Source organism: Tenrec ecaudatus, chromosome 15, assembly GCF_050624435.1.
Source record: "Tenrec ecaudatus isolate mTenEca1 chromosome 15, mTenEca1.hap1, whole genome shotgun sequence".
NCBI classification, from domain to species: domain Eukaryota; kingdom Metazoa; phylum Chordata; class Mammalia; order Afrosoricida; family Tenrecidae; genus Tenrec; species Tenrec ecaudatus.
This window is the reverse complement of record NC_134544.1, coordinates 44832370-44904458: the sequence shown is the minus strand read 5'-3', so window position 1 is coordinate 44904458 and position 72089 is coordinate 44832370. Positions and strand designations below refer to the sequence as shown.

The 72089-nt window shown below is 40.0% G+C and overlaps 1 protein-coding gene across 1 annotated transcript; it reads left to right on the top strand.

Moving 5' to 3' along the window:
• Positions 1–42279: 42279 nt before the first annotated feature.
• DSG1 (desmoglein 1) lies at positions 42280–71062 on the top strand. The gene is made up of 15 exons (XM_075533242.1): positions 42280–42387; positions 45187–45222; positions 45515–45646; positions 46433–46588; positions 48196–48340; positions 48993–49159; positions 51245–51379; positions 51665–51850; positions 54059–54318; positions 55570–55709; positions 63540–63884; positions 66028–66161; positions 66420–66492; positions 68753–68961; positions 69971–71062. The coding sequence occupies exons 1-15, from the start codon at positions 42280–42282 to the stop codon at positions 71060–71062; spliced, it is 3318 nt and encodes a 1105-aa protein (XP_075389357.1).
• The last annotated feature ends 1027 nt before the right edge of the window (positions 71063–72089 follow it).

Genomic DNA, 72089 nt, shown 5'->3' with positions numbered 1-72089 from the left:
GGAGGACAATAGAATTACCAAATTTACTACCAATAAAAACTCCACTGAAATGTCCCAAGTGATGTGAGACTTTTTTAGAAGTACGTTTTCTTCTTAACGTGTCCATATTTTAAATTCTTTGTATTAAACACTAAATTAAATGTGAAAAACTTAAGTTGGCTGAGAGAGATAATGAGTACAACTGAGAGGCGGCACTGATGTGGCACACCTACTCAGGGGGGTTAAAACAAGTTTAACAAGTTCTTGCTGGGAACGTACACTTGCTGTACCTATTAATTTAGCCAAATGATAGTAATATTAATGTGAACAACCGTGTCAAGTGGTTATGATGAGGCAGCAGTGGACGTGGGATAATGGCCCCATTCTTCAGGAAGTTCGCAAGTTCTGTTCAGGTTCAACTTGAGCACACATCACAAATCCAGTGTGAGCTAACGTTTGTGGTTATGATTGCTAGTCAGTCTCTGGCAGTGGCTCCTATTTTGAATTCAGATTGGAAATAAGGGCTCATGTCTAAAATCAAATATCCACTCTCACTTATAGAATCTGATGATACCGCACTCCCACCCTTCCAATCCAAAATGTGATATAAAAAGTTCAAGAAAGCCTCAGATCAAGGACAGGGTTAAAGAAATGTCTACAATTCTTTCTCAATTTTCTAATTAGTAAAATATTTTTGCCATATACATTCCTGGGGTAAGAAATATTTTCATTGAAATACCAAATTTTTAAAAATCATTTTATTGGGGGCTTGTACAATTCTTATCTCAATGCATACATACATCCATTGTGTCAATGCTTCATAATTATGCTTCATAATTCATAAATTATTATTATTTTCTCATATGTTACACGTCCAATGTCTCCCCCCGCCGCCCTCTTCTCTACTGTGTATCTCCCAAGGAGGAGGCTATATGTAGATTCTTGTGATCGGTTCCCCCTTTCCACCCCACATACCCTCGACCCTCCAGGCATCGCCACTCTCACCACTGGTCCTGAAGGAGTCATCTGTCCTGGATTCCCTGTGTTTCCAGTTGCTATCTTCCTCTGGTCTAGCCAGATTTTTAAGGTAGAATTGGGATCATGGTAGTGGGGAGGAGGACACATTTAAGAACTAGAGGAAAGTTATATGTTTCATCGTTGCTACCCTGCACCCTGACTGGCTCATCTCCTCCCCACAATCCTTCAGTAAGAGGGTGTCCAGTTGCCTGCCAATGGGCTTTGAGTCTCCACTCTGCACTCATCCTCATTTACAATTATATGGGGTTTTTTTTTTTGTTATTTGATGCTTGATACTTGATCCCTTTGACAGCTCGTGGTCACACAGGCTGGTGTGCTTCTTATATGTGGGTTTTGTTGCTTCTGAGCTAGATGGTCATTTGTTTATCTTAAAGCATTTAAGACTCCAGATGCTATATCTTTTGATAGCCGGGCACCATCAGCTTTCTTCACTACATTTGTTTATGCACACGTTTGTCTTCAGAGATCATGTTGGGAAGGTGGGCACCCACTGGTATGATTTTTTGTTCTTTGATATCTGATAACTGGTCACTTCTACACCTCGTGGTCAGACAGAATGTTGTGCATCTTCCATGTGGACTTTGATGCTTCTCAGCTAGATGGCCATTTGTTTATCTTCAAGCCTTTAAGACCCCAGATGCTATATCTTTTGATAGCCAGGCACCATCAGCTTTCTTCACCACATTTGCTTATGCACACATTTTTCTTCAGCAATCATGTCGGGATGGTATGCATCATGGAATGCCAATTTAATAGAACGTGTTCTTGCATTGAGTAAGTACTTGAGTGGAGGCCCAATGAAATACCAAATATTTTTATGTCACCATTAATGATCAGACTATATGTATTGCACTCAAACATATCGAAGACCATAAAAATGATGCACAGCTGGGGAACTTTTTGTTGCATTATACATAAGGCCACTCGGAGACAACCTCTTGATAGCTAACAACAGCAATTACAAAGTAATTACTATACCCACATATCTTATTGCCATAACTTTTCTGTCAGTTTGCCATACTGTGGGGACTTGTATACTGCTATACTGCCAGAAGAGATGTCACAGGTTGTTCAAATACCACTGGGGTCAACTCAGGTTTCCATGAAGTTTCCAAACTGAGACAAGCTCAGAGCAGGACTTGGGGATCTACTTCTGAAAAAATTGACCATGAACCTGAAGGCTAGCTGTGGACTATTGTCTTAGATGGTGCCAGAAGATGAGCCCCTCAGGTTGAAGGGCATTCAAAATACAACTGGAGGAGAGCAGCCTCCACAAAGTGGAGCTGGCCTTAATAATGTAGATGAGTTCTCAAGACTCTCATTTGCTGATTTACCACAGCTCAAAAGGAGAAGAAATGGCTGCAAATAATAATTATTAGTATTAATTATCTGATTAGAATCTCATTAACAATCTGAATGTAGAATTATGAAATATGAATCTAGGGAAACTGGAAGTTGTTAAAAACAAACTGGGTAACATAAAAATCAATATCTAAGCACTAATGATATGGAATCCCAGACTATGCCAGAAATGGCACTTTGAAGCAGAATTGCATCCTGTTCATCTTCGAAAAGAAAATGTCAAGATTTATTTGAAGTTCAGTGCTGTCAGTAATGCACCTACAAAGACCAGCAGTGAATACGATTATTCAAACTTACACAAGAATCGCTCATGCCAAAGATGAAGAAACTGAAGGTTTTTGCTAACTCCTGCAATCTGAAATTGCTTAAACATACAATAATGATGCATTGATAATTACAGATGACTGAAATTAAAGCTGGAAATGATGAAGTAGAATCTGAGAAATATGGTACTGGTGATAGAAATGATGCTGGAGATTGCATGACAGAATTTTGCAAGATCAACAATTTATTCATTGCAACTACTTTTTTCCCCAGCAACATAAGCAGCAACTATACACACGGATATCACCAGATGGACTACACAGGAATCAAATTGAGAAGCTCAATATCATGAGTAACAGCAAGGCCAATAACCTACTGTGATTTGCTTATACATAGGTTTAAGATGAAGAAGCAGAAGAAAATTAAAAGGAGTTCATAAGGGTCAAGGTATGATGTTGAATATATCCATCCTGTGTAGCAAGATCTCAGTGATCATTTTGATGCATTAAACCCTGATGACCTAAGATCAGATGAATATAGAATGACGTCAAGATCATCAGGTTAGCAGAGACTCTAAAATTTTCTCTTAAACCTATGCTCAAGTAGTTAAAATAAATTGAAGAAATAATGAATTTTAAGGGCAGGGCAGAAAAGTTCACCTGGCAGATTGAAATAGACAAAGGTTACAATCATATGTGCAAAGATCAAGAGTTGTATGTCCAAAAGTTAAGACTATGGTCAGCATTCCTCAAGCTGTAATAACAGAAAACTAACTCAAACCTCAAATTAAAATATTGTAAAAATGCCATGGGCACAATATTGAACAACAAGGGAAGCATCCAAAGAAAATGGATGGAATACACCCAGTACATACTAAAAGGAATGGGTTGACATTCAACCATTTCAGGATATAGCATAAGATCAAGAATAAAGAGTAGTTAGTCTTTACACTTGAGGCTGAGACTTCTTAGTGTGAAATGAAGCAGAGGACTGGTATCCCAAGATTATAGAACTGGTAAGCCTTGGACTTTGGTTCAGATCCCTTGCAGTGAGGGTACCCAATGAAGGTCGGCCTGGAATTACCATATATGAACTATTTTAATACCTTTGTTGCTTTATGATGGCATATATTAATCTGGTAGGCATGGTTCTATCTTTGCGAATAAATGTTGTTAAACGCTTTCCCCTATCACCAACCCCCATTGTTTGCAAAATTTGGTCCAGGCACGTAAGATTTCAATCTGTGCACACAAAAAAAATTTCAACCTGTGCAAATCAACAATTCATATATTGTGGTTCTTAGTCCACTGATAACGGTATACTTTTCCTTTCTCAACAATGTTTTAAATTCTATACCACTGGCTAGATTAATGACTATCAATAGAGTCACTGTATGCCTCGGGGGATGATTAATATTGTTCCTTTAATGTAAAACGATAACAATATCTCTAAAATGAACCATATATATATCACAGATTTTGAATGAGTTTGGGGCCTGCATTTAATTCTAACCCTAATCTAAGAACAATTAGTTCTTATGACTTGGTCCTGCTGGATGCTCACCCACATAAAGGATCACTGAAGAGATGATTGCTATATCAAAGTGTGGTAAAGAAACTAGATGGTGCCTGCTGATCAGAAAGAATAGTATCTGAAATCTTAAAGGGTTATCTTCAAACAAGCAGCCAACTAAGTCTCCACGTCAGAAGCACACCAGCCTGTGTGATCCAAGTATTGTAAATAATAAAATCTAAATTTGAAGAAGGGAATGGTTTCAGAGCTCAGATTGTAAACACCTGGCTTTCAGAAGGCTATGGATGACAGTGGAAGCCCAAAATTCATTTGCAGGCCTCTGGTGAATTCCCTCTGACCACATGAACTTGTTATCTTATCAGACAGAGAGCATTATAAAGTTGATTATAAACATACAGTTGAGTTAAAATGATAAAAAATCATCATTTGATCTCTCTTTTGATCTATTTTAAAGTTGTTTCAATTAAAAAACAAAAAATTGAAGGGGAAACACAAGTGGATTAAACCTCCAGTAAATTCCCTCTGCCCATAGACCAGGGATGTGAATCACTAGCTGTCCTACAGAATGCATTGGAGAGTGAATGATTGAAGATGCAGTTAAGTTATGGTACTGGCACAATGATAGACACTCAGACCAGTGGAAAAGAATAGAAAGCCCAGGAGTAAAATCATCAGCATATAGACAACTGATCTTCGACAAGGGTCCCAAAAACGTCAAGTGGGAAGCAGATGCCCTCTTTAATAAGTGGTGCTGGAAACAATGGATATCCACATGTAGAAAGTTGAAACAAGACGTCTACCTCACCCCATGCACAAGAATACACTCAAGGTGGATCACAGATCTAGAAGTCAAACCCCAAACCATCAGGACCATTAAGGAGGGAATCGGGACTAATCTCAGAGCACTGGCCCAGGGAGCACATAGGCTCACTGCAACAGGGAAGGGGACACACACAGGTGATCTGGAAATCGACAAATGGGATCTAATAAGAATAAAACACCTGTGCACCTCGAAAGACTTTGCCAAGAGGGTGACAAGGCAACCCACAGACTGGGAGAAGATTTTTAGTAATGACACGTCAGACAAAGGGCTCATTACTAAAATCTACAACACCATCATGACCTGCAAAAAGAGGAAAACAGTTAACCCCCTAAGGAAGTGGGCAAAAGAAATGAGAAGAACTTTCACTAGAGAGGAGATCAATATGGCCAATAAATATATGAGAAAGTGCTCGAAGTCCCTTGCCATAAGAGAAATGCAAATCAAAACAACCATGAGATACCACCTAACACCCCTCAGGCTAGCTCAGATCAGTAAATCAGAGAGCAACAAGTGTTGGAGGGGCTGTGGTGAAATAGGAACCCTCCTCCACTGCTGGTGGTCGTGCAGATTTGTACAGACACTGTGGAAAGCAATCTGGCGATACCTAAAGAAAATGGAAATTGATCTACCTTACGACCCAGCCATCCCTCTACTGGGCATATACCCGGTTGAAGCAGCAAATAAAACACGACCAGTAATATGAGCTCCAATGTTTATTGCGGCACAATTCACAATAGCAAAGACTTGGAAACAGCCTAAGTTTCCATCGATAGACGAGTGGATTAGCAAACTTTGGCACATACACACAATGGAGTATTATGCAGCACTAAAAAGCACCGATGAGCACATGAAACACGTTATTTCATGGGAAGAGCTGGAAGGAATTATGTTAAGCGAGGTAAGCCAGACCCAAAGGGACAGGTACAACATGAGTCCCCTGAGGTAAGTACAATCAGCATGACAGAAATGGGGCATTAATCCACCCAAGGGGAGGGTATGGTTTATATCTCCACAGGGAAAGTGGGACCAGACTTCAACCCAGTGTCGCAAGGTGTGAATGCAATATCCCGGCGTGGAGGATGGAACCGGTGGAGAGGTCTGGGAGGCTGGCCCCAACACCATAAATTAAGTGGATTCCTGCCCCTCCCCCGAAAAGAACTTGTTCCAAAGGACGACATTGACCCTGCAGCTATGGGAGATGGACATATTTGATCAGAGCACACGGGAGCAGACGAAGGGGCAGGAGGAGAGAGTGGAGCACAGCCTGGCCCACCAGGCCGTGATGACGATGTTCCTGAGTAGAGCAGCCAGTCCACAGAGAGAACAACATGGCTGGCCCTACTATGAGACATGATGCCCCTCAGTGACTAAGGGCAATACAGGGGACAGCACCGGAGACACAGTGTGGGAATTGCACCTGACCTGATCCCACCACACCGAGGCAAATCACTGGGGGAGTGCAGCGGAACAGCAAGGGAATGGAGTGGCAAGGTCCCCAGGGAATGCTGAAAGTGGACTTTGGGGCCAGGGCGTGGTACCCCAACAGACTGGACTGGAAAACGCTCCTAAGGGCCAGCAAAGATCCCTGAACTAACTACAAGCTTTTCTCTTGTGAACTGTTTTGTTCTGTTCTTTTTCAGTGGTTTGTTTTGGTTGTTTTGTTGTCTGGTTGTATACTGTTGCTTTGTGTTCCTCTGTCTAGTTTTCGTGCATGTTAGTGACTCCACAGGTCTGTCTGAATAGGACAGGCTGGATGAACTATCTGGATGAAAAACAACGGGACCGACAGTTCCGGGGGGACTTGGGGTGGGGGGTAGGGGGGGTAAGGAAGTGGTGTTAACAAACCCAGGGACAAGGGAAAAACATGGGACCCCAAAGGGTAGAGAAGGGGGAGTGGCAGGCCTGATGGGAAATGATCGAGGGTAAGGTTGCTTAGAGAAGAGGTATACTCTAGCCCAGGTGGCGATGAAGCATGGTAGTAGGGCAGGAGGAAGGTCAAGGGAGATGGAGGAAAGAGCTAGGAGTCAAAGGGCATTCATGGAGGTCTAGACAAAGACATGTACATGCAAATATATATAGGAGGTTGGGGAAATAGATCTTTGTGTCGATATTTATAGGTCAAGTATTAAGGTGGCGGAAGGACCTTGGGCCTCTACTCAAACACTCCCTCTATGCATGAATACCTTCTTTTATTAAATTGGAACTCTATGATGCTCACTCTCCCGACACAACGGCTGGAGCCAAAGTGGGTGAACAAGTAAATGTGGTGAAGAAAGCTGATGGTGCCCGGCTATCAAAAGAGATAGTGACTGGGGTCTTAAAGGCTTGAAGATAAACAAGCGGCCATCTAGCTCAGAAGCAACAAAGTCCACATGGAAGAACACACCAGCCTGTGTGATCGAGTGGTCCCAAAGGGATCAGTTACCAGGCATCAAAGAACAAAAAATCATATCAGTGACTGCACACCTCCATGATAGGATCGCTGAAGACAAATGGGTGCACAAGCAAATGTGGTGAAGAAAGCTGATGGTGCCCGGCTATCAAAAGAGATAGTGTCTGGGGTCTTAAAGGCTTGAAGGTGAACAAGCGGCCATCTCGCTCAGAAACAAATAAGCCCACATGGAAGAAGCACACCGGCCAGTGCGATCACGAGGTGCCCAAGGGACCAGATATAAGGCATCATGCAAAAAAAAAAAAAAGATATAAGTGTGTGTATGTATGTGTATATATGTGTATATGTATATATGTATGTGTATATATATATTATATTAAATGAAGGGGGAAGTGCAGAGTGGAGACCCAAGGCCCAAGTGTCGGCCAATGGAGATCCCCTCATAGAGGGGCCTAGGAGAGGAGATGGGTTAATTAGGGTGTGAGGTAGTATCGATGAAGAACACAGCTTTCCCCCAGATCCTGGATGCTTCCTCCCCCCAACTACCATGATCCGAATTCTACCTTGCAGGGCTGGATAGGACAGAGACTGTACACTGGTACATATGAGGGTTGGAGGTACAGGGAATCCAGGGTGGATGATACCTTCAGGACCAAGGGCGTGAGGGACGATGCTGGGAGAGTGGAGGGTGAGTGGGTTGGAAAGGGGGAACTGATTACAAGGAGCCACATGTGACCTCTTCCCTGGGAGAGGGACAGCAGAGAAGGGGGGAAGGGAGACCCCGAATAGGGCAAGATATGACAAAATAACGAGGTATAAATTACCAAGGGCATATGAGGGAGGGGGGAAAGGGGAGGGAGGGGGGGAAAAAAAAGAGGACCTGATGCAAGGGGCTTAAGTGGAGAGCAAATGCCTTGAGAATGATTGGGGCAGGGAATGTATGGATGTGCTTTATACAATTGATCTATGTATATGTATGGATTGTGGTAAGAGTTGTTGGAGTCCCTAATAAAATGTAAAAGAAGAAAAGAGAAAAAAATGATTAGGGCAAAGACTGTACAGATGTGCTTTATACAGTTGATGTATGTATATGTATGAACTGTGAAAAGAATTGTATCAGCCCCAATAAATTGTTAAAAAAAATGTAACACCTTGTAATTTGCTCTCCCTTTACACCCATTTTAAATTTGTTCTACTTTTTAATATTTTCTCCTTCGCTGATGGAAGGTTTTCTCTTTTATTTTGTAATTGTTAGAGTTTTGTTTGTTGGTTTTTGTGTGTTTATCTGTATATTAAATCCAGGACAGGTAAGTCTACAGAGATTGTAACTAGATCAATGGTCTCTTGGGGCTACAGCAGGGGTTCCTGGGGGGAAATGGGGAGCTAATAATGATGTGCAACCAAAAGAAGAAGAAAAAATCCTAAAATTGATTGTTCAATTCCTTTTAATATGATTGCACTATTAAATTGTATAAATGAATCATATGGCAATAAAACTAAAATTAAACCAAAATTAAAAGAATCAATTGTATAAAGAAGTCCAAGCTGCACTGACATCATTAGTCCAAAAACTAGGTTCCGTGAATTGACAGAACACCAATCAAACTGTTAGAATAAATAGATGTAATGCTAGAAGAACTGATTTGCCTATGCCAAGAAATTTGGAAGATAGCTACTTGACTTGCCACTATAAAATATCCATATTTGTGTCTGTAAAAAAAGAAAGTGTGATATGGGAGTAGCATCTGGCCACCTTTAATATCCCAAGGGGAGAAGAAGATCACCGCCATCAGCATTAACTGCTGAAGTCCAATTCCAATGATGCTAAAGTCAGATATATCCCATCTTCCAACCATTCCTCTTTGGTTCATTAATTCAGTGAGATGGACATACATTGATGATACTCATGATTATGGGGTTTATTGGTGAAGTTAGCAATTCAGTGATAAATGCTTAAGATACAGCTGCTCAGTCAGGAAAGCTCTGCCTCTGCCATGCCCGCAGGCAGACATGTCTTACTCTAGCCCAGGGCCTCTTAAAATGGACTCTGACTTACTAAGGCAAAGTTAAAAAGCTGTGTATGGCTGCCAAAAAAGGTCCAAAGGGCATGCGACTCTGTCACGCGTCACAAACCTCAGCCTGAAGGTGTTCAGCAATAGCACTTTAAGCCAGCAAACCTAGCTCCCTCAACTAAGTGCCTACAGACACCCACTTCACAAGACACCCTCCAGGCTAAAGGCACTCAGCTTTAATTTCTCTGATGTCTGGAAAGTCCACTGCTTTGCCTCAGGCTCTGGCTCCTGGTTCTGTCACCTCTGCTCCTCTGCTCCTCCTTTTGTATCACAGGGGCCTCCTGGATCAAGTCGGTTCAATGCACATGTGTCTTGTGCATCCAAATGATGTCCCCCACTCTTTACACCTCTCTTTTGCTAGTAGTGAAATCCCCACTTCCTACTTCTTAGATGACTCCTACTTAGCAAGATGGAAATCGCAATTCACTGTCAACAACACTCACAACTAAATTCTATCTGGGTCCTTCCCAGCTCCTCTTATATAGACTCATCAGCAAAATGCTGTTTGGTTGGAGTAACAAAGATGAAGGCTAGAAGAGCCAAATTCAACAATGCATAGTATTGCAGTGCCCATTCCAAAGATAGATGGTCTAACCCAATTTGAAAATTTTTACCAATATATTTAATATCACACTTAAGTAAAAATTGCCAAAAATTATTTTAAATGGTAGTAGTGTATCAACATGGAGTTGTCAGAAATATAAGTTGCATTCAGAAGAGCGCGTAGAAGGAGGGACATCATTAATGTCAAATGGATCTTGGATGAGAGCAGAGAATGAAAGAAAAATGCTTATCTGTGATTTGTTGACCATGCAAAAATCTTCAATATTATGGACCATAACAATTTATTAATAATAGCAAATAATGAGTAACATTTCAATGAATGGAAATTCCAGAGCACTTAATTGGGACAAGCAAATCCTGGGAATATTGCCTGGGTTAAAACGAGGAAAGGAGAACATAAGGACTGTGTTCCTCTCTCGATATGTGTTCAAGCTGTATACAGAGCATGCAATCCATAAATGTGCGCTAAATAGATAGCTCCAGGGTTGGAGAAAGATTCAGAACGTATGATATATAGATGACACAAACTTGCTTACTGGAAAGGAAGAGGACTTGTCTTCATCTTACTGATGAAGATCTGAGACTACAACTTTCAGTGTGGATTACATCTGAATGTACAGAAAACAGAAGTCCTCACAATTGGATCAAGAAGCAACACTATAATTAAATGGAGAAAATACTGAATCATCCCAATGCCCAAGAAAACAATAGTCAAAAAAAAAATCAAAGGATGTGTTGCATGGGGTAAGTGTACTGTGAAAGACCTTTTTAATGTGTTAAAAAAAATCACTTTGAGGACTAAGATATGCCTGAATCACACCAGGTTACTTTCAATAGCCTTGTATGTGTATAGAACTTGGGCTTTAAGTTGAGAAAACCAAAGAAAAAGGATACTTTGAATGCAGTGTAGGCAAAGATGATTGAATAGAGCATAGAGTTCCAGCAGATTGAACACCTGTGTCTTGGAAGAAAGAAAGGCGTAAACCTTCACATGTGTTTCAGATGTGGTGTCAGAAAGCACCCTGCTGTTGCAGTGGGTTACGGCAGGCTGCTAACCACAAGGTCTGAAGTTCGCCATCACCAGCTGCTCGGCCTCACAGATGAGGCTTTCTGTTCCCATAAAGGTTTGCAGCCTCAGTAATCACAGGGGCAGTTCTACTCTGTCCTCCACTGTCACGATGGGTCTGAACAGACCCAACGACAGTGAGTCTTCAGTTATCCAAAGGAGCAAGGAGTGCTTGTAGCATAGTTGATTCCACGTTGGGATGCTAACTGATAGAGCAGCAGTTTGAGGAAATTCCAGAACATTTCATTGTACTCACTTGGAACATCTACATGGATCAGGGGGCAGTTGTGCAAACAAAATAAGCAAATATTTGCACGGAAATCAGTAATCAAAAGACTCTAATAGTTGTAGTCTCCATATTTCCTGGGGTACAGATTGATATTCTCTGACCAAAGGAAAATAAGTACTATAACTAGAAATGATATTGTCATTTTATGCATGAGAGTATCATGCTCAGAGAACTGGGACTTCATTAAGCTGTCTTACGCACTCCTCACACTGTGCTGAAGTCCAAGCCCACTGCTGCAGCCACTGTCAGTCCATCTGGCCTTTCTCTTCTTCACGACCCCTCTACTTTAAAAAGCTGTGCCCTTCTCCAGGGACTGGTCTCTCCTGATAGTGTGCTCAAATGACACGAGACAAAGCGCCACCATCCTTATTTCTAAGGAGCATTCTGACTGCCCTTCTTCAAGTCCGATTTGTTGGGTTTTTGGCAGTCCATGGTACTTTCAATATTCTTCACCGGCACCGTCATTCAAATGCATCGATTCTTCTTCGGTCTCACTTATTCACGGTTTGATTTTCACATGCCTATGAAAATGGCATGGCTTGGGTTAGGTGCACATATTACTCAAAGCCATATCCTTGCTTCTCAGCACTTTAAAGTGAACAGGTCTCATGCAGCAGAATGGCCTAACGCAACACATCTTTTGATCTCTTGACTTCTCCTTTCGTGAACATTGACTATGGATCCGAGGCAGCTGAAATCTTGACAACTGCGATCTTTTCCCCATTTATCACGATGCTACCTATTGGTCCAGTTGGGAGCATTTTGGTCTTCTTTACACCGAGTCATAATCCATTCTGAAGGCTGCAATCACTGATCTTCATCAGCAAGTGCTTCAAGTGCTCCTCGCTTTCAGGAAGCAAAGTCGGGTCATCTGCATATTGCAGGTTGTTAATAAGCCTTTCTCCAATCCTGGTGCCACGCTCTTCTCTATGTAACCCAACTTCTCTGGTTATTTGCTCAGAGTACAGATTGTTGTTGCATGATCTTTATTAATTGACAATCTGTTTCACACTCAGTCACTGGCCTCCTTTTAGTTACTGATAGTGGGGTTCTCCATTGTCTCTTCCCAAAGATGTAATAACTTGATTTCTGTGTGTTTCATCTGGAGCAATATGCATGAAGAATCATCTTTTGTGTTGTTGACAAAAATGTAAATGCACGAAGAAGTCGTTGGTCTCGCAATAATCTATCACGTGATCGCCAGCTTCCTTTATGTTGCTGAAGCCATATATTCCACTCACTGCTCCTTCTTTGTTTCAAACTTTTGCATTCCAGTGGCCAATAAACATCAATGCATCTTGATTGCATCTTTGATCAATTTCAGGTAGAGGACGGGAAAATTCATGAAGTTCACATGCCACTGTTCTACTTTCCATCATAACACCACCACCACAGTAAGACAAACTACAGATGTATAGGGGCATTCGTTGGCTAGGCCACTGTCAAATTTATTTTTCATCATGTTCTCTAGTTATTTGGCTGGAAGGATATGTTCTGCCTTAATAATGGACAGGAATTCTGGCCATATGTGGGTGTTTACTGGCATCTGCATGTGGGTGGAGGAAAGAGTCCTTTGAGGAACAGAAAGCTCCTGCTGGTACTTGCTCCTCCGTGTGATAGGGATGCGGTCCTGCTTGTAACCACATACTTCCCAACACAGGGCGCGTTCTGAGAAATGTTCTCTTGAAAGAGGAAATCGTTTCTGAAAGTCAAACTGCTTTTTACCACAGATCCTGGCCTAAGGCTTCACATCATGCCAAACTGCCCTCTTTCCATAACTAGAGCGAAAAGCATGTTCGTTTTTCACTATAGCCTCATGGACCTTATACTAACATCTCAAAATCTTAACAGAAACACATAGCAATCATAGAAGGGAAATTTTTAGGATATTGCATAGACTTAGCAGCGAACACACACCACACACACACACCCCAACACCCACATACACGCCAACACACACTATGAGATCACCCACTAGAAAGAAGATACATAGCAGATAAACAATAATGATAAGTTGTTAAACAAATGTTTGCCGAAGAATACCTAGCATTTAATAAAGTGTTTTGGAGCCCGGTTGTGTAAATAAAATGGATAAGAAGCTTTCCCATCAGGAGTTTCTTTCTGAACTTGTGCTAAAGAGAAATCAGTAATCATAGGGCATCCTGTGATACCTCACAGAGGAGTAACATAAGCCAATGGTTGAAAAAGCACCAGCAAACAGTCCTGGGCTTTTAGAAGAAGTACATGGTTCTGATGTGGGCTGATATGAACAAGTTGGTGGTGGTTGCAAACACACCTACTGAGGTGTGTCCTGAACAGGGGAGGGTGGAGGAAAAAGAGACTGTGAACCTGCATGGCATGCCATATGGCTGAGTTCCTTTGCTGCCCACTTAGCAACAAGAAAAGGAAATTTACTTGTGTCTCCTCCTGGAATTAAATAAATCAGGGTCACTGGCAGCACAGTGAACCCAATAACAATTACTAGCCAAGTTCTCTTTTCCTCTTCAGGCGTTGTCTCACTGTGGCTTCCACACAATCCCTTTCCTCTAGGATTAACGTGTTTCCCTCCCTTTCATCCATGTCCATCTGCCAACATCCTACACGCTCCCTGAAGGCCTAGATCAAATGTTAATTTCCCCAGGAAGGCTCGTACTGCACAGCAGATGAGTGATTCCTCCTTTAAAAAAGTTTGATCATGGGACTTGTCAATTTTACCTTTATTTTTCACACACATATTAAAACCAAACAAACCCCCTGGCTCATGGTAAACCTTCTTGTGCTAGAGCACCGTTGTTTCCTCAAAGGAGGCTTAGTGGTTGGTTTGTAAGAAGGATATCGCCTGGCCATTTTCCCACGTAACCTCCAGGTGGACTCAAACTCCCATTCCTTTCAGTTGGCATCATCGCTCGTGAAATATGTACACCCCCCAAGAATTCCATATCACCTTAATAGACTGCCAGCTAACAGCACACGTATTTCACTTGTATTCATAGCCTCAGATCCCAGCACCAAACCAAAACCTCACTGACATTGAGTTGATTCCAACTCAGAGTAACTCCGCATCAGGCTTCCCAGCCTGGAATCGTTTCGGGTGCAGACAGTCTCAACTTTCTCCTAGCCTAGCACAGCTTCAGGAAGGTGTACTCAATAAGCTTGCGTTTGTGCAAGCTTCTGTACTTCCAGTGATTATGTCTCCTTGATGTGCTGGCAGCTAAAATTCTCATTTGGCCACTCTTCCTGCTGGAAAGGAGATGAACACTTTCTCTTTTCCCTTCCTCTTCCCCCAAGGTTTTCTGAAATTCCCATCATCATCAACATTGTAAAATTGCGAGTCTAGGGTTAAATGGGCCTGAGGTTACTCAAGGAGAGATCAGAAGAAATACTTAGCTGTTGTTAATCAAATTAAGACCATGAGGCAATGTGGCAGGATTTGAAAAGCTATTGTCACCAGCTCAATTACTCCCTATGGCTATCAGACCATTCAGAGTCTGGCTCCTACTTTGATCTCTCTCATATCTCTCACTACTTCCCTTCACATGCACATTTTCATCTCTAGTGCATTAACTGAATTAAACAAGCTACCAGATATTCTCATTCCCACATGTAAAGCTCATGAGCCCTTGCTTATCAAATTGATTTTATTCTCTCCATTTTCAAAGGCAAAACAGAGATTCATGGCCATTAGTTGACTTGGTCAATGTCACAAAATCCAAAATTTTATCTCAGGGCTGGCTTACTACAAAATTTGTCTTCTCATGCTCTATGCCACTTATCTTCTGCTAATTCACAGCAACATTCAGGTTGTGTCTCCAAGAATTCCTAAGAATATCATAAATGAGTAGAACAACAGAATTACATGTGAATGGACATATGGATGGTGGAAGACACAACAAAAAATAAAAATAAAGGTTCCTTGGTGGGGGGGGGTATGGCATGAAGGGAGGGGATCAAGGAGAGCTGAAATCCAGGAGTTCAAGGAAGAAAAAGTTTTGAAACTGAATGTGGTACCATTTGTCCAATACTGCTTGATATGATTGAACTATGGAGTGCTATGATATCTGTAAGAGATCCCAATAAAAATGATTAACAAAAAATAATAGCATTTCCAAATAGGTAAAGAATATCATAAATTAGTATTAATTATTAAAATAATAGATGACTCCAAATCACCATGTTTCTATGCATTTATGTAAGAGTTATCATTTATGAAGGAACATTTAGGTAGAGAAGTAAGCTCAGAAAGTTATTGCCATTATTTTTTAGACTGATCATCTTGATAGATTTTCCTGAAGGAAACAATAAGCTCAAGGGATAATTAAGAAATTTTAACATTTAAAACTGTACTGCTGAGAAAAATCTGAGAATTATTTTTCTTATTCTGACAATGTATCTGCTCATTCTTTAAGAATGAAAAGGGTTGCCCTACAAGAATTTTATTGACTCCCTTTCCTCATCGTTCCCCCCCCCACCCCCCACCCCAGAGCTAGCCTGGCCCTTTCTGACTTCCCTTAAAGGAACAGGTCTGGGGTCCCTCAGGGGGTGTCAAAACTGCCATTTTGGTGGCATGAGACTCAAAGAGCACAGAGATGGAAACAACCCCTGGAGAAGGACATAGACCTAGATGGATGCTGTGTTGTTATCGGATCACCCTGAGTTAATTAGAACACAGCGTTCTGTGTGCAACAGGACCACACCCAGCCCAGTCCTGGGCCCTCCTCACAGGCGTTACGATGCCGCAGCCCATCCTGGCAGCCACTGTGACGGGGCCATTCCCTTGAGGACCTTCCTCTTGCGTTTCTCTCTGATCCTTTATTTTTACCAAAGCATGGTGTCGTCTTCCAGGAACCAGCCTCTCTTAATAACATCCAGAGTGCACGCGATGAAGTCTCATCATCCTTTCTTCAAGGGAACATTCTGGTAGCACTTCCTCCAAGAGAGATAGCTGTTGTTGTTGTTGTTGTTGTTGTTGTTGTTGTTGTTGTTCGGCCAGTCCATGGTACTTTCAGTATTCTGCACCCACACCCTAATTCAAGTGCATCCATTCTTCACAGGCCTTCCTTACTCGTTGCCCGGTGTTCTCCTGTGTATGAGACCATTGAAAATAACACCGTCTGCATCAGGCTCACCTTGGTCTTCAAGTAACATATTTCATTTTTACTTTAAAGGAGCTTTTTCAACAGATTCTCTGAGTTATTGCAGTGTGTCATTTAATTACTTCACTGCTGCTTCCAGAGGCCTTTTGACATTTTGAATTTTTGTTTCATAAAATTTTTAAAATGCACTATCTTTGAATGGATACGGACTCATAGCGACCCCCTCCTCCCTCCCACTGTGGGTTTTGAGGTGGTAACTTTTTATGGCAGTAGAAAGCCCGGTCTTTCTCCCATGGGACAGCCGTTGGTTTTGAACTGCCAACCATGCCTTACGTGTAACCAATAGGTTTCCATTATTCTGTGGAAATCCTTTTTGGCTTATGTCTTATCTTTTGTTTCTGTGCAAGGTAGTTTTTACCGCAGAACTAAATAAATATTTTTATGCTAATTTTTATGATTTTCTGAAAATCCTCCTTGAAGCCCTGCTGCACAGTGGTTATTCATTAGTTTGCTAACTGTAAGGTAAACAATTGAAAACTACCAGTTTCTCAGTGACAAAAATATGAGAATTTTTACTCTTATAAAGAGTTACAACCTCAAAACCCACAGGGGCAGTCTACCGTGTCCTAAAGGGTCTCTATGAATCAGAACTGACTAGATGGTAGTGAGTTTGGAGAGGTTTTATTTATATATATTTTTTGATGAATAGTTAGATGCGACGATGTAACATTGACACACAAACAATGAGGAGTTGATACCAAGGGCTGAAGTAGAACGAAAATGTTTTTGAAAATGATGATGGCAACATATGTACAAATGTGCTTGACACAATGGATGGATGATGGATTGTGATAAGAGCTGTACAAGCCCCCAATAAATTGGTAACATAAATAAGTAAAAGTAAAGTAAGCATGGTTTCCAAAAAAGAAGTTGTCACAAGATTCTAGGTAGACTTATACTTTACTATAGTACTTATTTCTCAACCAACAGTCCCTGAATGTATGCAAAGTTTTCTCAGTGTTCTTTTCACTGGCTGTTCATCCACAATTTCATGACTCATAATAAACAAGTTTGACTGCTTGCCTCCGCATTTCCTGGGGTTAGTCATTACCATTTCATGATTAGATCATGGAATTTTGATGATGTTTGCAGTTGCTTGAGCTGAAAATCCCTCCCAAGAACCAGATACATGTTTCAAAAACCTGTTCCCAGATTCCTTGCTGTAATTCTTGTCCTGATTACCAAAAAGATTCACTCTTTATGGACTGTCACTGAAGGAGGTCAAATTATGAATAAATAAATTAAACAAATATTGGTTATTATTTCAATAAATTAAAATGACTAAGCCGAACCTATGGTTGAGGTAGGCTGTGATAAGCAGAATCAAGAGAAATCCTATAAGGAGTAATGGGGCAGAATTTCTGAAGAGACAATCAGATTTTAAATCAATGGAGCTTAGAATATTCATTGGGAAAGTACAAGCAACATTAAAAAAATCAAAGAAAGACTACATGGTCCCCAATTTCAGAAACATTTAACTTCTTAGGAAACATGTACATGGAATCTGAAATGCAATTCATACTATCATACATACCAGTTTTCATACCCAGACCCTGAGCCTTGTGAAATGGCTCCATTTCCAAACATTTACATTTGAATACATCAAGTTAAGGTCCACCTTCTACTATTTTTCTTTATAAATTAATCTTTTGTTCCTGCTAAATTATCTTTTACTATTAAGACCTCAAAGCTCTTGGACATACATTTCTTTACTATTTAGTGACACGGGGGATCTATTCCTACATCCTTCTCTATCCAGAATGTACGCCCACAATGGCTCTATCAATTTGGATACTCTTGTGATAATCTATCACTTTGTATACTCTCACAATATATACCTCCATGTTATCATTAGTGCTTTTAGGATTTAATAGTAATTATCTGATTCTCAAAGTCAGAGACTTCTTAGTATTTATCACAATCAGATTCCCCAGAAATGTTTGAAATATGCAATCTTTCTTTTTGAAAGTCCTCTTTCTTTCTTTCATCACCAATTTGAAAGTATCTTAAAGTGTTATCATATTTATTATAATAAAATTTATTATAATAAAATTTTCATCAGAAGCCACATAATTTCTATTGCCATAACACTTGGTGGAGTAATATAGTAATTAATAATGACACAAATGCATGTAAACTTGTAAGTGTAATTATTGTAAAAAAAGGCAGATGTCCAAGACCCCAGAGAGTTTATTATAGATAGAACATGATACAAGTCTGGAGGATGGGTAAATGTCATACTATGCATGTCTTTTTAGCCCAGAGTAAGAACTTTTATTCTCTTTTATACTCAAAGCCACTATGCTTTCACACAGGTTGAAAGTTCAAAGCTACGTATTTCTCCATCGGACAAAACTGTCAGAGTGTGGTTTTGTAAAGATTACAACCTTGGAAATTCTATGAGGACATTCTACTCTGTCCTATATTGTTCTTATGAGTCCAAATTAGCTTGATATCAGTGGGTTGGGTTTTTTGGGGGGATGGGGTGTTGGGACAGTGATATGGTGATATGCTCAAGTACGTTCTTTGGAATATTTTATTCAATGTCAATATTGTAAACATACTGGAGTGCAGCCAGAATAAGGCAGACCTGTTAGGTAGGTAAAACATCAATCAAAATGAGGAATTGGCTAAGATAGTGATTTTTGAGATAGAGAGAAAACATTTTAGGGATATTTTAGATGCAAAATCAATAAGACATTGGGATAGATTGGGAATGAAAGGGTAACAAGAACACACGTCATTATATCTTTATGTTCTCTCTTTTGCCATTAGATAGGGGTCTTATCCACTGGAGAATGGACTTGGATGGAGGGACCCTTTTTAATGGGGAGAAAATCATCTTTCAGCGTGTTTAGTTTGAGTTATATTTGAACCATCCAAATGAAAATATCGAGTAGGCATTTGAATGGACAGGTCTGGAGTTTAAAACAAAGGCCTGGCTGTATAGATCTATATCTAGAAAACTCTAGGTGGCCCAGACGATTCCCTAAGCTTCTAACAAGGTTTGAGGCAATTTCATGTCATCCCTTAAAAAGAATTTTCATTATAATCTTGAAAAAACTAAAACTCAGTAGAAAAAAAGGAAAGAAAGAAAGCCACCAGTAAAGATCCTGTGGAGCCTAGTCATGCGCTAGAGTCCAGTCAAGGGCAACCAGCACTTGTGTAAGTAGTTAGTGCATGAAGTCAATCTACTGTCACCACCGGGTGTGGCCTGGTTGACTCCAACGTCTGGTCCTCTCAGGTGTGTCAGAGTTGCACTGTGCTCCGTAGGTTTCAGGGGCTAAACTTCATAACAAGATCACCAGACCTTTCCTTGGAGGTCCTTCCAGGTAGACTTGAACTTCTGGCCTTTTCTTTAGTAACTCAATTAATTACTTGTTTGTGCCACCCAAAAACTCTGAGATAAATCTTGAAAAAGACTGTAGAGAGGGAAGAAGGGGTGTAGGACCAAGCTTTACCAAGCCCCCCATGGAGTGCACCCGGAAGAATACACCTGTGAAGAAACAGAATCTTAACAGCTGAAGAGGACAGAGGAAAATTAGGAGAGTGTTTATTTTCTCCCTTTTCTTCTATCTTCACATCTGTTTTGGAATCTTTTCATCTTGACTCTTCTTTTAATTTAAATGATCTTGGACTAAACTAGTTCTACCACCTCCTCGTTCAAGGACCGCCTGTCTAATTTGCCATGTCTCTTTAGCTAGAAATATAAGTATGCAAGTTTTCTCTTCAGATATTTTTATGCCATCTTTTCTGTTTTCTTGTTATGATTTCATCCAATTATCTAATATTATTGTCATCTTTTAAAAATGACAACTTTCATACATACAAGTCTCTGATTCTTATCTGTCTTCAATTAGACTCTTATATGATCTAGTCTACTTGTGACACTAAAACTATATATATGTGTGTCTGTGTGTATGTGTGTGTGTGTGTACAGTATATGAGATAGTTAAGGTTTATTGTGCCAACCTGGCCATTGAACACATGTGGGATCAATTGAAGGGCAGAGAGATAAATGGTTCAGTGAGCCTCACCTTCCTGTTTCTCAAGTCTCTTGCTCTCTGGTGGTTGGACCAGAGTGCAGCTGCCTTAGGCAGTTCCCTGCTTCAGCTGGCAAGGCTCACTTCCTGTAAGACATCCCTGAGGAGAGGCCACATGGACCTATCCTGATGCAGCCCTGGGTGCTGGGGCAGACGTGTGGAGCCCCCTGCCTGCGCCAAGATGCTTACACCACCACTGGATTCAAAGACTTTCTACCCACTGGCTTGTGATCCTCCTGCATTCAATGTCATTGTGTGTATTTTGTGAATTTGAGGAGGACTTTGTAGATCGGCTTCGGACATATGAGCTAAGTCAGATTTATGGGTTTGGATTGGACTGGGTTGGGAAGCTTTCTGAATGTACACTTACCCTATATATAAAACTCTGTTATACATATATGAGTTTCTGTGGATTTGTTTCTCTAGTTTACCTAAAATAACACAGTGTGTGTGTGTGTGCGTTGTATCCTTTCACTGTATTTATTCAATATATATGTTGAACACAAAATCCAAAAACATATAATATATAAAGAAGACTCAAAGCCATGACTGGAAGACAATTCATTAATAGCCTGCAATGCACTGATGACACAACTTCCTTACTTAAAGTAAAGAGGACTTGAAACATTTACAGATGAAGATCAAAGACTACGGCATTCGGTATGGTTTATACCGCAACAGGAAAAAGAAAACTCCTCACAGCTGGACCGATGTGTAACGTGCTAGACAAGGAAACGCGGGCCATTGTCAAGGTTTTCGTTTACTTAAGCCCACAGTCAGCATGAATGTAAGTAGCAGTCAGAAAATCACACCGTATGTTGCATTAGGCAGACCTACTCCACAATCCCTCTTTAAAGAAATGATCACTGTAGCCGGAATATGGCTAGAACTCGGAAACAAATCGAGGCTTTAAGGATGCACATTTGGGTCAGCGTGTTCTGCAAATGGACCATGCTGATTCGCAAGGAAATGCAAACGTCCCTGTGTGTGTGATTCCTGGAGCTTGTTTGCTCCTTTTTCTTTCTTTTATAGATTGTATCTTTACAGCACCAGATGACTTGTGTTCTTAGAGAATGTCATTTTGAGAAAGTCACTTTTTAGACAATTTGAGTAAATGTAACCAGTCATGGATTCCTAAACTTGAACATGAATAAATAGAGAAGACACAGCTCAGTTCCTTGCTACATGCCTGAGCTAACTGTAGCCCTCTGATTTTTTACAGATTCATTCCATGTGCTTCTCGTTCTTCTGCATTTCCATTCATTGACAACAGATCACTTTGAGAAAGTGCACCCGACCCAAGTCATAGTATTTTCAATCATCTCCTATGCCTTTCAAAAATAGATAATGAACAAGAAAGAGAGGAGAGTTGCTGATTGATTTTAATCATGGCATTAGCAAAGGATATTGAATATAACATGGCCAAACACAATTGTGTCTAAGAAATAAAGCTAGAATGTTCCTTTCAAGTATGAATGTGAAACTGTCTCAGATACTTTGGACATGCTCTTAGAAGACACGGTCCCTGGAGAAGGACATCATGTTTGCCATAGCAAAACCCAAACCAAAAATCAATCAGACTCACAGCCATCAAGTCCACTGAAACTCATCACAACCCTATAGGAGAGAGTAGAGCTGCCTCTTTGGGTTTCTGAGACTTTAAATCTTTACCAGAGTAGACAGCCTCATCTTTCATCTTTGCACAGCTAGTTGGTTCAAACTACTGACCTTGCGGTTAGGAACTCTGCACAGCCCACCAGATGGTCAGTGAAAACAGAGAAAGACTCTCCTTGAGATAGACTGAGGCAGTGGCTCCAACCATGGGCTCAACATAGCAATGATGTGAAGACGGTGCAGTCCTGAGATGCATTGGGTTCGGTTGTCCAAAAGTTAATGAAAACACATTGCTGCCAAATCATGAGAACCTTAATTAAACAAAAATACCAAAATGTGACCTTATTCGGTCTTGACATGATCTTCAAAGTGGCAGTTTGGGCATCTGTGAAGGACTCTAACAGCAGCCCTTTGTAATGTTCTTTGGGGTTGAAGAGCAAAAAGAGTGTGAAAGGGGCAAGACCAGAACTGAAGGGGGGATGGGGTTATGTTTCTCAACCAAAGGCTCATTGGACGGTCATTGTTACCCTGGAAGAATATTGAACAGGAACGTTTTTATGGTTAAAACACAAACAAAAAACTCATCAATACTACTTTCCTGACCTTTTACTTGTCAATAGAGATTTCAATTTCCTTAAAATGTCTTCCCATGGTCATACTGTGCCATTTGAGAATATCTATAAATACCACCCAACCAGATACAAACAAAAGTTGCCATAACTTTTTACCCAACCGTTTCATTGGCATATAATTTACATATCATACAATTCAGTCACATCAATTCAGTACAGCAATCACCACAACCAGTATTAAAACATACTCTTCATTCTTGTACTTAGCTCCCCAGTCCCCCAACTTCCCCTGCCATGCCCTGAAGGAGCCATTCATCCAGTTCTGTCTCTATCGATTGACCTATTCTGGATTTCACTTCCATAACTTAGTGACCTAACTTCTATGCCTTGAATTTCACCGACCCAACAGATACTCTCAGAAGAGCCATTGTTTTGGTTGGACCTGGCTCTCAGCATCACATTTATAAATCAGAGACTCGTTTTAAGTTTCCATTCACTCCATAAAATTGTCTTTATTACCTTGGATCTTGCTTAAAACATCAGCTCCTCGAACTACCTGACTTTTGAGCAATGCTTCTAGCATTCATCTAGTTTTTCCTCAAAAATCCAAAAGCTCATGAGGAGATGTTTGCTTAACGTGGAAAATGCCCGCCTATGTGAGATACCATGTTTGCTAGCTAGAGGATTAGGGGTCAGTTTCCATCTATTTCTGAATGGCAGCCACAGGTCTTCATCCATCAAAATGGGTGGTCTTCCTTCTTTTGGCTCATCTTTGTGGTTTTTCCCACCTTCTTAAAATACCAGATCCATCTATAAGGTATTGTTTAATGAGGAGCAGCATTCTCATAAAGTTTTGCAAAGTTTCTATGATTTATGAAGGCATCCACTTGCATTTTCTTTAACTTTTTTAGACCTCAAAACTGTTTTTTCTCCATGACACAGAAAGCATCTTTATATATATTTGGAGGCAAATGTATTACAGAGCAATTTGTCTCTATCCAATGACTGACTGCAGAGATAGGCTTTAAAATGTTGTGTTTTGAATAAGCCCATGTATGAAGGAACCTGTATCCTCACAGCAATACATTTTAACCTTCTTGACTTTCCCTCATATGTCTTTTGCTGTAAGTTGTCAAAAACTATGGCATGTAAAACAAACCATGATAAATTATGGAAATAGAGTGAAAGGATACAAAATAAAGCATACAATTCTTCCTACATTAAATAATTCCTCATACATAATTCCAGAATATTTATATGTGTGCATAAAATTGTGTGTACACCTATATTCTATTTTAAAGTGTTCATGCTGTGTATACATGCATACATTATGAATTTTAGACTTGTAACCTGGACATCTTTCCATAACAGTATATTGAGAGATGACTCTTACTGTATTTCACTTGAAACCACCAACAACCCTACAAAAGAAAGAGGAGGCTTTCTCGCCCCGTCACAAATTAACAGTCTCAGAAACACACAGGAATAGTTGCACCCTGTCCTACAAGGTCACAGTGAGTCAGAGTTGACCCAGTGACTGTGAGCTTGAAGTTTTAGACACCAGTGTATAATTGACTGAGGTGCACCTGGCCCAATTTCCTCATACACAGATGAAGGTTGGACGTTGAATAAGGAAGACCAAAGAAGAATCTGTGCATTTGAATAACCATGCTGTTGAAGAATACGGAAACTACCGAGGCCGGCCAAACAAAACAAACAAATCTGTCTTGGAAGAAGTGCAACCAGAAAGTGCCTTAGAAGCGAGGAGGCCACAATTCACCTTACACACATTGGACATGTTATCAGGACAAGCCAGTCCCTGAAAAAAGGACATCGTGCTTGGGGAAGTAGAAAGGCAACAAAAGAGAGGCAGCTCCTGGACAAGATACATTGACACAGTGGCTGCAACCTTGGGCTCAAGCATAATAATCATTGTGATGGTGGCAAAGAACAGGGAGTGTTTCCTTCTGTTGTGCACATGGTCACTGTGCATTGGAGTTGATTTGATGGCACCGAACAATGGCAATACAGATGTGCCACAAATTAATTAGCAAGTTCTATTCTGATAAGGCATTTGGGTAGTTGTAAGTTTCTCCCTATTTTAACAACGAGACAATAAAAATCATGTAGGCGTAACTTTATTTTATTTTTTTAACATTTTACTAGGGGCTCATACAACTCCCATCACAGTCCGCACACATACACACACCAACTGCATAAAGCACATCCGTACACTCCTTGCCCCAATCACTTTCTTTTTTTTCTCCTCTTTTCTTTTTTTACATTTTATTAGGGACTCATACAACTCTTATCACAATCCATACATATACATACATCAATTGTATAAAGCACATCCATACATTCCCCGCCCCAACCATTCTCAAAGCATCTGCTCTCCACCCAAGCCCCCCCCCCCCGCATCAGATCCACCTCCCCCCCTCCCCCCTCCCTCATGTGCCCCCGGTAATTTATACACCGTTATTTTGTCATATCCTGCCCCATCCGGAGTCTCCCCTCCCCCCCTTCTCTGCTGTCCCTCTCCCAGGGAGGAGGTCACACGCGAACAATTGCAATCAGTTCTCCCCCTCCAACCCACCCACCCTCCACTCTCCCAGCATCGCCCCCGACACTCCTGGTCCCGAAGGCACCATCCACCCCAGACTCCCCGTGCCTCCAGCCCCCACATGCACCAGTGTACAACCTCTGCCCCATCCAGCCCCGCAAGGCAGAATTCGGATCATGGTAGTTGGGGGGTGGAAGCATCCAGGATCTGGGGGAACTGCGCTCTCCATCGGTACCTCTTCGCACCCAGACTGACCCATCTCCTCCCCCAAACCCCTCTATGAGGGGATCTCCATTGGACGACACTTGGGCCTTGGGTCTCCACTCTGCACTTCCCCCTTCATTCAATATGGCATATATATATATATATATACACATACATACATATATATATATACACACACACACACACATATATACATATACACACATATATCTATTTTTTTGCATGATGGTAGGGGTAACTTTAATCAATTGTATCACTATCTGGAATTGGAACAATAAAATCAAAACCACCAACTCAAAATGTACATCTATTTAAATTGTGTTAGCTACTGTCATATTATCTTCCCAAAATATTATATAGATATACCTTGTTTCATTAAACATTATAGTACCTTCCAAATATTCTTTTTTTAAAACAATTTATTAGGGGCTCATACAACTCTTATCACAGTTCATACATATACATACATCAATTGTATAAAGCACATGTGTACATTCTTTACCCTAATCATTTTCTCTTTTTTTCTCCTCTTTTCTTTTTTTACATTGTATTAGGGACTCATACAACTCTTATCACAATCCATACATATACATACATCAGTTTTATAAAGCACATCCATACATTCCCTGCCCCAATCATTCTCAAAGCATTTGCTCTCCACTTAAGCCCTTTGCATCAGGTCCTCTTTTTTTTTCCCCTCCCTCCCCGCTCCCCCCTCCCTCATGTGCTCTTGGTAATTTATACATCGTTATTTTGTCATATCTTGCCCTATCCGGAGTCTCCCTTCCCCCCCTCTCTGCCGTCCCTCCCCCAGGGAGGAGGCCACATGTGGATCCTTGTAATCAGTTCCCCGTTTCCAACCCACTCACCCTCTACTCTCTCAGCATCGCCCCTCACACCTTCCAAATATTCTTGTTTTACAACCAGAAGTTATACAGCAACTTTGGATCCAGCAAGTCTATCAGTATCAGTTTTTCAAACAGCATGAGCTCATTTCTTATCTCTGTGTCACGTTTGGTAATTCTCGCAATATTTCAAAATTTTCTGTATTTCTTTCATATATTTGAATATATATATTTGGTATATATATATATATACCAAAACCAAAAACCAAATTCATATATTCCAAAAAACAAACTCACTGCCAACAGGTTAACTTCAACTCATGGCATCCCTGTATGACAGGGTAGAATGAGAAAGCGAGAGAGACACAGAGAGAGAGAGAATACAGGGAGTGAGAGGTGATAGATAGATAAATTTGACTAAAAGAAAGAGCTCATAAGGTTGTAGATGCTAGCAAATTCCAAGTCAAGCTAGATGCTTCCCTTAACTCATGTAGTTGCAGGGATGGACAAATCCAAGATTGACAGATCAGACAACAGGTTGCTGGCTGTGGAGACAAATGAACACAAAGTCCATTGGTAAGATGTCAGGCTACTCGCAAACTGCATAGGCCAATGACCCGCAGGATTAACCGGTGGCATAGCAGGCCATTGACGCACATTCAAAGACTCAGAGGTTAGTGATGATGAGCCAGATGCGACATCTAGATGGAGCAAAAAAGCAACAGGGCTTTGTTAGAATGTTCATTTCTCCATCCCTGTCCAATCTGTCACCTGCTATCAGTATATTACATTTCACTCTGGCTTTTTCTGTTAAAAAACATTTCAGTTTCAGGACCAAAACTTTTATGATGGCCTTCAAATTTCTCTTCCTAATGCCGTTGACCTATCCATTCATCACAAAGCTCTCAGGACAAATTTCTAAGGCCGTTCCCACTCACAGACCTGTGGCAAAATGCTGTCAGAGAAAACCACCAAAATCTCTCACAAAGACGTGCCAGTGCCTTCACATTTCACCCTCAGTTTCTGTTAACTTGTCACTATTGCTACCGCTCATAAATGGTGTTCTTAGGTCCAAACTGACTCATTTCTGGGCTAAAAGTGTACATTTCTCTGTGCTTTCTCTCCTATTTACATCTCCATTTCGTGAAAATAAAATCATCCTTAAAATCCCAAAATCTACCTCTTCCACGGATTGTTCTCCAATTCCCTAATGTGGAGACAATTTTTCTTTCGAAGGGCCTCATAGAGCTGTGGCCGTTCCAGAACACACACGCCAATGCGCCTTGCAATGAAGACAAGCCTCGCCACCCCTGCAAGGTCCCATGCAAGATAATAGCAGCCTTAAGAAGAGGAATGTGCATTTCCCATCTTAATTTTACCCAGACAATTAGCATAGTTTTTTAATAGAGTTCAAGTAGTGTTGGTGAAAACCACAATGTCCAAGAGTTTCTGAAAGTGATGGACTAAAAATTTTACCTACTTATGGACTATATGCAGATCTGAAATTGAAAAGTATTCCAGGAAAATACTAGTCCTCACTGTTACCCTGAAACACACTGCTATCACTGCCTTTAAAATGAGAGTCTATGGCAATGTCAACGAATAGTGGGACATATGAGAGAGCAGCAACCTGAAATTAAAAGATAATTAATTTCCACCTTGGTTGGGAAGCCCCTTGAATAATGACAGCATGAGAAATTATCGATTTCTTTTTCTGCCTTCTGTCATAAATAACCTGGAGAGTCTTTTTTGACCAGACTATTGCAATGTTGAAGGTATTTTAATCTGGAAGGCAATCTAAAATTATGGAGGTATGACATAAAAAAGCAATGTTTCAGAGAGACACTTCTGGATACTAGATATGAAACAGATTTGAAGAAAGAATTTGGATGCAAAGGCGATATTAGAAGGATAGCATATGGTGCTGCAAGATGAAAGGAAAGGATCCTTAACCCCAACAAATAAAAACAAAAGACAAGTTTGAAATAAAATGGAATAAAAAAGTTAAACTGGAACCTAAAAGGTTTCGGTAAATTACAAAGAAATTACACTTTGTAATAATTTATTCTATTAAATAATTAAGGTGTATCTTTTAGCAGTATACCATTTCTTGAACTTCCTTCCAACAAAGTTGGTCTAAAGGGTCCCAAAAGATCCAAAACGTGCCTCAATTTACCATGTTTTGGGTGAAGTAAAACTTGTTTCCTTCACGCCAATTAGCCTGAAGCCCCTTGAACGCAAAGCCATGCTGCATCCGCCGTGTGCAGCCTGGTTTCTTTACAGTACAAACACAGGGCCGGGGAGAAGAGGGGTAGGAATAAACTGATCATAATTATTTTAAGCACAAGCAAGGACTAAACCCACACATGAAATCTAAAAAGTGCCTGGGGAAGTAGCTAAGACCCAGAAGTGTGTGGGTAGAACAGTCTTCCCATGGGTACGTGGGAAAAGGAGGGCTACAAAATCATAGAAAGCTTGATTAAACAAAAATATCAAACTGTGAAGCTGTGTGTCTCACCATATCCCCCATTTAAGACTACGTACTGTGGACAACAGTGCTTCCACCGGTCTAACCCTTCCTCCAGAGAATTCTGCACCTTTTGATTTACACAACAGCTTTGGCAGCTGTGAAGGATGCAAGTGTATTACTTTGGAATGTTCTGTGACTTTGGGGAGGGCTGCAGGGTCGACGGAGTGAAATTTCTCAATGAGATTCTAAAGGGGTCTTCCCTGCAGACCTTGAGAAACCCAAGGAGGTGCCTTGCCATGACGAAAAAAATTCCTCAGGCCAAACTTCCTAACATTTTCCCCACCAATTCAGCGCTCAGTGAGGTGAGCATTTCTTCATAGTAAGCCCTCGTGTGTCTTTTGAGAAAATGTGTCATGAGTATCCCTTTGAAATGCCAGAAATAGTAACCGTAACCGCCTGACCTTTCTGCCGTGGGTTTAACTGGCCCAGCAGACCCACTGGGAAACCACTCTTGATTGGAGCTCTTTTGCGAAGTCGCACTAATGAGGCTAAGACAAGTCTGTTATTGAGAGGACTTGCCTATAGAGCGGAGACAGGTTTAAACGTGCTGTGCTTGGAATGAACCCGCACAGGTACGCACTGGAATGCCAGCAGCAATATTTTTTGCTTTCTCCCATTCTGCATTCCTCTGTCTACTGCAGAGTGGGTGCAGCTAGTGTGTCCTTAAAGGCAGAGTTCAAAATTATTTTGAACACTCCGCAGAGCCCAAAATTAATTAATAGCCAATGAGATGCTCATTGGAATAATTTTTCCAATGTAAAGCATAGGCCATAATAATAGCTTAGTTGCCTTCCCTGCTCTGATTTTATGGGGCTAAACCCTCATAGGACACTTAACACTTAAGTATTGAGATTGAGTCCAAGGTTTTTAAAATTAATTGTGATTTTTCTCCTATTCTTAAATATTCCTCCTATATAGTGAAAACTATGTAAATATGTAATGCTATTGAACTCTAATTCTAGAACTGATGAGAACAAAACCATATTAGCAAAGCCGCATTAGGTCAATTTCAATTAATAACAGTTCTCCATAGATTTTCCGAGACTATAAACCTTAATGTAAGAAAAAAGCCTCACCTTTCCCCCAAAGACTGGAGAGTAGGATAGAACCACTGACCTTGCAGTTAGCAGCCCAGTCCCTAATTCATAGTACCGCCAGGACGATAGAAAAATAAAATTAAGTTTTTCTTTGGATCTAGGTTGAAAGAGAGTGGGAAAGGATTATTTAGCAGGTTGTTCTAATTAATTAATGTGTCTATTTGAAATTTTGAAATGGACAAAATATTCATTTGCTTATAATGACTATTATTTCCTTAGTGGTTAATTTGTTTAATCCTGGTGGTTAGTCTCACTCATCATGCGTTCTGTTAGAACCCTTCAGATCAATCTATAGGACCTTGTGAGATCAAATAATATAATGCTAGATCATATTTTCTGCCACTCGTCTGTCAAGTTGTCGTATGGTGGTGGTTTGTGAGTTGCTGTGAGGCTGGAAGCTATGTCATTGGTATTTCACATTCTAGCACGGTCACCCACAGTGAGCAGGGTTTCAATAGAGCTTCCAGACGGAGAACCGATGAGGGAGAACAGACAATCGGCTGCCACTTGGAGGAAGCCTCTGAAAACATTCTACAGGTAAAGAAGACAAAAATCCTTATAACTAGACCAATAGATCAACATCCTGATAAAAAGAGAAAAGGTTGACATTGTTGAGAGTGCTGTCTTTCTTGGATCCAAAATCAATGCTCATGGATGCAGCTTTCCAAGAGATCGAACAACACATTGCATTGGATAAATGTGCTGCACAAGGCCTCTTTAGAGTATCGAAAAGCAAGGGTGTTATTTTGTGGACGAAGGTGCCCGTGACCCCAGCCAGGGTATTCTCCATTGCATCAGATGCATGTGGAACTTGGACAATGAATAAATAAGACCAAAGAAGAATGGCTGCATTTGACTGTGGGGCAGGAGAAGAATCTTGAATGTACCATGGACTGCTGAAAGGATACATCAATCTGTCTTGGAAGAAGTAAAGCCAGAGTGCTCCTTAGAGGCTAGGATGGAGACTTTATCTTACATACTTTGGACATGTCAGGAGAGACCAGTCCCTGGAGAAGAACATCACAATTGGTAATGTTTAAGAAAGAGGAAGGGCCTCAAGAAGATGAGCCCAGTAGCTGCTACATTGGGCTCAGCCATAGGGACAATTGTAAAGAAGGTGCCGAACTGGGTCATTGCATTGTGCATAAGGTCACTATGGGTCAGAAAGGAGTCAATGGCACCAAACAAGGTCTCCTCCTGCCCCGACACCATGCCCTCAAGTACTTATCAATCCCATTACTGTCTATAAAGTTCCACTCATGTTAGACTTCATATACGGAAAGTCATACATGCTACAAATGGAGTAAACACACAAAGTTCAACAATAACTAGGCAGAATATAAACCTCATTCCCAAAGAAAATATAGGATATTAAAAACTGAAACAACTTTAAAATGGGTTAAAAGGGAAACCAAATGATAAAATATTACATTTTAATCTAACTACATCTGGCATAATTGGCTTTACAAAGCTCGTGATCCGATATTAAGTCTATTTACATAATGCCACTGTGGTCAGGGAAGATTGGCCGGAGACTTAATCCGTGTAGTGACCCTGCGCATGGTTTTTTGGGCTTCCACTGTCATCCCCAGCATTCTGAAAATTGGCTATTCACAAATTACGTGCCGATACCCTACCTGCTTTCAGATTTGGATTTTTTTATTTACATTCCTGAGATTTCCCAGGCTGGCTTTCCGTGTGGACTTGGTTGAAACCTCATTTAGATGGCTGCCTGTTTTAGGACAAGATTTTAAGACCCCAGATGCTATTCTTTCTGATAGCTGGGCACAAACCATTTTTTCACCACACTTTGCTATGGCACCCATCTATCCAGTGAGGGTGGTTATCAAGCAGGGCCATGTCATAAGAAGCAATTATTCTTAGATTTGGGACTAGAATTAAGTGTGAGCCCTAAGTCCCTGAATAGACCTGTGGTTTACTCATTTCTCTCATTCATTTACGCATGTTTCTGCTTCATTCTTCATGGTAGGCCTTACATTCTGTGTTATTATATTAACATTTGGTTTTTGCTTGCTCATTCTAAATATTTTGCCCATCATTTCCTTTACCAGAAGGTTAGCATGATTTTAAAACACTTACGAAACTAGGGATACAAATGTAGGATATGCCAAAGGGTTACACAATCTACATCTCCTTGCCACTGGTTTTGAAAATTAAGGGAGATAGAATAGCCATTTACATGGGCTTAAGGAATTGTACATCAAGAGAATCCATCAACTTTAGTTAACAACCAGACTTTGTTTTTCAAGAAGGCATTACAACATTCCAAGGTTAAGTTTAGGACAGTCTGGAATTAGGAGAGAGGAAAAAAAGATCTTCCTAGAAGAATTCGGATTCCTACGGGAAACACTGTCAGGTTTCCAGGGAAATCCCAAAGGCAGAGTAAACACCCTAACTTTTATAAAATTTCCAACGAGTGAAAACTATTAGCATGTAAATGGAAGAACAGATATAAAACAGTCGGCGCTCAGAGGAGAGGTCAAGTGCAGCTCAGACAATGCTGTGGTGAGGAGTTGCCGATGAGGTGGTTGGAGAAGGAAGTGAGGAATATAAATGTGGGAATGAGAAGATGGGTATATTGGAAGCAGGGCATAGTGAAACCTCTGGAACGGGACTAACGCAAAAGAACTCACCCCTTTCACTTCCATCGAGCTAATTCTGACGCAAGCAACCCTCTAGCACAAGGTAGAACGTCCCCGTTGGATTTCTCAAGACTGTAAAATTGTACAGAAATATATAGCTTCATCTTTTACCTTCAGAAAAGCTGGGGGGGGGGGTGTTGAACTACAGACCTTATCATTAGCAGCCCAACAAGTAGCCACTAGGAACTAGTAGGGTTCCTAACACAGATAATAGGAACATTAAAAGAAAAGGAATTAAAAGGGGCTGATTGGAAACTGGAGCAGGGGCAGATTTCTCTCCGTTAAGAAAAAGAGTACATTTAATTTAGGAAGGTTGGCTTTAAGAGAAAGAATTACAACTCGGAGCAAGAAAAGATAATGAATGTGAAATGATCTGAGCCCTGTACCTTCTCCCATATTGTAGCCATTCTCCACCTGTGGGTATACCAATTTAAATTCACTAAAGGAAAAGAAAAGAAAAACTCCATCTGTCAATCATATCAGCCACATTTCAAATGCTCAATAGTCACATGTGAACAGTGCCGACCATATCAGATAGCACAGATAAAGAACATGCCCTCATTTCAGAAAATCTTATAGGAGCGCATTGCCCTGAGGCAATTACAGTGAGTAAGAGAAGAAGACATGGGAAGAAGAAAAAGAGGAGGGCTGGTGAATCATAAAGCCCTCTCCCATCTGTGATTCCAATGAGCAGCTCCTATGTGACGGTCAGGGTAGCAATTGCTCTGCACTGTAGGGTTCTGCCACGCCTCCTCTCCAGAAAGCTGCTGGAGAGGTGGCTGCCTTCCGAAGGCTGTAGCTGGTTGGGATTGTTGGGTCAGGACATTCGGTTAGAGGAGGAGTCAGCTGGAGAAGAGTCACCCATGTATGAAGGCTGATGCCCAGAATCCAAGAGGGATAAGATAGTCACTGACCACTGGAAAGCCATCAAGTGGATCCTTTCCTGTCTGGTAGTCAGTAAATTAGTAGTTTCTGCTACCAACACCTTGCTCAGACTATGTCATTGATCAGCATCCACATTCTATCATAAATAACTAATGCGAAGTTTGTCTTGAGCATCTTCTTTTGAACATTTTGTGTAAGTCTAGTACATCCCTTCACTCATACAATTGCGTGTTAAAATTTCTTACTTTCCATTTCAGTATTCCATAAATTTCAAAGAAAATGCTTCACATTCGGAACTCTCCTGATGAAAGTGATGGATTTCCTTGAAACAATCCATCTACTATGAGCATTCTTATTTGGGACAAGCAAGAGTAATTAGCAACCTGTCTTCATTGCTCTCAGTTCCATCATCAATGGCATGGAGTTTCAAGCCACAGTGGAAGAGTATTCTTTACGACATACTCAGAGGGGAAATGATGTGTTCTGTAAAATCTCTGTCCCTCTGAGAGATCCTGCCCCTCAGAGGCCTTCCTGGCATCCTTTCCACCATGATCAACACCTTAGTGGATCTGTCCCCTGCCCCAGACTGCCACTCCAAACTTGAAAACCACCAGCCTCTATGGGCTTCCTGCAACCCACAATATTTCTAGGGGAAATTGACAGGGAAAAGGAAATATCCCAAGAACATGTTCAAACACTGCCTCATGTAGGTCACGATTTACTTTCACAAAACGCAGAGCTGCCTTCAATTTCCTATGCATGTGTGGGCAGCCATTTCTGCAATGCGTTCCCCGTGTTCTAATTGGCTCACTATCCAGATTCTTGGCTCTGGCCTGGGGAATCATCATTGACTTTTCACCCACCTCACCTGTAGAGCAGCTTTCTGTGTTACCTTAATATTTAGAGCACAGAACCTTGTTTGAAAACTTATCACCACGGTTTTAATTAGGGGTTTCAACGATCTCCTGTAAATCTAGCCTGGTGGTTTTTTAAGTTTTGTGTCACTGCATTTGAAGAAAACAGACTCTTGAAAAGAAAAACCATTTCAAGGAGGAAATCTTCATTTCCTGAGAAAATGGAGGTTTCCCTGGTGTCAGGATGGTCACTTAAAGAGAACGGCGATCCATGGAGAGGACCTCACCAAGGCAAGTATCTGAACTTTCCTTGTTTGAATAGCGAACACCTGGAGTGATGGTCACGTGCAAGAGTACTGAAATGTGAATAGCTCAAACAACTCAGAAAATGCTCATATTTCCTAACATTTCCCGAAATGGAAAGTTTATCTTTTTCTTTCTTTCTTTCTTTTTTTTTACTGTGACCCCAGGGCTTGACTATGATCATGGGGACAAAACCCTCTTCCAATGCTATAAACACCGTATGTCATTTACCTTTATGTAAGGAGCAAAGCTACCTTAAATAAGTCACACCGTGAACAGCCCTGTCCACTGTACAACGCCCCCCCACCCCCACCCCCACCCCAGTAAATTCAAACGCCTGCCTCCAAAAGCATGCTGCCAAGGAGTCAAGCTGGATGCCCCACAGAGAGCTGTTTTGCAGCCGGCAGCAGGGTGTGTCCCAGAGCTTTTACCTGGAGCAATGATGATCTTGTCAAGCATTTCGGTGAGACCAGCCCAAGTTTTTAGGGTGGGGATCCGAACTGGTTATACGTCCCGCCAGTCCTTCTCCCAGAGGAAGGCAGAAACACCTCAAAGCCTGCATGTAAGAACATCGACTGGGAAATTAGTTTAATCAGACACCAGCTGAGCGGGGCCAAGACAAGGAACTGAGAACAACAAAGCTCCCTGGGTCTTGGATGTGAAAGCACCCAGCAGCGATGGGCTGGCACCTCCTCAGAGCAGCGGCTGTGCTGTTCGTCTTGCTGGTAAGTGGGCTCTGTCAGAAAATCCTGCTCGGCGGATCTTGTGGTAAATGAGCACTTTCCAGAAAGTGCTATTTCTACCCTAAACCCATTAAAAATTTATGCTAATGACAAGGTGATTTTATGAACTAGATTTTTACACAGGGCTTCTCTCTGTAATTGAAGACTGGAGATCTTATTAATGCATCAGTGTCAACTCATGCTGCCGTTTCTCTCAGGCTGGGGTCCATGCTAGTCATGCTAGGAAAGCACTGCATTCAGGAAATGCACATGACTACTTAGTAGCACTTGATCACTCAAATTCGCTTTTGCAAATGGGCTTGTAAACTAAATAGCACAGGCACGTTCTGATGTGTCGAACCTACGCTATTTGTGTTCTTTTTAATAACTTTGCAGGAAACTTTAAAACATAAAAATAGGACTTGCAAAAATTAAAATCATAGCAGCCTGTGACTGGCATTCCTATCCAAACCAGCCCTTAGTTCCCTGTGTGGTGACGATGCATACCACTAATGCTGGACACCCCACACTCCCAGAAAAATGTGATTTGTTTGTTTGTTTGTTTTATGGATGTGATTTAAATGGTATTTTTCCATTAAAAAAGATAGTATAGCAGATATATAAATAACATTGTAAGGTAAAGAATGGCTCTAATTAAGGTGTAAGTATAATGATTGCTATACTGGCTCGTTGACGTAAACGCTCTGCATTAGGTGCTCAAATGTAATGAAGCGTTTGTCATAGCCCCCTTTACCCCTTACTAGCGTTCTCAAGCTAGGGCAGATACTGAAGCAACACCAGTGTATTACCTCGATGTTCTCACAGCGCAGCTGATGGAATCCCAAGAGGCATGTGCCAGGGAACTTGTCCTCCGCCTTGGCAGGAGGTAGTGCCCTGGTTCGTTTTTGTTTCAACTTGTTTAATTTTTGAACTGGAAGGTTGGGTTTGCATAACAATTTAATGTTTTTATTCGAGGCATAGTGGTTAGTTGAAATTTAGTTTATTAAGAGGGGTAATAAATAGTTGATTTAGTTATGAATGGGCATCAATGAGCTGGTAGCTTCCGTGCCAAGCTGCTCTTCAAGCCATTGTATTGCACGGACCTTTATGGATGTTTGGGACCAGTTGCTAGCATAATTCAGTATATGATAGGGACCAACGTGCATTATACAATATACAAATTTGAACAGATGAGCATTTGTGTATTGTCAAGGAGCCAAGTGATTTTCCCTTTAATGTCATATAAATATGACCCATTTAGGCCTACTAGAGATTCAAGTGACTCACGTTTGTTCAGATATTTATTTTTCTCACTTTCATTGAATCCATAAGATATGCCTTACTTCTTGATTTTAAGGATTATTGCTTATGAAGTACATCCTGTGAATTTCTTTTTTGTTTACTACTTCTGAGTTTGTCACCCTTCCATGAAGTGTATCCCCTTACCAAAAGCACCTATGCTCATGGTGGGTATTGACATTTACTGAATATCGGTAGCTTTTTTGTTTGTTTTGACATATTTTCCTTGGATTCAATCATAAGCTTTTCATCACTCTTGTGAGAATTATTTCTCAAAGGACTTAATTATGAATTTCCATGTGGACACATGAAAATCATGTGTTTATTTGTTGGTAAATCATTTTACTTTCTCAGGTTTATTAGCAAATCGTGATTTGTTTTTATGACTGATTTAACCAAATGATTTTGACAATTGTTGTTTTGAGTTTGTCTAATCTCTCTTTTGCTTTAAAAATAATTCCTTTCTATTCAACCACCGCCCTCACGCCCACAAAGAACAGCCCGTCCTCTAGCAAACTCTTCCATTCTCACTCTTTTAGCTTCACTATAAAAGTTGGCTTTTTACCAATACAGAAAAAAAATCTATGTAAACATTGATCAATGAAAATCCATGTAAGGAAGTATAGTTGATCAACTATGAAGACCTTTGAAACATTTACAAGATATTAAATTTTACAGCAAATCCATTCAAGAACTGGGCTGCTTATAAGCATAATGGCTAGGCTGCTCCACCTTCCTGAAGGTTTCAGATCTTGTTAATGTCAGTGGGCTGGATCGGGGAGAATAAAACTGGAAGAGCCTCTCACAGGGTGACAAAGATTGTAGCGTGATGATGTCCTTATTCAGACAAGTCTGCTTACAGACAAACAACAGCTCAAACCTGCTCTCACACAGCAGGATTCTGTGAAATCCGTGTATTTGAGAAGTATCCGGGTGCAGATTAGGATGTGCTGTCTCTGAAGTAGCAGTTGATGTTACCTCTTGCACCAACTATAAGGCATCGGTGTGAATGGTCTCACTGTGGTAAAGTGTATGCGGTCTGCTCACTAGGAGAACTTCAGTAGTTCTAATGATTTTTTTAAATTACTTACACATTTGTTGGGTCCAATTAGTCCAGTTAAGTTAATACAAATCTCAAGGTCTCTCTCTCTTAAAACATATGCCGCTTAAGTTCAGAGAACAAACGTATGACCATTATTTAATAATTTAGCAACCAGATATATTTGATTTCTTCAGTTATTCATACTAGTCCACTTTCTTTGCTTTCCATTGCATATAAGAAAATTTTCTGACAACCTGATAACCTATCTCCATAATTTGAATTTAGATGTAGCTCTTTAGAATATAATCAGGAAATTTTCAGAGTGCGTTTTAGGATTCAGACTAAAGCACAGAATATATATAATACAAACACACACACCTTGTATTACATAGTCCTTCAACCAGATGCCTTAAATTTCCTAATTGTGTTCATAGAAGCTGAAAGCAATAGAAGAGCTAACATAGACACACAAACCACACTGAAGAGAAGAAAAGAGGAAACTCTTTCACCACACTTCGAATTCAAGATGTATGCCTTGTGCATATTCTGTAGGGATAGACATTATAGAAATGAGTATTTCAGAAACATGTTTCATAGAAAATGAAAGCTGCACATTCAGTGACATTTGTGAACTGCCTTTATGAATAATCATTCTTATCGCTGCGGTGTTCTTAAACACTTTATTATTTCACTCCAGATTTAGGATTATCATCTTTTCACTCACACACATACACACGGACACACACACACACACACACAGCACAATCTGTTAAGTGGCAATTTTTTTCCTCACTACCAAGAAACCCTTGAATCTTTGACTTCTATAGAAATAATTTCTCTTGTTTTTATAACAAATACACAATGAGAAACGTCTGTGGGTATAAACCAAAAAATAGGCAATTATCAAGCTGAAACCATAAAGCATTCTAGCCAAGAATAGCCCTGCCCTTTTATAGACATTCCTAATTGACCAATATACTTTGCACATAAGGTCTAGAGGAGACCTCAGTATCGTCCTCAACAAATGCACTTTAAGACACTACTATTAGTTGGTCTGAGTGGTCAGTGAGTAAAATGTTGCCATCCCAAATTTGGGTATGGAAACCAGTTAAAGGAGTGAGAAAGTCTGCCGTCATTTAAAAGGGGCGGAGAGTGGGTGGCAGTGGGTGGCGGTGGAGGGTGGTGTAGAACTGATCATCAGGAACATGACCCTCTTGTCTGTAGCCATCTAATTTCTGATCGATCTTTCTCCATGATACGTTCTTAAGGATATTATTGCTGATGATTTCCATATCCTAACATCGCAGTTGCCTAATGTGTTGGTCGGGAGCAAGCTGGGCAAGGTACTTGGGCTTACTGTTCCTAAGGTACACCCTAGCAGAGCGCCAGGTCATACAACTCTTGCGGTTCTGCTTGGCATGGATTTTCCTCAATGAGTTGAGGCCCATCTGCTGTGGGTGAGCGCTCTCCATCTCTGAGAATTGAGTGCAGTCTTTGACACTGCCTAATGCAAACCTCATGGAGCGCAGTTGGCTGTGCAACACACCGAGTTGCCCTCTGTTGGAGGAAAAGTGGTTTGGTGTGCAATGAAAAACCACTTCCCCACAAGTCAACGACTGTCTGTTGCTCATTAAGTTACTTGACTGAGAGTTATTTGAGGACAGGGTCTGTGTCTGTTTCACCTTTGAATCTCTCCAAATGCCTGGCATCAGTGCAGATTATTCAGTGTGCATATAATCACACAAAGCTGAGATACCAGAATGATATTTTGGGGTGTTTCATATTTCTCTTCACCCACACATTCCAAAAAAAGTCATCAACAATTAACATGGACTAAAGATTAACATGGCAATAACCGTGTTTGATTTCTTGAATGCTTATTGCCATGCCGTAGCATTAGATAGTATTGTATTTACTCTACATTTCATCGAATATTATCACCATAATGTTTTTAGAGACCACCATAATGTTTCAAAATCTTAATCCAGGCTTGGGTTCACATAATAAGCATTCAATACATGCTTGTTAAATCAATCAATCAATTAACAGGAAGAGATATCTACCCATGAACCCATCAACCTATGAACCCTGTACTAATGAATGCTCTTTGTCAGAAGCAATAGGAAGGAAAAACACATGACATTTTTTAAAAGAAACAAATTATTGTATTTTAGGTTGCTTCAAGTTCATTCATGTGAGTTATAATAAGAAGAGTTAAATACACTAGAATTTGATGCTTTATAAAAACTGCTTAATTTTTATTGTGAAATACTACTCACAGTTATTAGAAGCAAGATAGTTGTACTACAAAAATTACTTATTTTTCTCAACTCTACTTTTATTTTATGCAGACAATTATCAACTTCAATATCAAAGGACTAATAAACACCTTTAAGTAACTATGATTAGCGAATCATTACAATTAGCATGTAATTTTATGTACTGTGACTTTTGAAAATAAATGGATCGACTTCTGAAATAGACGGGAAGGGCAGACTCATTGAGGATGGCCTGCAGGAGAATTGTTTTCTGTGTTCATTAACGTTCAGAATCTAGGAGTAGCTTTAGTTTTATATACAGATACCGATACACATGACTCACACAGATTCACCCAGTGAATAATCAGCAAAAGAGGTATAGTATAAGCAATTAGTCCTTCTATTCATCTATAAGGGCCGTCTCCACCACCATCATTCCAAACTATTTCTGGATCCAAACTATTCTCTTTGTAAGAAAATCATTTTACTCTTTAGGAGCAAGGTTGAAATCATTCAGGATAATGTCCTTCATTCTCTCTTAACCTGTGGGTTTTCATCTCCAGCATACCTCCCTTCTTTGCCCTCTTTCTTTGAATTCCTTTCTTTCAGCTGATTCCTTCCTGCTCTTCTCTGGATCAGAACACTTCCATCCACCATTGTTTCACCTTCTTCCAATCAGGATCTCTTTCTTTCTTTTTCTGTTTTCAAATATACATGCAGCTTCCGCTTCCAAACACTTTCCTTAAATGCTACTACATTCAATTCTACGATCTTATCTATTTCCTCTTATCACTAAGTTTCTGGGGAAAGTGACTATCTCTATGTTCCTTTCCTCTGCGTATAGCAAGCAAACTCTTGTTCTAGACAGAGATAAGCATTTGCTGGCAGGTCATGGAAACCCTCCACATTTTCCTTGGAACTCACTTTGCTCTGCTTGTTGGCATCAGCTCACACTCATTTGCATCTCTTCTGACTTTCGGTTGTTCCTTCCTGTGACACTGCAGTAAGTACTTCTTCCGCCTGTTTCTTAGACCACAACATATCTGCTTGTTTGTTTGCTTGTTTTTGTTTGATGCTGTTGTTTCCCATTATATAAGTGTAGGAATTTCCCCAGGTACATCCTTGATCACAGAGAGTTTCTTTGCTCTATTCCCCAGTTTGACCCTCCTGCCATTGAGTCAGTTCTAACTTCTAGTGATGCTGTCTGAAAAGCTTATGAGAGCAGACAGCCTCATCTTCTTCCCTTGAAGCAGCCAGCAGCTTTGGGCTGTCGACCTTGCAGTTATCTGCTCAACGCCAAGCCAAGGACATCCCAGGGCTCCATTATCCTCTACTTTGCTTCTCTCTATTCACGTTTCCCCTTATTTCCAACTCTCATGAATGAGCAGATGTCTTCAAATCTATGTATTTAGCCTGAACATCTGTTTCCAGTCCTGAGATCTATTTCAAATTGCCGAGCAAGTTTACTCGGTCATTTCTGTCATCTCAAATCTGTGTGTTTATTTCTGCTGCTTCCGTATTCCCAGTCTCCCAATTAAGAGCTCTCAGACTTGTCTCTATTTTGTTTCCCACATGCCATCTGTACCTAAGCCCTGGTCAGTTGTACCTTGGTAGTATCACTCCCTTTATGTTTTCCTGTCTGCTCCCCCTCCCACTGCTCTGCGTCAGCTCCTCCTCATATGGCAGCACAGACTAATAGGAAGCCGGATACACTCAGGCTCACTGAACTCCTTTCCACCAGAAACTTGTTCTGATGCAGCAGATGCTCAACCCTCATACCCTGTCATCTTTGCCTCTTCCCATCATCCTGCCAAGTGTGTCAAAGTCCGTTTGTAAACCCACAATTGTTTTATCCCCTTCCCATCTCCACTATTTCTCTCCTTCAGACAGGAATTTGGTGTGAGAACAGAGAACCTTTCTTTAAAATTTGTGTGTATGTGTTTCTTTTTTTTTACACGAGAACACGAAAGTCCTGAAAATTTGAAAAATGCATCGAAGTCTCCAACTTTATCAAGTGCTCTTTTGAGCTGGCTATATTCCATCCCAAAATTCCACAGTGACTTTGTTTCAGACCGTCCACTAGACTCTGAGCCACAGAGGGAAGCCCTATAGGAGCATGCCTCGTTTGGAAGACTTGGCAGTGTTTTTAATGACCAATACACTGAGAGCATGACTCTATGGTGAAACCTACTTGGTCTCCTGCCTACTTTACCTCTCATGGGAAAAAGAATGACCCAGCTTCATAAATTTGAAAATGGCCATGAGTCATCTAGCATCATGATCCAAAACAAACAGCAGGTCCTGACACTCCAGTGTGGTGAGAGAAGCGCAATGCAGGTAACAGCTGAGTACACAATTCTATAGTGATGAAGAAATAACTCCCAGGCAGACAAGCAAGCTGTCCCAGCAACCCCCTTCCCACCCACAAATTCGCACGTAGGAACAAAGGGCTCAAGGAGCTCCTGGGGAAAAAGAATGACACACTGCACTGGCATGACAAGTAACTTCTCAGTTGCTGACACTGAACTTCCCTTTTTCTTTTAGTTTTATTGTTTTTAAGGTTTAGTATTATTTTATTGTGAGCATTTCTAAGCACAGAAATAATTGTAGAAAGATTGAAATCAAGAGGTCTGCAATTCTCAAAATGACCGTGTCAATCTTTGAATCATTTTTTAGTTAGTAATCTGCCTAGGTAAACAAATTATCTGACACTTTCCTGTAGAATCCCTGGCTCAAGTACAAATTTAGATCAAATTGTGCTGGAATATTTTTCATCATAAATTAATACCCAAGCCTCAGTTTCCTCATCTTTCAATGGAGATTGTAGGGGTATCTGCCCCACGTGCTTATTGTGTAGATGGGATGTGTAGATTTCTCTAAACGCATTGTGTAGTGTTTAGTTGTCATTCAATGAATTGTAACAGTGATAATGATGAGCATTAAGTATTTATTTCCTATAATCAAAATGCTACCCTTCCATACCTCATATAACACTACATATGTATTTTTTAAATTACCAATTGTGGCAGAATCTAAAAACTATGCACATAGACACTTAAGTTTTATATTTTATTTAATTATGAAAGTAAACTTTAAAGTATTCACTTAAAAGTCTTATGTTTTGTTTAATTATGAAAGTGAATTGTAATTTATAATGATTTATTCATTGCAAATAGTAAATATTATAATTAATAAACATGTACATGTAATAATTTAATATATTTGTTAAGGATCATTGTTCAAATTTTTATATTAGATCATGTATTTTGCTAATATCAGTCATGACAATTAAGTCAAGTTGTAATCACAATAATGTTTATATTTTACCATTAGGAAGAAATCAAATTCAAAATTTAAACTTGTTTGTATAAGGAGAAATAAAAACTAAGAATTTAAAGGTTTAAAGTGCAATTTAAAAACTAATGAATACACACTACCCTACCAACTCACAACTAAGTTTCAGATAGACATTGTACAATGTATGAAACAAGTATATTGATATATTAAATTCAATATTTACATGCCTGTTATTTTAGAAATACCTGTGGTTTTAGACAAAAATTTAAATCATCCTAATTTCTCACCAAAAAATACCTATAACACCAAAGCTGAAGTGAAGCAGGACCCTGCTTGACCTAGTCATCTTTTTGACTAAGGAAATCGCTAATGCAGAAGAAAAGACTAGTGGATATGGCTTCCCCAGCATCTTTTCCCTGTACTCCTACAATTTCCTCTTCTTGCTAGGGAAGGATGCAATGGTACCATCTACATTAAACAACTTGAAGCAATAAAATGTCCCTTCTAAACTCCTACAAAAAGGGAAGCATTTGCTTTTATTTCAGTGTTTTTAATTTTCATATTTCAGAAGGAGATGAAAAATAATTATCCTCAAATTTTTAAGAAAGCCAAAAAATCTTTCATCTAGAATTGGAAAATGAAGGAACAAATACTCTGTATTTTTTCTAAATATCTTCCTGCTTATATTCTTCCTTTCCTCCAAAACATTTTCATCCCTTCTTCTACCTGTGTTGTGTGAGATACTGAAACCATAGTTGAATTTTTTGGTATTAATACTTATTATTCAATATCACTTAATAGTAGCAGAATATCTTCAGTTCAGCAGGCATAAGATTTACTATGAAAACCAAGTTTCAGTGTACAATCTCTGCCCTATCCGGTCCTGCAAGGTAGAATTCGGATCATGGTAGTTGGGGGGAGGAAGCATCCAGGATCTGGGGGAAAGCTGAGTTCTTCATCGGTACTACATCACACCCTGACTGACCCATCTCCTCTCCTAAACCCCTCTGTGAGGGGATCTCCAGTAGTCGACACTTGGACCTCTGGTCTCCACACTGGTGCATATGGGAGCTAGAGGCACAGGGAATCCAGGGTGGACGATACCTTCAGGAAAAGGAGTGTGAGGGGCGAGGCTGGGAGAGTGGAGGGTGAGTGGGTTGGAAAGGGGGAACTGACTAAAAGGATCCATATGTGACCTCCTCCCTGGGAGATGGACGGCAGAGAAGGGGGGGAAGGGAGACTCCGGATAGGGCAAGATATGACAAAATAACAATCTGTGGATTATCAAGGGCTCATGAGGGAGGGGGGAGCGGGAAGGGAGGGGAAAAAAAAAAGGACCTGATGCAGAGGGCTTAAGTAGAGAGCAAATGCTTTGAGAGTGATTAGGGCAAAGAATGTACAGATGTGCTTTATACAATTGATGTATGTATATGCATGGATTGTGATAAGAGTTGTGTGAGCCCCTAATAAAATGTTAAAAAAGAAAAACCAAGTTTCAAATTTCCTCTGGGTTCTAGCTTCAAATATCTTTCCTCAGAGGATAACTAGTATCTTCAGAGGCTAAGAATAAAAATGTTTAAAAATAAAAGTCATATTTTTAAAGGAGCAAACTTTAAAAGTAAAACCCAAAGGGATTTTCAGCAGCCCAATCAGATCTGAGAGGTAATGTAATCCCATCTGTCATTGGGACATAATTCCCTCCTCAGTACTCCTGTCATTGGTAAATAATCCCAGCGACTCACAAGACTACTCATGGGTCCAGCATTACTGAATGAGACAGCATGAATTTTCAAGCATTCAGTTATAAACTAACTACTGTGACTGTCTTTTTCTTTGCAGGTGGTGGTGGAAGTTAACAGTGAATTTCGAGTCCAGGTAACATATACAAAATCTCTTTTTACAATGAAAATAGTCTGTAAAAGTATATTTTCCAAAATAAAAGACATCCTGATAAATAAAACTGATATTATGCTACATTAATAGATTATCAAAACCACCAATGTCCCACTTAATTATCCTCTATATTCTAATTTCCCCTTCTCTAAAATCTCTGATTCAAAAAATAAATAAATAAATAAATAATAAAATCTCTGATTCAATATGAACTACCAGTAAAAGTTAATACTTTCATTTTATTTTTGACATTACTTTATCATGCGCATCCCAGGTAAGAGATTATAACGCTAAAAATGGCACCATCAAATGGCATACAATCAGAAGGCAAAAACGTGAATGGATCAAGTTTGCTGCAGCCTGTCGGGAAGGCGAGGACAACTCCAAAAGAAACCCAATTGCCAAAGTAAGTATCAACCAAAAGCTCAAAAGCTTCAGAATGGCCTTTTAAATATTACGACAAAAATTAAACCGGCACCTTGCATTTTCGGGATAGTGAAGAACATATCTTAATAAAAAGTTAAGATGCAGATCAGGCCTGTCATCACTCAAGTATCAAAACTTGAAGCAGCTAAAGCATAATCTAAAAATTTATAGGCAGTCAAAGTTAAACATCAATTCACTGTATCGGTGACATCAATGCATATGATCATGTGCCACTTCAAGTTCCAGATTTTTACAAAAGATATTTAATGAATTTAGAGAAGTACACTGTGTTTTGTAAAGTACAGGGGCCAATGAAAATGGGAGATGTCTTTAATTATATAATTTGGTCTAGTTTTCTCTTCTTGAGTAGAAATAGAATTTTGAGTTTCTTTTATCACCTTGCAAGCTACCACTGAAAATACTAGAGTTGTAATTATTATACTTATCCAAGAAAGCATTTCCCAATTGATAACATGGGGCCCACACTCAATCATTCTCAAGAATGATGGCTGCAGTATATTGAGAGTCACACATACTCACTGACATAGAGTTAATTCTGACTCATAGCAACCCTAGAGGAAGGGCTGGTATTGCCCCGGAGGTTTTCCGAGATGGTAAGTCCTTACACACATAGAAAGCCTCCTCCTGCTCCCGTGGCATGGCTGGTGGTTTCCAACTGCTGATCTTGCGCTCAGCAGCCTGACACAGAGTCCACTCCTTGTTTGCCCACTGTAATATTTCACTGCTCCTTGCTCTCCGTCTACAGATTCATTCAGACTGCGCTGCAAACCAGAAAGTGACGTATCGCATCTCTGGAGTAGGAATTGATCAACCACCTTACGGAGTCTTTATTGTTAATGAAAAAACGGGTGAAATTAATATAACAGCTGTCGTTGATCGAGAGGTCACTCCCTTTTTCATTGTAAGTAAACTTCAGGTCTCTATCTATGCACACATACATGTATATGTACCTTTGAGTCTTCATCATTCTTGGAGAATCATAAACTCCTCTGATACTTGATGGAATTTCAAGAGGCTCAGTAGTTTGGCACTTTTTCATTGTCCCTTCCTCCACAAACATCACATGCTCCAACACAAAGAAAGAAGATGGAGAGAGAGTGAGAAATCATTCGCTTAAATGTCTTAAAAAAAAGAAACACTAACCCCTAGGGTTGCCCTTAATGGAAAAACTGGAGCATTGGTTTGAAAGGACAATACTAACTTCTGCCGTTTTTTTCTTTCATGCAGTTGCTACTTTTAACTCCATTTAACTCCAGTGCCATGGGCTGATCTGACACGACTGGGGGAATCTTTTCTGCAGGAACATAACTTTATTATACATTTGTATTGCTTCAAGTTCACCCGAGCCCTGGATATGGCTTGGACATCCTTTCATTCATTATACATGTTACCCCATTCTTTCCAGCAATTGCCATAACGCTTTAAGTCGCCTCTCTTTGCAAACCCTCAACCCCATTCTCATGTGGAGAAGCTGACCGCATGGCCAACTTCATTCCAAAGTCTGAGACAATCTCCCACAAATCCCCACAATGAATTTTATCGCTGCCAGCTCAGAAGTGTTTCCAATTAACTCCTGAAGCAGGAGCACTTTCCTGATTCCCCTCACAGCTTATCCCAAGAGATATCCATCAACTCAGAATGGTGTAGTTATTGTAGAAACTTATTTCATCAACTTTCGTTGTCATTTACTATTTTTGCTCCTTCCCTTGGCTGTTTACTACCACTGTGAGCCAACACTTTTTAGTACTCTTAATAAAAAATTATAAATAAAGGAAATGTTGCTGGATCCTGTAATAGAAGATGTTCTATTAAAACTCCATCAATAAATGTTTCACTTATCTTTTTAAATAGTATTCTTATTGGCCACTTTCATTCATGCAGCTAGTCTCCATTCTTCAGACTAAATTGATTTCAATCAGAATTCCAGCCTATTAGCTTTTCTCTTAGCACAATGTCATTTGGGTACAGCTTATACAAAGTAGTACATTTGAATGTGGACTTATGTACATTTAATAAAAATACCCAGGAAGTCATCACTAGCATAGAACTCCTACATTTTCTTCCAATCCCTCCTTGATTCTACATGAGCCCATGACCAAGCCTCTCAGCAGCCACTCTCTCTACATGAGCCCATGACCAAGCCTCTCAGCAGCCACTCTCTCTACTGGCCAGCAGCGCATTTTCATCACTCTGGTTCTATCCCGAGTCATCCTGTGACTTGGACACTCCCAATTCCCAGCTCCATCTGTTGTAATCCTCCTTTAAGATCCATTTCAATCCTGATAGCTTCCTACGAATTTACAGAAGTCATTTTTTCTTCCTTTATAGACCTTCGCGTGTTCCTTTTCTTAAACGATCTTCTGTCAGCATTTGTTTCCTTTTGCTGATTGTACGGCCTGCCTGTGCCTGTCCTCTAGCTCAGTTCCCACAACGTCTAGCAGAATTCCCAAAGGGAGAATGGACTCAATCGCTGCGACCCTGGGTAACTATTTCTCTTTTCTCCTCTAGATCTATTGCCGGGCTCTGAATTCACTGGGTCAGGATTTAGAGCGGCCTCTGGAACTCAGAGTCAGGGTTTTGGATATAAACGACAACCCTCCTGTATTTTCTATGTCTACATTTGTAGGACAAATAGAAGAGAACTCAAACGCTAGTAAGTAGCCCACTTTTTTAAGCAAGCAAGAATATACTAACTTCCAGGTCACTGTTCACAACCCATGAGTTAAGTGGCGGGGGCTGGGGTGGGGGTGGTATCTAGTCTTTCAACCTGCTAGTAACCTTGTACTTGGTGAAACAGAAAGATATTAATACATACTATTTATTGAGCATACATTATTCAATAAAACCATTTTATCTCGTTTCCCCTCATCCAGCTGTTTGACTGTTACCTGAATTCAATGAATGTGGTACTATTACAAGTGTGGAAACTGAGGCTAAGGTCACAGAGTTAGAAGGTGCCAACCCGGGAAAAGAGTAGTCCTTTCTCATTATCATTTAGCTTCACCTTCACAGCTGAAAGAGACAAAGGTGTATCAAAAAGAAAGAAATAGATCGTACTGGAATAAGAAACTGAAAGCCAGAATAACACTTACTCTTCGTTTCTCATTTCTCAGTAAGGTCTAGAGTCATAGTAAAATGTGTAAATGTGTGGTAGGGAGATAAAATATTGATGTTGAAGGCGCATAAAGGGGAAATGGTAAAGTGCCCACTATGCAGACTAGCTGACCCTGAAACCATGTTGGCAAGGTGATACTATGACAAAAAGGTAAACTGTCTATTTGTAATCTGCTTTGCTTGATCTCTAGATACCCTGGTGATGATAATCAATGCTACGGATGCAGATGAACCAAATAATCTGAACTCAAAAATAGCCTTCAAGATCATAAGACAAGAACCTTCTGATTCACCAATGTTCATTATCAACAGATATACTGGCGAAATTAGAACCATGAATAATTTTCTAGATAGAGAGGTATTTAATTTTTAATGGTTGTTTAGCCTCCAAAGAACTAATCCTAGCAATAAAAATGCCTATGAAAAGAGAAGGGAAAAATTTAAGATATTTTAATTTTTGATAGTCTTTTCACACACAAAAAAATAGTAGTGACATAATAAATAATCTAAAGCATGAGGAAATTTAAGTATATTCTATATAATCATTTTTCATTTGGTCCTATTACAATTTCATTTAATCTAAGATAATTATATTTGGAGAACACATAAAATAAGCATGGCGTAGAGCAACTTTTATTATTAAAATACTTTGCTACATTTGAATAGAAAATATAGTAATCCAGCAACAATTTTAAGTAGTATCATTTATACCATTTATACTTTGTGTCAAACATCACCCTGACTGTCATCGAGTAGATTCTAACTCATAGTGATCCTCTAGGGCAGGGTGGGTGTCTGAGACTATAAGCCCATAGGGAAAAGAAAGCCTCCTTCTCCTTGTAGTGTTAGGTAGTGTGGAACTGTTAATTTGGTGTTCAGCAGTCCAAAGCATGACCACTACAAGACCAGAGGTAGATATTGTCAAATGGGAACCTAATTTGCTTTCTAAGGTTTCCCTGAATATACATTCAAATGGTATTTTTTTAAAAGAAGTTTCGTTGTTTTGTAAATCTTCTAGCATAAGTTTGATAACATATCACAACCCTGGGAGTCCCAAAGCATCTGAACATGATAAGGCTCCCCAAATCTGTCCTACTTGGAGAAGTGCTTATCTTTGTTCAATCCAGCATATCCCAAACATTTGACAGCAGATGTGTTTTTCTTTTAAAAAATTCATATGCAATAGCTATTAACAGATTAATGACTATTTGGGGAAATCAATCAAGACCCAGAATGATGGGTAAAAATGAACTAACATGCCATCTAATTTTTTTTTTTTACAAATAAGAGAATTAGAATCACCGTTGTATGCCAGGTAGTCCCATCATGTAAAATGTCTCTTTTTTCATTGTTTAACAAAAACTGCCTTTAGATACAATAAGCTGGCCTCCATGTACTAGGTAAACAAATAAGGAATTACCTTGTACTATTTGATACTCAAGTTTAATTCAATGAGAAGACTTCTTTCAGCGTGTCTCATGAGGCAGTGAGGCCCTGGTGGTGTAGTGGTGGTGGTGGGCACAGTCTGAACCCCGAGTTTGCCCTGTGATCACAGACGGGCATTTCTACTTGGGGAAAGTGCCACAGGCACAGAGACTCACAGGGGTTGTTCTGCCCAGTCCCAAAGGGTGGCCTGACTCAGAGCGGGCTCTATGGCAGTGTGTTTGGTTTGTGTTGTTCTGTTGGGGCAATAGTAAAAGCCCTCAGCTGCTGACCCAAATGTTGATGGCTTGAGCCCACCTCCTGGGCCCTGGGAGAAAGATGAGGCTGGCCGCTTCTGTAAAGATTCACGCCTTGGAACCAGTTTGACTCATTGACCATGGGTTTGGTTCTCCAGTGAAGTTGTTATGGTCATTTGAAAGTGACAAATTCCCGCTAGGTTTAGGATAGGTCAATGTTATGTTTAGCATTCATCCAAACCAAATATTCTCCATTGCTTCCACCACCCTTTCACTTGGCTAAATTATCAAAAATTGACTGCCTATCAGTCAATTTCACCACCTTTTAAAATTGGTTAAATTATCAGAAATCACCTGGTTTTTCTCACCCAAAAATACTTAAAGAGCCCAATGAAATTCATTGAATGTTAAAAAAGTGAATAGCTTACCAAAGTGATGTCCGAAGTACTAGAACATACTGTCACGTTGAAGGCACCAGTGTAGCGATTTGTAACCTGACGTCCAGGGTATGAGCTCAAGACGCCCATCTTCTCTCTCCTTCTGACCATTGCAGTCCGAAACCCTGTCCAACATCAAATGAAGTATTTCAATGTGCTTCTGCTTTGAAAAGCTGGAGAAGTGTTGTTGGGAGTGAAAATAGAGAAATCAGCATTGGTTCATGTGGGATTTGAGAGTTTTCAATACCTTTTATAAAGAATTTTGTATGTGATCGTGAAAGGGCTGTCTGCATCAACTTTTATATTGCTCGTCTCGTGCATTTTTAGACCTACAGCCAGTATGCTCTTGCCGTCAGAGGTTCAGACCGAGATGGTGGCATCGATGGCATTTCAGCAGAGTGTGAATGCAACATTAAAATACTCGATGTCAATGATAACATACCCTACTTGGAACAGTCCACAGTAAGTTTTTGTTCCTGAAATAAACACCTTTGAATTCATTACATTTTCTACTTAGTAGAGAGACAGCTTTTTAAGGATGCATCTTTAGTCAAAGTAATCTTTTACTTTTGTTAGTTGATAGAACTGGGGGTGTGGAGGAGGAAGGATTTGAATAATGAAAATGATATGACTAATACCAATCTCTTTTTAAAAATAAGGAATAATTATAATTAGTTTAACACATGGCTAGTTTTGTGCTACTCTCACTCAGAACTTGTCTCACGCTAATTTTCCTTCTGATTTCAGTATACCATAAATATTGAAGAAAATGCCCTCTATTCAGAACTGCTCCAGATGAGGGTGATTGACATGGACGAGGAGTACTCAGCGAATTGGATAGGGGACATATTCTTTATCTCTGGAAATGAGGGAGGTTGGTTTGCCATCGAAATGAATGAAAGAACAAATACAGGAATTTTAAAGGTTATCAAGGTATGGTATAATTATTCTAAATCTTCTATGTATATTTTATTATTTTTCCCCCAAAGTGCTAAACTTAAAATCAAATGATGTTCATATTGTATAAACTTGAATCAGTAAAAGAATGTTAAATCCTGTGTTTCAAAATAGTGTCTGATATAGAGCTTGTTTTATTAAAAAAGAGTTTTTTTTCTTTTTATATGATTTCAGGGAACCAAGCATTAAAATTTAACTTAAAACTCTTCTCTATAAATATAGTACTGCCCCACAGATCTTATACCTTGAAGGAATTTTCAAACAAGAATTTGATTTTAGACTTACAACAAAATGGTGATGAATTCTTGAAAAAATGTGCCCATGTCACACTGTAAATTAGTATGCACCAAGCTTATTCTTCATCTATGAGGGGGCTTTAAAAAGATCATTTTTAAAATCCATTCTCTTTTAATTTTATTTTTCCCACAAACTTTACAAAACTCCCTCATATGTGAAACACTGATTTCATTTTCATAAAATTTAATTACTGTCATTTGGGATTGTTGCATTCCTATCTCACTATGACCGCTGACGCATGCTAATAAAAAAACATACGTAGACTTGAGTTGTGGTCCCGGTCAACAGAGTTGGTCTATGTTGACTCTCCATTACTGAACCACCACGTACCTTTATCTGCAGTAGGATTTCTTCTAAGGTATGAGAAAAACGTCTGACTCCTAGGGAGCTGGTAGGGAAGGTTTCTCCATGTGCTACTTGTAGATGCGATTTTGAAAATCTGCAATAAATGTGCATGGATTTTAACTGACCATGCAATACATATTCTTCATGGTCAAATGCAATCTCTTTTCAACTGTTTTCTTCCTTCAGAACGGCCTAGGGAAACCTATCTGTGGATTGTTGTTGCTACATTTCTGCATACTCATTTGATTCGTTGTTATTGTCAGTTACTGTCAGAGTCAATTCTGACACATAGATTTTCATATGGCTCATGTTTGCCCATAGCTCCAGTTACTAAGAAAGTATGCAGATATTTTAATCTACCCCTCACAGCCTCTCAGTCAACTAGATCAGATCATGCTCATACTGAAAGTAAAGACAGAGAGACTCAGAGAGTAATTAATCAGCCAAGGTCTCATAGCCAGTAAGTGGTACAGTGGGCATTCAGACGTAGAGCTCTCTAGCTCTGAAGTTCACATAGGGAACTGGGAAGTTCATAACCCAGTTATAATTCCAGCCAGAACCATGGAATCAATACATATTTCATGCCAAACTGTTATGTTCCGTTCGACAAGTAGTCAGCCATTCTGTCTTCAGTATCTCCAGTGACAAAGCAGGGATGATGCTAATTTTCTTCCAGGTGTGACATCATATATTAATTCCAGTATTGTTGTTGTATTTATATCATATTCATATGCAATAAATGTATAGAGATGGCTTTGTGGTGATTCTTTGAATGAAAAGAAAGTCAAAATTATAGCTAAGATTTTAGCTAAATAAGAGAGCTCACTCTGCCGGTCAATGTTCATTTAAATTACATGGGAACTTAGAAAAATGGAGCTGTTCTTTGTGGGCACAGCTGTAAAGCTGGAATGTGAGCGCATGGAAAGTGGCACTATCCTTCATAATAAAACCGGCCATTAAATTATCTTATAATATGATATATGTTTTATCAAGATTATAGAGAAAACCTTTAAAATCTTCATATAGTACACTCAGTTACCTGATTTATTGAAAGAAGTACTTTTTACCAAAGTAAACATTACTTTAAATAGTGTTATGGGTAAAAACAATAAAATAATTGAACTACCAATGTATTTGATTAATATTTTGTTATAAAACTCCTTTCTGAGAAAAATTAGATAATAGAAGCTAACATCCCTGTCTTTGACTATTCTACAAAATGCCTGAATTCATATGCCTGTATTATTTTAAGGAGTTTTTAAATTATTGAACAGCTAAAGCTCATGTTATACGCTTTCAACTTTTTCAATTATGGCTCTAGGAAAATTTTATTTTTTCCCTACTATATTTGAATATGTGTATATTCCCTTAAGTAGAAAACAAGACTAGGTTATGTGTTTCTAAAAATTTTTAATTCATCAACGAAAGAGAAGTGAAGTTTTCCAGTGGGTTCAGTTTGGGTTTTTACCATTTCCAAAGGACTTCTCTTCTCTAGAGTGATTTCTTTTTTACCAGAAAAATATTTTACTCTCTCTTTCTTAGCCCCTAGATTATGAAGCTATGCAGAATATGCAACTGAGTCTTGGTGTGAGAAACAAAGCCGAATTCCATCAATCGATTATGTCTCAATATAAACTCACCGCCACTTCTGTCACAGTAAAAGTGGAAAATGTGATCGAGGGTGCAGTGTTCCGTCCAGGTACAAAGACGTATGTCGTAACTGGTAGTATGGGGAAAAACTATCAAGTGGGAGATTTCATAGCTACTGACTTGGACACAAATCAAGCGTCTACAACTGTCAGGTAAGACTGACATATTTTAACTAATTTTCTTCACACATTGAGCTTTAAAAGGAGCCTTATTGGTATAATGGATAATCACTTGACTGCTTACATCAATATTCAAAATAATTTTAATTATAATATTGACTGAGACCAAATCTCTGATACATTTATGTTCAATGAGCAGTTCAAATCTATAACTGTTCCCTGGGAGAAAATGTGCTCTGCTCCATGGATTTTTGGTGTTGGTATTAAACTTAAATATGTATGTTATTTTTTTAGAAGTATTGAGTATCTGAATTAAAATACTTTTCATTGGTCCAAAACTGTAGTTAAAGTAGAAGAATTAGTTATTATACATTATTACTGAATTTCCTGGTTAAGCAACGGAAATATAAAGATTTATGGAAGATGTAAAATGCCAAGACACAAAACAAAAAGATTTATGACATGCAAATACTACAACTTGAAAAGCTTGGCATGCCTGTAATTTGGATATTTTATCCGTCAGCTGGCTAATTGAAATGTGACATGGCCAGTCCTCCCGGTACTAGGTTTTTCATGGACAATTTGCCCAGTTTGGAATCAGAGATGCTTTCTTCACTTTCATTGAACTTAATATGGACAATAACTTTGGTATGAATTAAATTAAGAAATGATATTATGTAAAAAACAGGAGCATTGGTGACCTAGTAGGTTATGCATGGGCTGGGGTGGGGGGTTAACCTCAAGGTTAGCAGTTTGAAAGAATTACAGTCTCAGAAATCTGCAGAGGCAGTTCACGTCTGACCATAGGGTCACTATGAGTCAGAATTGACTAGATGGAAGTGAGTTTATTTGGTTTTGTTTTTATTCTAAAACACTCTCTTTATGAAAATACTTCTACTTGAGCACGAAAAGATGTGTGTCTGCATATATGTGTTCACCTGTGCTTGTAATCAAGAACAGCAGTGAATTGAGAGAGGGAACACCACAAATGTGTTTTGAAAGTTCTTTGTGCCTACTTGCACCTTGTGGCACATCCATTGTCAGTGTGACCACACTCCACCACCATTACTTGTCCCCTAAAGGTGTGAACTCCTTGAGAGCAGGGGCCACACCTCCTCTCCCATTGACCATTCAAGTACTAAAGGCTCAAGTAAAACACAACTTGGGTCACCCTGGGGTGAACAAATGTCTCTAATAATAGAAAACCATATACAATAGTTACAAGTACTGGTTGAAAAATAAATTTTGGCTGACATTAATTCATACTGTTTTTTTATAATACAGATATGTAATGGGAACAAATCCAGGCAACCTACTAGCTGTTGGTTTAAGAACAGGCATACTTACTTTGAACAATAGAGTTACCTGGGAAATATACCAAATGCTTGGAGGAAAATACCAAGGAACAATTCTATCTATAGATGGTAAGATGCCGATTTAACTTTTCTCTTCACCAGAGAAAGATATGTATTCATTCAGATATTAAATTTAATATTTTTAGTATTGTTAAGTAGTACGTTTTCAAAAAAGAGGATGTCATGTTTGGTCTTATAATATCAGATCTTAAATGTTATGATAATGTAACTTAGTGGCTGATCAAGAATGCTGCTAGAAGACTGATGAGTCTCTTTTAGAATCACTTACTAGGAATAGAATGCTGAAGAAGCTATTCATTACATCGATGCCTCACCCTTCTAGTGTGTGACATGGAACAGTCGTCACAATGGAGATTTAGAAAGATTAAAGGACTGAAGGACTGTAAAGCATTTAGAGGAGTGCAGCTCAACCCAGAACAAAAATCATATCAATGTGAATGGGGGGGAGAGCAGAGTGGAGCCCAAAGCCCATCTGTAGGCAATTGAGCATCCCCTCACAGAAGAGTCACAAGGAAGAAATGAGCCAGTCAGGGTGCAGTATAGCACGGATGAAACATATAGCCTTCCTCTAGATCTTTAATGCTTCCTTCCCCCATCATGACCCCAATTCTACCTTACAAATCCAGCTAGACACAGGTACAGATAAGAGCTGGAAGTACAGGGAATCCAGGACAGATAAAACCCTCAGGACTAATAAGGAGAGTAGCAATACCAGGAGGGGAAGGGAAAGGTTGGGTAGAAAGGGGAAACCAATCACAATGATCTACATATAACTCCCTCCTTGGGAGACAGACAACAGAAAAGTGGAGGAAGGGAGACATCAGTCAGTGAAAACCATGAAAAAAATGATAAATTATCAAGGGTTCATGGGGGGGTGTTGGATGAGGGGGGGAAGTGAGGGGGGGAAATGAGGAGCTGATACTAAGGGTGCAAGTAGAAAGAAAATGTTTTGAAAATGAGGATAGCAACATATGGACAAATGTGCTTGGCACAATGGAGGGATGTATGGATTGTGATAGGAGCTGTAAGAGCCCCCAATAAAATGATTAAAAAGAGGAAGAAGAGTGCTGCTATTTGATATATCAATGTCAATAGTAACATAGGTAATTGACATTTTAAAATTATGCTATGAATTTATATTTGGTTAATGTACATTTTGTAATAATTGAATCAGAAACCAAACTAACTTACTTTTACGTAAATTTTAGGAACTTGTAGTATTACTTTCAATAACAAAAAAAGATAGAACACAGCATGTTTCAATTATTATTTTTCAAAAGCAACAAAATTAAACTAAACCCTTTGGTTGCCTAAGGAGATGGTCCAGTAGAACAGTGGTGAAGCACTCACCTGCTACCTGAAAGTTCCGTTTTTCCAACCCACCAGAAGTTAGTCTACACGGACAGCATGTGGCAGTCTGCTTCTGGAAAGATTGTCTTTAGGTGCCATTGGGTCAGTTCTGTCTCAGAGACCGATTGCTCAATAGCAGGAATGATTGCCTACTCCTGAGCAATCCCCCAATTGTGGTTATGTTTGAACCCATTTGGGCAGCCACTATGGCTATCTAGCCCTGTGAGGATCTCTTTTTTTTTTGGGGGGGGGGGAGGTACTTCTCCTTTACCAAGCATACTGCCCTTGTCCACTCATCTCTCCTGATAAATATCCAAAGGACATGGGACAGTTTCTCCTCATCCTCACTTTTTTTAAATTTAATATTTTATTGGGAGCTCTTATAGATATTACTATAACCCATAGATCAGATTGTTGCCATCATCATTTACAATCCATTTATTTTTTCTTGAACTCCTTGATATGAGCTCCCCTTTATCCCCTCCCTTCCTCACCCTACCACCCCCTTGAGCCCTTAATAAATTTGTTTTGCCATAACTTACCCCATCCAATGAATCCATTCACCAAAAATTCTGATGCCCGTTCCCCTCAAGTGAGGTTATGGATCATCATAGCTGTCACTTCTGCCCCCACCTGTACCCTCAGGGAATCATTACTCCCCTTACAAGCATTCTCGCTGGACTTCTGACAGTCCAGAGTCCTTTCAATATGACAGTCCAGAGTCCTTTCAATAGTGCTCACCAACACTGGAACCCAAATGCATCAATTGTTCTGCCATCTCCTTTATTCGTTGTCCATCTTTCATAGGTTGGAAATACCATGGCTCGGGTTAGGCACCCCTTAGTCCATAAAGACTGCAACTTTGGACACCGATTGGGCATTTCTTCTGTGAGCTGTAAGGCTGTTGTTAATTGGAATCAACTTGACAGGATTTGGGGTTTATTCACTAACGCAGAAAATTTTCCCAAAGAAAATTGTAATAATTAATATGATTTACTAATTTATTTACATACTCATTAGTTTCTAGCATGCTAATTAATATTTTAGCTACATTATATCCTCTTCTTTCTTCTCTCTTTCTTCCTTCTTCTGTTAATCTCTTTCTATGTGCTCCATCTTGAAAATTGGTTGCCAGTTTACACTTGCTTAACATATCAGAAGGCTTTAAATAGTGTTTTTAAAAGATGTTCTTTTTGTTTGTTTGTTTGTTTTTACATTTTATTAGGGGCTCATACAACTCTTATCACAATCCATACATATACATATACATACATCAATTGTATAAAGCACATCCGTACATTCTTTGCCCTAATCATTTTCTTTCTTTTTTTTAATCTTTTTATTGGGGCTCATAAGGCTCTTATCACAATCTGTGCATACATCAAATGAGCAAAGCACCCTTATACATTCGTTGCACTCGTCACTCTCATAATTCACCTTCCACTTGGGTTCCTGGAATCAGCTTGGTTTCCCTTTTTTTTCCCCCATCCCCTCCCTCCCAGATCCCACCCCTGGTCCCTTAAAAGATGTTCTATAATGCAGAATTTTTACCAAACTATACAGTCAAAATACATATAATTTATGAAATGCATTCTACACAGAGAATATTGATTTTTACCATAGACAAGGGTTATTTTGACTCAGTGCTGGAATTAGCTTAGGCAATTATCAGCTTTCTCCTTTTCTTACCTCCAAAATTAAAGTGGGCAAATGAGGGAAACTGGGACCTACATGTACACAATTGTTAGCCTAAGAAAACATTCTTTTTATCATTAAGAAATGTAATACTGGGTCAGAGGAAAAAAAATAAATGTAATACTTTTCTGATAGATATTAAGTGTGCTCTCTATTATACACTTTTATTATGCTTTTATTCATTTTTTTCAAATAAGTCCAAACCATCTGTCAGACTATGTGCCAGGTTCTAGGATTACATCAATGAGAAAAATCCTAATAGAAATAAGAAGTATTTCCACAATCAAAATCATTTAAATATTTGAACCCAATAATTCTACTTCTGGTAATCAAGCTTCAGGAAAAAGTCATAAGTATACAAAGCTAGATGGACAATGATGTCAATTACAACATTCACTTTAATTAATAAATATTCAAAGTAACCATAGTAGGTTTCTTGGTAATGTCAATCATAGTACACTTGAGATAAACAATGAAACTTCCAGAAACTATACCTGTCAGGGGAAGCCAGCCCCTAACACATTATTACGGGTCCGGTAGGCGCAATTATACAGCGATAAGTAAAGATAATAGTAAGGTTATAGAGAGCATGAGAGATAGAAGAGAACTATTGAAATAAATGGAGTCAGACACAATTCATGGTAGCATGCTCACCTCAGCCCTGCTTGGTGGTCCATATAGAGGGAGACAGTCTTTAATGATAGCCCAGGCTTTTATCTTCTCTGGGGACATGCATGCCCCCTAATTACAGGTGAGGACATACATCACAGGAAGGGGTTGTGCTATAGGTTATAGAGCAATGAGAGGGGGTGGTCTAGGGAAATGCACGCAATAGGAAGAGGAGGGATTAGGGGTATACATGTGACAAGATGGGCAGATCCTAGATTTAGGATGGCAGCCTAACCTTGGTCATCTGTGGATGGGTTTGACCTCTCTGGTGTCTTCCACAATGAAACAGACAACTACTATCTTTATCAGAAGGGAGTGGGCCCTACTTGTTGTGGGATAAACAGTGGTGTCTGCTTGCTCTAGATGGCTGATAGCTCTTAAGGAGAATGACCCCTGATCTACTCCTGATGACCTCCAAGTGTATAGTCATTCGCAAGCAGCTAAGTTTGGCATATATTTGGGGGAGACGACTTGGGAGAAATCCTTCTGCTTCCCACATATACCAATGGAAAGTTTATTAAAATATGAAATTTGTTATTAGAGTTAAATAGAAGAACAATTGTCAGGATGGCACAGGACTGGCTAGCTTTTAGTTCTGTTTTGCATAGGGTCTCTATGGGCCAGTGCTGACTCAATGGAAAATAACAAGAACAAATTCGAATTTTTTTTCTTTTAGAAAACATTTTACTGTAGTTTGGGTGAAAGTTTACAGATCATATTATTTTTCCTTTCAACAATTTTTATGTATTTTGCTTTATAACATTAGTTACAGTAACTTGCTTTAAATTCAAGGAACCTGTGGATGACAATGCCACCTTCAAGTTAATGTAGTATTGCTTCTTTCTTTACACTCTGGTTGCTTTTACTTATTTGTTTGTTTGTTTGTTTTTAAATGCATTTTATTGGGGGCTTGTACAACTCTCATCACAATCCATACATACATCCATTGTGTCAAGCACATTTGTTGCCGTCATCATTTTCAAAGTATTTTTTCTACTCAAGCCCTTGATATCAGCTTCTCATTTTTCCCCTCCCTCCCTGTCCTCTCTCCATCATGAACCCTTGATAATTTATAAATTAATATTCTGTCATGTCTTACACTGACTGATGTCTCTCTTCACCCACTTTTCTGGTGTCACCCTGGGAGGAGGTTATAGATAGATCATTGTGAGCAGTTCCCCCTTTCTACCCCCTTCTTCCCCTTACTCTCCTCGTATAGCTACTCTTAATATTGGTCCTGAGGGTTTTATCTGACCTAGATTCCCTGTGTTTCCAGTTCTTATCTGTACCCATGTACATGCTCTGGTCTAGCCAGATATGTAAAGTAGAATTGGGGTCAGATACCAGGCAGTATTAATGTCGATAGGATCAGGTATCAGGCATCGGATACCCAGAACAAAAATCGTATCCTTGTGAATGAGGGGGAGTGCAGAGTGGAGACCCAAAGTCCATCTGTAGGCAATTGGACATCCCCTTACAGAAGGGTCACGGGGAGGAAATGAGCCAATCAGTGCGCAGTACAACACCGATGAAACATACAACTTTCCTCTAGTTTTGTAATGTTTCCCCCACCGTTACCCACCACTATCATGACCCCAATTCTACCTTACAAATCTGGCTAGACCAGAGCACAGCAAATTAGTATTTAAAATATATGAGACAAAAAGAAGCACATGATCACATCAATTTTAACATCAGTAAGTGAACAGCTCTTGTATATTTTAATTATGACCAAGGCACAGTACCTAAAATTTTCAATTTAGCTTGTCTTTGAGTAATGCTGTATGTCTTCTGTGGCTTTGGGGTTGGGGGTGGTTTTTTGGTTTTTTTTGGGTTTTTTTTTTTTTGCTTCTCTCTATAATTATATCCTTTTGAAACTGGATATAGTATTCACATACTTATGTTGTAAAGAAAATTCAATTAACTCTACTGATAGTAGTAGTTGACAAGGCTGATGTTACTAATAAGAGTTCAGAGAATTATTGTGAAAATTATGTGCCATGATACACTGTAAAGCGCCCTAGGAGCCACGCTACATGATCGCCGCTCCTCCCTTCCAGTTGGGAAAGTAGACAAGAAGTCATGCTAGTGCTCTTCGCTTCTAATTAGAATACAGTCCTCAATTACCTGAGTTTACTGACAAAAATAGAGGAGTCTGTCTCTACTTTGAAAAACGGAAAATCACTCACATTCCTTTTCACATGTGATGTAATACTTTTTGCAGTAAATATCTTGGTAGATCAGAATTGTACACTATTTAACAGACTGAAGTATTTGGCATATTGAATTGTTGAGCCATTCTTCATGGCTCAAAATAATTGATGATAGGCATACAAAAAACAGTGTATTATAACTTTTTAATGCTTCACAACTAATTATATAAAAATAATTAAGCCAAAATATTTCATGACATGTACATTGTAGATAAGATAATGTTCCTTCAAATATCATTCCTACATAGAGCTAAGTATTATTATTATGTCTATAAAAGTTCAACCAGAGCATGGAAGTTATAAAAAATTTGTGCGTGAACAGTATGTGTTGGTGAGGAAACTTTCCTGTATTAGATGGAAGCCTTGTCTCTGAAGGAGGGAAAACTTCACACTTTTCACGTTGGTGCAATTGTTCTTCAGCAATGTGTAGTTCCTTATCATGGATTACCATGGACTCAAATCTCTGTTGAATGTAGATAATATAGAAGTTATAGAAATTAAAGAGAAGACATTTTGAAAAACTGCAGGAAAAATATGAACACAAATAGTGTATTTTTCATTTAGATGTCATGCAGAATATGACTTATTTTATTTTCCTAATATTAATTACTACAGGAATGTACATTTAAGACTGATCTGAACATTTTCCCATTTGAGTATCTTTTCTTATCATCTTTTCCACGCAGTAATTTTTATGTTAAATTATAGAAGCCATGATTACTTGCTAGCTTGTAATGGTCCCTGTTTGACTGTAAAATGATAAGGACACACATAGAGGTTCAAGTGCATTGTTTATTCAGTTTCATTTATATGTGTTTCTTATTCATCTAAAGTATCCAACTTGGTGAGTTTTAACATATATATGTATGTATGTACATCTATGGATACATAAATACACATACATATATATTCCACGACAAACACAAATAAATTTAAATGTATTTTGATGGACTCCCTTTTGTATAGGAGCCCTATTGTCATAGTGGTTGAAGCATTGGGCTGCTAACCACAAGGTTGGCAGTTCAAACCCACCAGTCGTTCCATAAGGGAACAATGTGGTTTACTGCTCTCATAAAGTTGTACAGCCTCAGAAACCTACAGGGACAAGTCTACTCTGTCCTGTAGGGTTGCTATAAATCAGAATCAACGAGATCACAGTGAGTTTGTTTTGAGTTTCACAGGGAATGTGCTCAATATCAATTTACATCTGAAATATGGAAAACCATACAACTATAAAACTATAGAAAACAAGCAGAAAGTATGATGTGATTAGGTTATAAGATATAACAAATGTGCTCCCTCTCAATTTACTCAACAAAAACATTAGTGTATTGAAACTTTGAAGAACAAGGTATTTAGCAAATTTGGAATATCTCCTTATAAAATAAAAGTGCTTCACTCTCTCTCACACATACACACACGTGCGTGCAAATTACCTCTTTTATAGGGTTGGTTTTCAGTTTACAGGCTGCTATTTTATCACTAATAGATTTGTATAGAAATAATTAGCCACCCTGCTAAAAACTTGTTGGCTATGTTAGCCCCATCAAAGGAAGGAGAAAAAGAGAAATTAAGGTGGATGAGAGTAAAACTATAATAAAAGAAAGCATAAAACATTAAACAAATGCTAGATTGAATGTATAGAAAAGTGATCAAGTTACCCACAGTCTGAAAATGACCCCACCATATCTTGTAACATATTACTGGTCAGTACACAGTGTAACCTTTACTGTTTGTGCTTCTCAGCACATGAGATCGTATTTCAGGAACGCCAATATTCATAGCATTTCAATATAAAAATAAACTGATTCATGACCAGGGGACAATTTAGAAAAGTTACTGAATTGATGGGAATACCTATGTTGCAATAAGTATTGATGCAAAAGAAAACCAGATTTGTGCTGTCTACCAAATGTGTGAAACATGTCTTCCATTTTTAACTTTGTTACAGATGCTATGCAAAAAACATGCACTGGTACAATTGTTATTGATATCGATGGTTCTACTATCACTCATGGAGATAAAACAGATACTAGCACCGATTCTGGCACAAGTACTGGTACAGGCACTGGCGGTGCCAGTGGCACTGGCGGTGGCACTGGCGGTGGCACTGGTACCAGTACGGTCACAGAAGGGGAATATACTCCATCTGATTATACCGACCCATATGACCCAGACTCTATAAGCAAGAACCCAACAGATGCAGAGGGTAACGTTCTTGCAAATCCTTCCGATAATGTACACTTCGGCCCTGCGGGCATCGGATTGCTCATCATGGGATTCTTGGTCTTAGGACGTAAGTACTCTAAGCACTTTCTTTCTTCTCTATGTTTGAATTGGTGGGAGAGGAGATAAGTTTTGGTATTCTTTGAGAAAGTATATTCTGTGAAGTATTTCCTACAATTATCAACAAATGTAGGTGCTTGGCACTGGGTTTATGGAAAAGATCAAGCTTCTTGACTCCAGTGGAAAATAAGCTCCTTTTTCAGCCAGTCTCGACAGAATGGAACAGAGGCTGGCTTGACTTGCTGCTTGAGAGAAGGGACGATAGAAAACAATTAAAATCATCAGAAAAGCCTACACACTGAAAGTAAATTATGAATTGGATATTTAACAGTTGAATGTGGGTTCAACTGATGGACAAAAGAAGGGGAACACAAAGAGGAAGAAACATAACCCACTAAATCACAGAAAAGTGAGAAAGGAAAAGGGTCCACTGTGTAAGGAATTGGGTGCGCATGGCAGTATGGTGAGAGATGAAACTAGAACCAGAAGGAGGGCCGGGATCTTAAAGGAATTCCATGCTATGTGAAGACTGTCTAGCATAATGCAAGCAGAGTCAGATGAACCTGGACTAGAGCTTCAGTTTCTATAGTTCATTGTAACCTGTCTGAGCCTCTGTTTTTGGCATCTATGAATAATAAGACCTCCCCACATTGCTTTGATGGATGGAAAAGCAATACTTCAGTTAGCACATGCTAGGTTCTCGAGTAGGAAACCCTGTTGGCGCTGAGCGTGGGCTGAGCTGCGGGCCTGCTAAGAGCAGCATTGGCAGCTGGAACCCACCCGCCGCAATGGCTGCAGGAGACTGATGATCCTGCTTGCTCTCACAAAGATACCGTCTCTTAGACCCTTTAGAGGGTACCCATGCATCAGAGTCAACTCGATGGTGGTGGTGTTTGGTTTTTTTTGCATAGACCTAGGGAGGGCACAAAGAGTGGGATTTGGCTGGAACGTCAAACCAACACAGTAGTCCTGCAAAAGGAAGACCTGAAAATCCATACAGATTACAACCCTATGGAGCCTTTCTATGCGTGGGAGGCACCTATAAACTGGAACTGACTTGGTGTCAACAAGTTTGGGGTTTAAGTTGTTTTGGATTTGGGAGTTGTTGGTTTTGAGGTTTGGGATTAGAGGTTTTGTTTGTTTGTTGCTAGAGGACATATCGTACATACTCGAATATAAGCCGACCCAAGTATAAGCCGAGCTACCTAATTATTACCTGGGAAACCAGAAAAACTGATTGACTCGAGTATAAGCCTAGGGTGGGAAATGCAGGATGTGAATTAACACAGAGACCAGAAGGGAGAGATGGAACGCAGCCACAGACACATCCTTACCAGTTCAGCTGCCGGTGTAAGTGAATCACTATGGGTGCTTCTGCGAATTGGAGCGGAGCCGTCCACATCATAGGACACCTCTGATTGGTTAGATGTGAGTAAACAAACATTCAAAACCCTGCAGTGTCAGCGGGGCTTTGAATGAACAGCAGAGCAATGGCAATCACCCGCGAGATGTTACACCTCCTAGAGAAGAATGTCTTGCACTTCAAGGAAGATTGTACCATGAAAATGAAGCAGAAGGGACTCTAAAAGGAATGTAGATCAACGCCAAGAAGTGGACACACGCAGATCCAAACGAGTAACCTTCCGGCCAGCTTTCTTTAGCTCTCCCTCCAGCACGTCCTGGTGAATGACAGGGCAAAAATACTTATCTGTTTAAGGAGTAGAGCACTATTTATGATTCGAACACTCAATGTTAAGTGTACTTGACAGTAAGTTATGACTCTTAGAGTAGAATTGCCTCATTAGGTTTTCTTGGTTGTAATCTGTATGGGCCTAAATTGCCAGTTGTGAAAAGCCACTGGATGATTCAGAACCATGAACCTTTGGGCTGGGAGTGGAGAGTTTAACTCTTGGGCCACCAGGACTCCAATGTGAACATATCAGATTAAAATGAATTACAGAGTACTGTGCTGAAACACACACTTATTTGGATGTCCAACCATTATTATGTTTGCTTCCTGACACTTTCATACATTGATAATCAAACAGAGTTATATCAGGGATCTAAATTCAACCAAATGCTTTAAAAAAAATAGGTCACTGGGTGGATAGGGTCCACTGATAACTTCGGGGTTCCATCTCTTCCACCTGCAGTGGTTCCGTTTTTGCTCATCTGCTGTGATTGTGGAGGCGCCCCTGGTGTTGGAGGTGGTTTTGAGCCTGTTCCTGAATGTTCAGATGGAGCGATTCAGTCCTGGGCAGTCGAGGGACCACAGCCTGAACTCAGGGTAAGCGCTCATCTAAACACTATGTCCTTTGGTAGTCACCTAACCTCAGTTTTACACACATGAAACAACCGTCTACGCTGTCTGTAAACTAGATGGAAACAACCAAAAGGCTCTTCAAGACTCAGGGTTTCAGTAACTTTCAAACGTTTCTGAAGTAATGTTCTTGTAGGAAATGTATGGTAATTTGAGAATAAACCAAATGCGTGACTATAGAAGTGAAAGAGTGGCTAAACATGTGAAAACTTTCCTGTTTTTCAGGACTTGGGCACCATTTGCATGCCACAGATGCTGCCCGAGAATGCAAACATCATTGAATGCGTTGACAACACGGGTAAGAAAAAAATGTGTTTTCATTTTAACGGCTCAAACGACATTTTAACAGCCCCCGCAAGGGTCTGTGTTCTCTCTCTCTGTATAGCTTACCTTCCGATCATGGGTTAGTGCTTTTAAAAATAACTAGAGGCCAGATTAATAAGAGAAAGCCTATCTTCCTTATTGTTTTTGTGTGACCCGACATAAGAATAGTATTAAGACGAGAAAAGTAATGAAGTCAGTTTAAGTCAAGATTTTGTCGAGCAGAGCAAATGTCATCACATACACACACAAACACTGCTAATTCCAGTAACCCCACAGCTGTCGACTCGATCCTGACTCACAAGAACTCCATGGGACCGAGTCGTGAAGGTTTCCCAAAGTGTCCATCTTGACAGGGACAGACGGACTCATTTTTCTGCCACGGAATAGTTGGTGGTTTGAATGATCAACTTTGCAATTATCAAGCCCACTGACTCTCCAGGACTACTTAATTCTAATTCAAGATCACCTCCGTTAAAATAGCCCAAGCTCGTTGACTGAAGCTCGAACCTTCCTCCTCATCTCCCCTAAACATGAGAACCCACTCTCACTGCAGCTGCTCGACGTGACAAAGAAAATGACTACATTCATTCTCTGTAACAACATACCAAATGACCTAAAAGTGATTTCTCTGCGTTCTTAAATCAAAGCTAGCAGACGAAACACCACCAAACTGTCAGCGTGCTCAGTGGAGGCTTTCTCACACGTCCATAAAACCCCCAACCAATTTCACTGCCATTGAGTCGATGTCAACGCACAGCGACTCCTCAGGACAAGGCAGAACCGCCCCTAGGGGTCTCTGAGGCTGTAGCTCTTCCTGGGAGTAGAAAGCTCTCTCTCCCTCCAAGTGGCTAGGGGTTTTGAACTCCCGTCCTTGAGGATTGCAGTCCAAGGCAAAACCACAACTCACATGCATAAGGTGATAAAATTTGCCTTTAAAATGGCACAACTGATCCATTGCTATTACCCAAATAACAAGCAGAAGGTCATAAACGGACAGCTATGACTCAGACTTTTAAAAAGCATGTAAAATCACTTCCCTTTGAAAATAACTTTATCATCTTACCTCTTTCAAGGTAAACAATGACTGTGCTTTTCTCGTGTTCTTCTTCAAACGAGAAACCGTCGTTTTCCCCCTTCAAATGTAGCATACCTAGTGGTAGAACTGCAGATCACCCTGAGCATTGCGCAGGGTCCTCTTTGAAAATATCGTGCCACCTGTCACGATGTCCTTGTTAATGGCGCCAGCATACTCTCACCTCAGAAGCAGAACTCATCACTGACACCAGTCAGTTGCCAAGCTATCACCTGCACCAGCATTTATTTACGCACTTTTCCTTCTGTCAGTCCACACATTTTGCTGAGTCTTTGCACCAGGAAAGGCATCACCAGCAAATAAAACCCAATCAGTTACCATTGAGTTGATTTCAACACACGTTTCAGACTAAAACTGCCCTCCTTATGGTCTTCGGTGCTGTGATCGTTGGACCTCTCTCCTGAGAAGCCTCCGAGTGGGTTTAAATTACCAGCCTTTCGGTTAGTAGCTAAGTACTTAAAGTTTTGCCCCAAACAGGCACTCCGGGAATTTTCATAGCAGTATGGAAAACACACCCAAACAAAGGTCTTTAAAATATTCAAGTGATTGTCAACACTCTTCATGTCCTCATCACTTCCATCGATCAGGGCATTACTTCATCCTGTCTCCTCTGAATAGTGTAACCATCTTCCACAACTCCCTCTCCTCTTGTCAGACGAGCATCCAAGCTCTCCAGGAAAACTTTCCTCAGCCCCTAGCCTTGTCTTCCCCGTCTCTAAATGGCAATGGTGCTCATTCTTTCTCCGGGTTGTTCAGAGTTCCAGCTAATGCATTGAGCTAAACTGTGTGTTTTTTAAGAAAAAAGATTTTTTAAATTTAGGAATTTCCACCTATCTCAATTTCCATTCATTCAAAACCAAAATCTCTGAGGAAAATGATTTCATCACTTTTGTGCAGTTTTCCACTCCCTGGAAAGCACCTTTACAAGCTTTCTCATATCTTTACCAGATTCACAAACTGATGAATAATAACATTTGAACTTGATACTTCGTTCGTATTCCCTGTCTTTATAGGCCATCTTCATTTGACTTTTGTTTATAAATGTAGACTTAAGTGAAGAACCGATGCATTAAAATAAGTTACTAATTTTATGTTTTCAATATACAAGAGAAACTCACTTCAATTTGATCAACACTCTTAGGAGTTTATACAAATGAGTATTGTGGCCGAGAAATGCAAGATCTGGGAGGAGGAGAAAGAACATCAGGATTTGAAGTCACGAGTGGAGTTAAAACATCTGGAATGCCCGAGATTTGTCAAGACTATTCTGGAACATTACGAAGAAATTCTATGAGGGAATGTAGAGAAGGGGGTCTGAATATGAATTTCATGGAGAGTTACTTCTGTCAGGTAAGGCCTCTGGCCACATCTCCTCCTCTCTTATCCTTGCTCCCTAAATGCGTCTCTGCCCTGAGTGCACGGTCGTCTCTTACTCTGGGAGTCTTTGCTTCTGTGGTGCCCCTTTGGGATTCATTATTCAGCAATGCAGTGCTCATGACAGTCTTCATGACAAAATTTTGGAATATAATGACTGTGAAAAATAAAAATTAACTCTATATGCTTATATATAGCAAGTCTTATCGAGGGGAGACTTTATCTGGTTTTGTTCACACTTCGACAAGCTCCCCGCAGAGGACTTGGCAATCAGGAAGAGCATGAGATACGTTTTTAAATTAAGATGACACGAGAATAGTGATAGCAATTATTGCTCACACTTCCCCCTCAGAATTTACAATTCAATATTATGAACAAGAAAGATAAACTAGAAGCATTTTCACTTCACTGAATGAGACTCTATGCCTAAAATTGGTCTTTGATCATCTTCAATTTTTTCATCCAAAAGGCACAGACCGAGAATCACAGTTTTATGAAAAATTTACATTGAGATAAAACTAGCACATTCATCTCAGGAAAGGAAATACAGCACCAAGGGATCCCAAATACACTGTGAACTACTTTTTGTGCAATGAAACAATATAGGAGTTTATGTCCTTGGAATGAAACAATATAGGAGTTTATGTCCTTGGAATGGAAGGGAAATTCATGCGATTTCTTCATACTCCTTGGTGTCCAAAGCATGCTACCAAGTAGTTTTTAATTCAAAATACATCATCAAATTTATAGTTAAAGTTATTCCCAACAAATTCTTTCTAGTAATTATATAGCAATTTTCCCACCATGTCTAGTCAATCATATAATTTTGTTTTAAATGTCCTCCTTTTAAAATCATCTGGAAGAAAAGTGAATAATAACAAAGACTGTTCTATTGGGTATTCATCATTTCTTTTCTAAATATGTCATTGCAATTTATGCTAAGTATACGTTTATCATTTACTTTCTCTTTTCTCCACAACTTTAGAAAGCATATGCTTATGCAGATGAAGATGAAGGTCGCCCATCCAATGACTGCTTGCTCATCTATGACATTGAAGGTGCAGGTTCCCCTGCTGGGTCTGTGGGTTGTTGTAGCTTCATTGGGGAAGACTTGGATGACAACTTCTTGGACACACTGGGGCCTAAATTTAAGAAGTTGGCAGATATCAGTCTGGGAAAAGAAGTCGAACCCTGTCCAGATTTTGATCCCTCGTGGCCCCCTGAGAGGGCAGAACCAGTTTGCCCTCCACAGGGAACAGAGCTCTTTCCTAGTGGACACCCACCGATCTCACCACATTTTGGCACGACCACAGTGATTTCTGAGAGCACCTATCCCTCGGGACCTGGGGTCCATCATCCTATGCCTATTCCTGATCCTCTGAGCTATGGTAATGTCACTATGCAAGAGTCTTACACCACCTCGGGCACTCTGAAGCCCTCTGTCCACATTCATGATAACCGACAGGCATCCAATGTGGTGGTGACAGAGAGGGTGGTCGGCCCAATCTCTGGGGCTGATTTCCATGGGATGTTAGATATGCCTGATCTGAGAGATGGGTCAAATGTGATTGTGACAGAAAGGGTAATCGCACCAGGTTCAAGTCTACCAACCACTTTGACCATAGCTGATCCTAGAGAGGCTTCCAATGTGGTCGTGACGGAGAGAGTGATCAGACCCACCTCTGGGGTGATGGGCACTCTCGGGATGCACCCAGAGTTATCGAATGCCCACAATGTGATTGTGACCGAGAGGGTAGTTTCTGGGGCTGGCATGGCTGGAATTAGTGGTACCGCTGGCATCAGTGGAGGGGGCGGTTTAGGCAGTAGTGGTCTGGTGGGCCCCAGCCTCAGTGCTGGCGGTGGGGGCCTGAGTGGAGCTGGAATGAGTGGTGGTGGCATCGGGCTGAGCAACCTGGGTGGGGGCGGGGGCTTGAGTGGCAGCATGGGGGGGACAGCCACCATTGGCCATATGAGAAGCTCCTCTGATCATCATTTTAGCCAGACCCTTGACTCCACCTCCCCTAGCACGGCTCGAAGTAGGATCACAAAGTACAGCACAGTGCAATACACCAAGTAGCCAGGACCCCAGCCCACCGTTGGACAGTGAGGGTCATTTGGATTCTGTTTCCACCATGCAAAAGTTAATAAGGTTATTTATGATGCACAATGGGCTCTAAGATAATAGTGGAAACACAAGAGAAACCAGACTCAGAAAAAGAAGCAGAAACCTCCCTGTAGAGGGAGAGATTTCCTTAAATTAATACTAAAGAGACGAACATGAACTAAAACTTGAGGCAGGTAATCTTTGTGCCTATGCGGCGGCCTGTAGCAGCCTTTATGCATTTGTGTGGCCTGTAGTACATCCCCGGCAGGTGGCATGAATACAGCACAGTCATTTACAAGGACCCACCTTAAGATTGGCCTGATGGGCATGATTCTCCTCACGGCGTCTTGACTTGCCATCTATCACTAGCCATGTTCAAAAAGAACTAAACCTGCAGCATGTGCTCATATATGAAGGAAGAATTTCATATGAGCCTTAGGTGACCCATGTGGTTGACAAACCACGTTAATAAAAAGGCAACCCCCTAAATCAGGCCAAAGCTAAGCAATTTTAACATGATAATAATATTAAAGGATGACGACATCGCCAAGTGCATCGTCTACCAAACACTCCTTCCACAATAACCGCATGGCTGTTGTGTGGTGCCATTGACTTGAACAGCCGCCCCAAGGCTTCCTTGATGGTCATCTTCATGGGAGCAGGTGCCAGGCCTTTTCTCCCCCATTACCTCAGGTGGATTTGAACTTGTGAACCTCTTACCTAACAGCTGAGTGTTTCACGGCTGTATCTCTGGGACTCCTTATCAGTGCAGTCGAGAGATGAAACTTCGCAGGAGGAAAGGTTTCCTTGGAGACTCATCCGACCAGAAAGTTGCAGTGGGCGAGGTGACGTGAGGTCACCTGGCAATATCTGACACTGGTTCTTAAGATGAAGCTTCAGCTACATCTTATGGGACCAAGAACTTTGCTGATTCAAGTTAGAGTCTCATGGTAGATGTCCTATTGTGGGATGCTGCGTCCTGGCATCGTTGCAGAAGGCC

What these genes read in the sequence shown, in the direction of transcription:
- DSG1 (XM_075533242.1), top strand. Translation starts at nt 42,280, where the DNA reads ATGACCCAGCTTCATAAATTTGAAAATGGCCATGAGTCATCTAGCATC. An exon ending in ATAATTTTCTAGATAGAGAG is followed by an intron (nt 49,160 to 51,244) that starts GTATTTAATTTT and finishes GTGCATTTTTAG; the next exon opens with ACCTACAGCCAGTATGCTCT. An exon ending in TGGAGAGTTACTTCTGTCAG is followed by an intron (nt 68,962 to 69,970) that starts GTAAGGCCTCTG and finishes CCACAACTTTAG; the next exon opens with AAAGCATATGCTTATGCAGA.